Source organism: Chiloscyllium punctatum, chromosome 15 (genome assembly GCF_047496795.1).
Source record: "Chiloscyllium punctatum isolate Juve2018m chromosome 15, sChiPun1.3, whole genome shotgun sequence".
In the NCBI taxonomy this organism is placed as follows: Eukaryota; Metazoa; Chordata; class Chondrichthyes; order Orectolobiformes; family Hemiscylliidae; genus Chiloscyllium; species Chiloscyllium punctatum.
In genome coordinates this window covers 62127036-62178504 of record NC_092753.1, presented here as the reverse complement: position 1 = coordinate 62178504, position 51469 = coordinate 62127036, and the positions used below count along the sequence as shown (strand labels likewise).

General features: G+C 40.4%; 2 protein-coding genes across 2 annotated transcripts; one reads left to right on the top strand and one right to left on the bottom strand.

Annotated features, from left to right (window-relative positions):
• The first annotated feature begins 218 nt into the window (after positions 1-218).
• Positions 219-38774, top strand: hgd (homogentisate 1,2-dioxygenase). Its single transcript, XM_072585282.1, has 15 exons — positions 219-349; positions 5919-5990; positions 10947-11035; positions 14552-14657; positions 15278-15337; positions 15944-16035; positions 16372-16406; positions 20261-20340; positions 22156-22255; positions 24040-24164; positions 26852-26956; positions 33592-33718; positions 34499-34680; positions 37278-37449; positions 38510-38774. Exons 1-14 carry the CDS (start codon positions 335-337, stop codon positions 37419-37421), a joined length of 1332 nt encoding a protein of 443 aa, XP_072441383.1. The 5' UTR covers positions 219-334; the 3' UTR covers positions 37422-37449; positions 38510-38774.
• A 1990-nt stretch (positions 38775-40764) lies between these two features.
• Positions 40765-50742, bottom strand: ndufb4 (NADH:ubiquinone oxidoreductase subunit B4). Its single transcript, XM_072585283.1, has 3 exons — positions 50534-50742; positions 45070-45219; positions 40765-40924 (listed from the first exon to the last, which is right to left on the bottom strand). Exons 1-3 carry the CDS (start codon positions 50708-50710, stop codon positions 40865-40867), a joined length of 387 nt encoding a protein of 128 aa, XP_072441384.1. The 5' UTR covers positions 50711-50742; the 3' UTR covers positions 40765-40864.
• Between the last annotated feature and the right edge of the window lie 727 nt (positions 50743-51469).

Sequence of the window (51469 nt, the reverse complement as noted above, 5' to 3'; positions counted from 1 at the left end):
TTAATAATTAAGCTCTCTCAAGTCTAACATTTTTCTCTATTTCCACTCCTTTTCATTTCTATTGTATATTATTTTTGTTTACTTACTTTTTTTGGTTTATATTTATCATTTTTTAGCATCAAATCTCCCTCCGGTCTTCACTTCGCATTCTGGGACTTTGATTAAAAAAAAACTATGTGTTGCATCAGTTCTGGAGCATGCCTCATGCAGCCCTTGCTGTTTAAAGTTTGTTGCCCTCCACCTACAGGTTCTCTTTCGTTTAGGAGCTCAATTGCTTTGGTTCAGTTGCAGTTTAAATCTGCTGTTCATTTTTTGAACAAAAAAAAGCATAGAAATGGCGTCACTCAAGGTAAGAATGAGAAATAAATCTATATTCGACATACATGTATTTTATTCATTACAGAAATAAAATTTCATAAGCATTATCCTTTACGGTTTTTTGTTCATCAATATTGAAATAATTATTGATATATTTTTTGGTTCCACTTTACTAAAAGGTAAAACCAAATTCATGATATATATTCTGCTTTCTATTGTCTCCCAATTAATTGTATTTCTAACTTTCTTTGGCCAGTTTGATTAACTATAAAAGTACTATCCTTCTAAACACTGTCAGCATTCGATTGATCTATTTAGTCAATATTTACTTATGTGAGCTATTATCAATTGTTATTATCTTATTGTTGAAATTCTACTACATTTTTATTATTCTCTTTTAAATATACACTTTTCTCTAATCTGTCTGTCACAGTATACATTGTTTCCATTAGCGAAAAGTTGCTCATTTTTGGGAAGAAATACATAGCAGTGTGTTTTTGGTTCAGGATCAGCAGACTGTGACTGTCGACTGCACAACTTGCAGACTTTGATCACAAACATATTTTGAAATCTAGGTGTTGCAGGAACAAGAGCCAATAAGCAGGAGATTGAACGTAGCTGCCTACTGACAGAAGGTCACAGATGTAATGGGGTTATTATCCTACGTCTTATTCTTATGGGATATATTGAGGCCTACTTCAGCAGTAGTGCTGCTGTTTAAAACTTCATACTTTTAAAGACGCCATTTTCAATTATATAAATACTTCTGTCTTAATCAAATCTTAATTTCCATATAAATATTTAGCAAAGGAGTATAATTTACCAAAAGAATTGAAGAGGCGAATAACTAATGGCAGCATGCTGTATGTACAATATCTGGATTAGTGGTGCTGAAAGAGCACAGCAGTTCAGGCAGCATCCAACGAGCAGCGAAATCGACGTTTCGGGCAAAAGCAGGGCTTTTGCCCGAAATGTCGATTTCGCTGCTCGTTGGATGCTGCCTGAACTGCTGTGCTCTTCCAGCATCACTAATCCAGAATTTGGTTTCCAGCATCTGCAGTTATTGTTTTTACCTGTATGTACAATATTCCTACTTCCACGAGTAATCAGGGATCCTTCCAGAAAAGGTGGGTAGTATCTAAATTATATAATTAGCAACAAACTTCCAAGGATTAAACACTGTCAAAGCATTAAACAGATTGTAGAAGGTACCTACTAAGCTGATATTTACTCAAAACCTGAGAGATTCTTATAAACTAGAGACATGGAATAATCAAATTATGGAGATTATAGGAAGAGCGAGTTTTGTAAGGAGGTATTTACATAAATACCAGAAACATTAGAAATCCTGGAACTGGGGGCTGTTGTATAAATTTGTGAAACATGGCTAATTTCAGAGGATGGAACATTCATGAGTGGAAGAATTTTTAGGAAAAAGAAAGTAGATTAAATGTATGTAGTCCTATATGTCAGGGATACCTGGGCTCGGAGATATAACTGATCTTGTGGGAGGTAGAAACTTACAGAATAAACCAAAGTAAAACCAAGAACTGCAGATGTTGAAGAACTGAAACAAAAACAGAAACTGCTGGAGAAACTCAGCAGATCTGGCAGCATCTGTCCAGAGAAAGCAATGTTCGTGTTTCAAATCCAGTAACCCTTCTTCAGAATGAATCATACTGTTGGGTAACTATCTATTGCATTTGCTTAGTGGTTATGTTATGGACTAACAAACCTGAGGTTAAGGGCAATGTTAAAAAGAACTTAATTCAAATCTCACTACAGCAGATCCAAATTTTGATTTGAGTTTAAAACTATCATCTGGAAATAAAACCTTATGTTTGCAAAAATAAGTACACTGAGAAAAATCAAGTGATATAGACATCTTGCACGTGCTTCATGACTGAATACAGTGAAAAAGCTACAGGATCTGGCATTTCTTAATAACCCGATCAATGTAAATGAAACACATCATAGCAATACTTCAATGGAAGATAAATGGAACACTGTTAAGAGTACAAGGACATGGATGAAAGTTAAAATCAACAGTCTCAACTTAATAAAATATTGACCTAAGTAGATTAGCAAAGGTGAGACAGAAAATATGGTTTTTCTGAATCTGGCAGTGACAAATAGGGAAGGACTCAATATGAAGAATAATAGAGTCAGAGACACTTCAAAAGGATGATCAGAGAGGATAGCAAAACCTGGGAATGGGAATCAGAGCTGAGGCTAAGAATAACAGTTAAAATTCTTTCAGACTATAATTATGGACAAGCAGTCAGGGAAGAAGTGAAAACTGTACATGATGCAAATGAGCTTGTACCTCACAGGGATAATCACAGCCTCTCCAGACAGTCAATGATTTTATTGTAAATCAGATAGAAACATGAAACAGGTTGAATAGCCTCAAAACAAATAGATCACAAAGGTGTATGATAGTGTACAGTATAAAAAGAGAATAGGAAGGAGACTTGTAATATAATAACAATCATATGGACATGAAAAGGCAGCAGTATTTTTGAAACAGGCCAATATGGTATCTATAGCCAAAAAAAGAATAGGCAAAAAAGACCCAGTGTTCTTACTTTAATTCTTTGTAAAATAATGGAATTGATTACCAGGAAGAATGATAGCTTCTTTAATTACAGCCACTGTGGATTGAAGGGTGAGGTAATGCCTGAGCATTTTTTAACAGGTTTCCTTGTGGACTGTTATGCCCAATAACTTAATCTCCCAAAGGCTTTGGATATGTTTCCACAAAGTCTATCAACTAAATTTATCTTTGTGAGTCTAATCTAGAAAAAGTACCCACTGAGGTGCCAGCCTCTGTGCACTGGAGGGTGCAGGAGAAAGCCTTGATGATGCACCCTGTTAGGGTTCCTCTCCACAAAGATGGAGGTGAACCTGAGAGTCTGGGTTTCTTCCTGGCCAATATTTGTTGAGTGTCACAACTGTCTGCATAAGGGGAAGGAATTGTTGAAGATGCAGAAAGGCTTCTGCAGATTAAGAATGAGTTGATGCTGACGGTAATTGGAGAGCAGCACAGTTGGGCACAATGAGACTTACAGGGTGGGTTGGCAATTGATGTCTCTCTATTCCCACATTTGCAGTCATGCTCTTCGCTGCCTAGATTATTTCCTCCTCCTGATGTTCAGCATTCCCTGCCAGTCTTGGATCTCTCAGTCTGGCTGTGGGACAATTTTTCCCGCCTTGGGGAAAACTGAGAGAATGAAAAGGTGGAAGTGGATGAAAAAGCAATTATTGGAGATGTGGGAGCAGGGCAGGTGACAAGAGGCCCCTGATGAACAAGTAGGAAGTGCAGAAGGCAGGAAGGGTTTGTAGTTTAGGAGGATGAGGTGGATAATAGAAACATTCTGCATGCAATTCTGAGATTTGTAGTCCATGAGCCTTGGTCAGACATGTGCATAGTGGCAGGGTAAGAGTGTGGGCAGGTCCTATGGGTAAGAGCTAGCAGAAAGAAGATGGTGGCATTTACCCCTGTGGAGCACTGGCTCAAAAAAGACCATCTTCCTTTTTTTCCACCATCCCATCCGCCAGCATCTCCTGATCCCTGTTTGTGAAGAAGAGGGGTGAGGTTTCGTTTGCCCTGACCCATGTATATGGTAGTAATGATTGAGCACCAGACTGGGCCAGTCTGAACTTTCAACCTCTAAAATAGCAAGCAGCTAAGCTTTAAGTATGGCACCAGCAGTTTGAACATTGTAAAGTCCCAATGGCAACTACATCTGCCTCTCCTGTTGCTCAAAGCCAGGAGAAAAGCCCACGAGCCCTATTCCATTGTATAATTGATTACGTGAAGAGCCAAGTCAGAAAAACAGATAAGTCACTAGCAGGCCAGACTGTCACTTGACAAAACTCTGTCTTAGCTTAATTCTAGTCCTTTGAATAGTTCGGAGTAGTCTTCATAGTAATCTTATGTTACAGTGTCACAGAGGTTTTTCAGCCCATTGTCGTAAACATCGATCTAATCCCATATTCCAGCACTTAGCCTGTAGCTTTGTATGCTGTGGCATTTTAAGTGTTCATCTAAATAATTCTTAAATGTCTTGAGGGTTCTTACCTCTACCACCCCTTTAGGCTGTAAGTTCCAAACACCCAGCCAGATATTTCTGGGTGAAATTATTTCGACAAATCTCCTCTAACCCTCTTGTTTATCTTAAACTCATACCCCCTGGTTACAGACCCCTTACTAAGGGGAAAAGTTTCTCCCTATCTACCCTGTTTTTTGCCCCTTATACTTTTGTATACTTCAATCAAATTCCCCCCTTAGCCTTCACTGCTCTAGGGAAAGCAACTCCACCCATTCTAGTCTACCTTTGTAGCTGAGTTCTTCCAGCCGAGGGAACATCCTGCTCAATTGCGTGTTCCCAGTTATTCATGAGAATGTAAAAAAACACTTTAAACAGCCTAAGCCGAATACATTGAACTACTTCCCAAAAACAGGCCATTTAATCCAGCTGGGTGACGCAGATATTTATATTCCACACATGTCTCCTCTGACCCAACACCACCAGCATAAAGGTCTCTTCCTTTCTCCCTTGTGTGTTGATGTAGCCTCATCTTAAATGCAGTCCCACATTCTAAAGATTGTCTGGGCCAAGCTATTTCTTCTGAATGCCTTATTGGATTTATTAATGACTATCGCATACTCTTGGTTTTTAAAGTTGGACTCATCCCAACTTCAGAATTGGAAACACCTTCTCTACATTTGCCCTAAAAAATATAATCAATAATTTTAAAGTTATTCAGGCCTTCTGCCTTAATTTTTTTCGAGAATAGAATCACCTATTCAAATGTCCTTGATTAGTAAATACTTTCAATAGACAATAGGTGCAGAAGTAGGCCATTCTGCCCTTCGAGTCTGCACCACCATTCATTATGATCATGGCTGATCATCCTTAATCAGTATCCTGTTCGTGTCTTATCTCCATAACCCTTGATTCCACTATCCTTGAGAGCTCTATCCAACTCTTTCTTAAATGAATCCAGAGACTGGGCCTCCACTGCCCTCTGGGGCAGAGTATTCCACACACCCACCACTCTCTGGGTGAAGAAGTTTCTCCTCATCTCTGTCCTAAATGACCTACCCCTTTCACCTCTGATATCATTATTGTACATCTTTTATTTGGTAGAAAAGGAGAGGAGATCCATACTTTGAGCTTATCCTTACTCAGGAATGATAAGGAGCAGCGCTTTGAAAGCTTGTGATTTCAAATAAACCTGTTGGACTATAACCTGGTAACGTGTGACTTCTGACTCAGGCAGGATAATAATCAGAATCTGTAGAAAAATACTTTTGAATTGCCATTGCCACAAGCCTGTATTTCCAGATAAATATACATACCTTCCAAAAATAAATATTTGTGCTCAGAAATTTAAAGCATCATTATGAAATATTAAAAGGAACTTTAAGTAATGTAACTGTTAAATCAGGTGTTTGCACAAAAAATATCCAACAACAAATAAATATATTTTCTAATCAGAAATACAACTTGGTGCAAGTTAACTATTTTCATCAGTTGTGTACAAAAGTACTGAAACAACACAATAATTACTCTCTGTCTATTCTTTTCCAGTATATGGCAGGATTTGGCAATGAATTTTCTTCAGAGGATCCAAGCTGCCCAGGGTCCTTACCAAAGGGTCAGGTAGTGTACAACTCTCCCATTTGTTTTGTGTGTGTGGTAAGTTTAATGGGAGCAGGTGTAGCTCACAGGCCTGCTGATTCACTGGCATTTTTCACTCAGTTCTGACAGTTATCTGCACAGCCAGTCCAATGATTCAAGCCCTACCTGTAGGCTTGATCTTATTAAAAATAACACTTCAGTGCATTTTGCAAGATCCTGCTGAGGCACCAACCCATCTTTCAGTGGTCGAAATGATCTCAATGTGCTACAAGTATACATGTTTGAAACATGACTTTTTCTTTGAGCTGTCCACAGAATGACCCACAACATGTATCATTTTCTGTTTTTATTTCAGATTTTTAACATTTGAATGTTTTTCATTTTTATTTTCACTGCCATACTCTTCAGAATGAAAGTGATAATGCTGTTGCTGCAGTGATGATGATTAATGTTGTTACCTTATAAGAATGCTATGTCGTTGTTCTCTTTTGTCTCCTTATTATGGTGTATCACTGATCCATATTAAATCATAGAATTCTATAAATGATGACCATACATGCTTTCTTTAACTGCAGAATGTTTTTTTTCCAAGATTCCTTCCCATTCACTAGATCTGCAAATAATAAGAACTAGGAACAATTCAGGCAATACACAATATTTTGTACACTTGAATCTCCAATAGGGAACTTCATGATGCATTTTGTAAACTGAGTAGATGCTTCTCATGTTTTTCCAATAAAATCAAACTCAGAAAATAATCAGCAATCAATTTGAAAATGCAACCACAATAAAAAAAAATTATTGTGCACATTGAATGATAAAAGCAAGTTAATACTAGCTTTGAGATATTAAAGAAGTGTTTCAACAGATGTTCCATCAAACCTAAAATCCCCTTTGCAATAAGTGACCTGCTGGGCCAGGGAAAATGCTGTCATCAATTTCTCTATTCCTCAGGAAAGTGAGAAAAGCTGCATACCAAATGGCTAATGTCAAACATATTTTATGCCTACTATTGCTGATTAACATAGCCTTTTTAAATACGTGATAGTCTTCAGAAATCAGGTAATGTCGAAGTAAAAAAGGGTGGATATCTGAAATGAAAAGAAACACAAAAAAAATGCTTGAAATATTCAGCAGGTCTAAATATTCAGTGTTTATTGAGAAAGCAATGGAGTTAAGGGTCTGGGTATTCCCACGGCTGTACAGGTGGATTTCGAGGTGGGGTGCAAGGTCATTTGGAAAAATGAGCATTAGATCAGCTGCCCAATACTTCCATGTCTCCAAGTATTTTTTCCCAGTGGTACACCAGCAGGTCCAACAGCTTGGAAGCAGCAGGCAGCCAATCAAGGATGTTATCTTCAAGCTTATCTTCACTTCGCCAGGCAGCAAGACATTTTCCTGACAGCATGTGAGCTGTGTCAAGATCCGAAAATGGACCGGAGCCAATTTCAAGAGTGTTTTTGAGGGTTTAAATTTATTTTCTGGCATTAATTCACAAAAGGAGATTGATTCCCAGAGCCACCCTGGCTACTACTTCAAGGAGACTTGAGTCTCTGCACCCAACCCAGCCTATCCCCAACCCACAATGTCTCTCTCATCTGACTCTATCCCCATCTTCCCATGTGCCATTCCTGGAAGGACTTGCCGCTCACCAGGTATCGACTGAAAGACCAGCACCCTTGGCCATTGCACCATCTTTAAAAGGCTGTTACACACCAGAATTAGCACTGGCATTCCAAAGCTGCCCTGCTTAGTGATGAACAATCATTCAGAAGATATCAGAGAAGAGGGAAAAGGAGATACAGTACTTCAACAGTGACCTAGAGATCCTGGTGGACAGAATGTTGTGAACGAGGAACATTGTTTTCCAGAAGCACTGGCAGAGGAGGCCACACCACTACAAGCTGTCATCCAGGTTCAAGGGTGCCACCTAGGTCTATGTGGCTGCCTCAATCTGGAGGAATGGCAAGCAGTGCCACAAACAAGTCAATGAGCATTCCACTCTGTCAGGGTAAGTGCCACACTCTTCTTTCTCTGTTACCTTATACTTACTCTACCACAGTTACTGTACCCACCTTCCACTAAGGCCCATGCTCTGGCAATGTCACTACTGCCTGCATCAGCAGCTCTCACTCATTGTCATGCACCTCCCATACCAATAGCTCCACATAACCTCAGTACTGCTGACTCACTGCTACAGAACACTTCACTACCTTCTGAGCACCAGCACCATCATTAGTAGCCAAGATATCTCACAATCTCAGATGGACAGGTGCCAACATTATGCTCCTCACCCACAAGAGACACCAGAACCTCCTGTGAGGTTGGCAAGTGATCCATGCCCTGCCAACCAAGTAAGTACCATTCTTCATTCCACTGTAATTCTCACAGTAACCCAGCTGTCAGTGTCATTCAGTGCACTTATCTTCTAAACAATGACCATCATGCCTTCTCTCTCTCTTTGTATCGTGCAGGGACCAGCAGGATGTACATGGTTCTAGGGGTGAAACAGACTGCTCCACCAGAGGCTACCTCCACAACCTCAGAGAATGAGTGTATGGCAGCATCAGCAAGCCTGCTTCCTGCACCCCCACCAGCTGAGATAGCGACCCCTCGGTGCAAATGTCAGACTTGGAAAAAGTGGGAGCACAATTTGTTGAACATCTCACTCTGACATCTCTGCATAAGACAAGGAAAAAAAATCCCCCAGGCACTTGGAGGTCCGTCAGAAACTAGACTGCTTCACTTCAGGCAGGAGACGGCACTATGGTGTTGACAATCAGGAACTTTACCCACATGCACAGGGAGGTACAGGAATGACAGATGCATTGTACTTGAGTTACAATGACCATCTTAGGCCAGAGGTTACAGGAACTGCAGCTACGTTGTGGGGACTTAGCTATCCCAAGCATTTGATCATTGGTTGGTTTTGTAAGACCATAAGAATTAGAAACAGGTTTAAGCCATTTGGCCCCTCAAGCATGCACCACCATTCAATAGAATCATGGCTGATCTCATCTCAGCCTCAACTCCACTTTCCTGCCTTTTCCTCATAATCCTTCAGATCCCAACTGACTAAGATTCTATATATCTATCTCAGCCTTAAATATACACAAGGACTCTGTCACCATAGCTCTCTGTGGCAAGAGGTTCTAAAGACTTAGAATCTTGTGAGAAAAGAAATTCCTCCTTATCTCAGTCTTACACTGGTGTCCCTTTATACTGAGACTCTGCCCTCAGGTCTTAGATTCTCCCATGAGGGGAGATGTCTTCTTAACATGTAGACTGTCAAGCCCCTTAAAAATTCTTCATGTTTCAATGAGATCACCCCTCATTCTTCTAAACTCCAGTGAGTAGGGTCCCAACCTTTTTAGTCTTTGCTCTTAATGCATTTCCTCCAAACAGATTATCCTAGTGAATCTTCCTTGAATTTACTCCAATGAAATAATATTCTACCTTAAGGGACCAAAACCATTTACAGTATTCCAGCTGTGGTCTCACCAGCACCTTGTACAGTTACGGTAATACTTCCTCACTCTTATACTCCAATTCCCTTGAAAAAATGGGCAAACATTTCATTAGCTACCTGATTACCTGATCTAGTAGGACAGCTGTAGACAGGAAGTGTCCAGACTCCAGATGGCTGTATATTTCCCTGAGTGCATCAGCCCTACTGCCTGGCCTGCGCATTATGGAGCCACAGGACTGACTGCAGCTCACTCCCTAGGCAGCAGAGGCACAGACTACTTGATCAAGAACAGCCCAACTGGACTTCTGAGCATGTTTACTCCATAGGTGCTGGCACACAGTGCAGGTGTGAGATTGACATAACATGGTGCCTTACAGCAAGATGTGTACTCCCGTGACCGAGGATTGTTGACTTGCAAGGCGAGAACCACGGTTATGTGACTGCACTAATAAGCACGGCAAGGCAAGACATAACAAAGAACAAAGACATCAATGCAGTAGGCTCTAACTGAACGACTGCTAAGACAACAAGTGAGCAGCCCTGAGATGCAGCCTGATCCAATCCGTGAGCTGGATTGGATCCATGTCCCTGCATACAGAATTATCTTGCATCAACCTTTTCAATACTAGTTATTGGTATGCCTTGCAATAGGATACTTCCAATTATCCTACAAGTTGGTCAGAGAGGTGCCATGAGGATCCTGAAAGATTGGCAAAAATTGGATGCCAATGTGCATAGATGAGGGGTGCATGTGGCTGGTGTCCATGGATCATGTCCTGAGATGCTGTTGTGTGGTGACCAATATGGAGGTTCTAAACAGCAGCAGGCAGCTAAGGTTGCCAGCTACCTGTTCTGACTTTCATGTTGAGAATACTTATGTCTAGATTGTTCCCGGTGGGGTGGCAAAATTGGAAACTACATGTTAATGAGGTGAGATCTGCAGTTAATAAGATGATTAAGTTGGCAGTATAGATGCTATGGGCCATAGGGCCTCTTCTGTACTGTATGACTTTATGATTCTCAATAATAATCCCTCATAGTAGGCAAATCACCACTTCCTCGTGAGAATCATATCTCAACACCCAGAATTCAGTTAAAAAGTGCAGCACATTGGTCCCATTGTCAAGCTAGGTATTGCAGGACCTCTCTTGTAATTCTGCCACAACTTTTTCCATAGCCCCTATCCCATAAGATTCTGATTTTGATGCCCAAATACCAACACCATTTTCATTTGTTTGGCATTTACGACAACATAATTAAACTTTTACTCCTCAATGGAATGTTTTGAGATCAAACAGAAACCAACCAAATTGATGAAACGTATCTTTAAAATTCAGAACAATTTGGAGTGTGCTGGTGTGAATGATGGAGGCTGTCCATATTTATTGACAATGAGTGTTTGTATACGAAATGATGCAGATTTTCAATTGTTAATAACAGCCACAAAGGGAATAATCTTTCAAGTGAATAATTAAATAATGACATTTCAGTTTTTTTTAATATTTCAGAATAATCCACAGATTTGTCCTTATGGTTTGTATGCTGAACAGCTCTCTGGTTCAGCCTTCACCTGTCCAAGATACAACAATAAGAGGAGGTAACATTGATTTTAGGGTATAGCTAAGAATATTCCATACTTGTCATATGGTGACATTAATTTTCTTATGTAATCTCATAAAACTATTATAAATAGTTGTTTAGTAGTACAGAACTTAAGTACTGCCAAAAAAGACACACGTAGAAACTTTTCATCATGCACCCATCAAGTCAGTTTACAAGAAATGCCAATTTAAGGGAAAAACAACATTAATAAGATATGAGTGAAGACAGCTGATCAGTCAACCAGTAGACACTGGTTGATAAGTGTATTGACAATGTGAATGATGATTGAGAGTTAATTGCTAGGCTTGTTTAAATTTTAAATGAGGTAGGTTGACTCTGATTAGTCAATGTCCTTTCCTGATTAATGAAACAGAGTAAGATTGACATCTAGTTTGTTGAGTTGAAACATGTTTTGTGTCTCTTTCAGCTCAACAAACTAGATGAATGTCATTCAATTCTTTGTTTTGTCAATTGTCATTATTTGGTGCATTCTCCATGGTTAATACCTCTATTAGGCAGAGTCCACCAGTCAACCAATTAACATTATCCTGTCATACCATATTAATGTTGTTTTTCGCCCTTAAATTGGTATTCTTGTGAATTGTCCTGATTTGTGCTAGACAAAAAAATCAACAAGATGTGTTTTTTTTTAAAAAGTCTATTATGATTTTACAAATATTTTAAGACCATAAGACCATAAGACATAGGAGTGGAAGTAAGGCCATTCGGCCCATCGAGTCCACTCCGCCATTCAATCATGGCTGATGCGCATTTCAGCTCCACTTGCCAGCGTTCTCCCCGTAGCCCTTAATTCCTCTAGACAACAAGAACCTATCAATTTCGGCCTTGAAGACATTTAGCGTCCCGGCTTCCACTGCACTCCGTGGCAATGAATTCCACAGGCCCACCACTCTCTGGCTGAAGAAATGTCTCCGCATTTCCGTTCTGAAATGACCCCCTCTAATTCTAAGGCTGTGTCCACGGGTCCTAGTCTCCTCGCCTAACAGAAACAATTTTCTAGCATCCACCTTTTCAAAGCCATGTATTATTTTGTACGTCTCTATTAGATCTCCCCTTAATCTTCTAAACTCCAACGAATACAATCCCAGTATCCTCAGCCGTTCCTCATATGCTAGACCTGTCATTCCAGGGATCATCCGTGTGAATCTCCGCTGGACACGTTCCAGTGCCAGTATGTCCTTCCTGAGGTGTGGGGACCAAAACTGGACACAGTACTCCAAATGGGGCCTAACCAGAGCTTTATAAAGTCTTAGTAGTACATCTCTGCTTTTATATTCCAACCCTCTTGAGATAAGAGACAACATTGCATTCGCTTTCTTAATCACAGACTCAACCTGCATGTTTACCTTTAGAGAATCCTCGACTAGCACTCCCAGATCCCTTTGTGCTTTGGCTTTATTAAGTTTCTCACCATTTAGAAAGTAGTCCATTCCTATATTCTTTTTGCCAAAGTGCAAGACCTCGCACTTGCTCACGTTAAATTCCATCAGCCATTTCCTGGACCACTCTCCCAACCTGTCTAGATCCTTCTGTAGCCTCCCCACTTCCTCAGTACTACCTGCCTGTCTACCTAACTTTGTATCATCGGCAAACTTCGCTAGAATGCCCCCGGTTCCCTCATCCAAATCATTAATATATAATGCGAACAGCTGTGGCCCCAGCACCGAACCCTGCGGGACACCGCTCGTCACCGGCTGCCATTCTGAAAAAGAACCTTTTATCCCAACTCTCTGCCTTCTGTTAGATAGCCAATCCTCAATCCATCCCAGCAGCTCACCTCGAACACCATGGGCCCTCACCTTGCTCAGCAGTCTCCCGTGTGGCACCTTATCAAAGGCCTTTTGAAAGTCCAGATAGACCACATCCACTGGGTTCCCCTGGTCTAACCTACTTGTTACCTCTTCAAAAAATTCCAACAGGTTTGTCAGGCATGACCTCCCTTTACTAAATCCATGTTGACTTGTTCTAATCAGACTCTGGTCTTCCAAGAATTTAGAAACCTCATCCTTAATGATGGATTCTAGAATTTTACCAACAACCGAGGTTAAGCTGATTGGCCTATAATTTTCCATCTTTTGCCTTGATCCTTTCTTGAACAAGGGGGTTACTACAGCCATCTTCCAATCATCTGGGACCTTTCCTGACTCCAGTGACTCTTGAAAGATCTCAACCAATGCCTCTGCTATTTCCTCAGCAACCTCTCTCAGATTCTAATATTCCAATTATTCAAATAGTTAAAAACTCCATTGATCATGCAAATTCAGCACATCAATTTAGTGAAGCTTCCAAAGCATGTAATAGATCTTCACAGGTGACCTGAAAGATGTAAAAGAAATTATTATGAATTTATGATCCATTGTAATTACAAAATTATATTTGTGCTTTGTTGTGTTAAGAATATTGTCTCACTGCCTTACTCCCAATGAGTGGGAGTTTGGTAGTACGTTCAGGAACAGAGCCAAAAATAAGGCAGCAAGGTAACTTAATGCCTAATCACTTTAATTTAATTTAATATTTAATTTAGGAAACAAGTTTATGAAATTTATCAAAAGGAAATTAATTATGAAAAGGAACAAAATAGAGTTTTGGCAAGTACTTAATGGCTGCAATAAAGTAATGCTTGTATTAATCTAAAACCTTTTTCAGCATTTTTAAAAATAAAAAAAAATTAGGGTGATGACTCTTTGGAGATCTTTGACTATTCTCTGCATTAATGACTAGTGACCCTATTGAGAAACCTGTTAATCTCAGAGAAGAGATTCAAACTTATTCCATGGCCACCACTCCCAATGGCTGAAAAGGATACTATCCAGTTTAAACAATACAAGATCTGTGTTAATCCATACTTGATACTTTAACAATAACTCACAAAACACATGGGAGCTTTCATTCTGGGTGTATGTCAGTTCTGGTGGGTTTAACTGGAAAAATGTGTATGTTAGGGTGAGAATTTATGTTCTCCTGTTCCTTTACCAGTAAGCCTTTTGATCATTTGAAGTCAGTTACAGGGAGCCATGATGACTGCACTAGCCTGTGCCCAGCTTGCAATTATGCTTTAAGTGCAGACAGGACCTTAACTGCAGATATGGCTGCATTTCTTTGGTACCCACTTTGGGAGATTTTGAATGTTTACCTTGAGCTGAAGTATTATTGCTCAGATTTTATGCACAGTTAAATAACTTTTCCTCCACCTGTAGAAGTTGCTCTAGAGTGAAATATGTGAGCCTTTTAAACGCTGCTCTTCACTGTTGCTTAAACTCTTCCATATAGTGCAGAACAAATTAAATTTTCTTGACCTACTTCCATGTCCCAGTCATTTACTCAAATTAACTAGAGACAGTCCCATTGCAAATTTGGCTTACCTGCCATCTAGGTGAAGCTACCTATAGGTCACATTAACTTCATTTTGACCATATTTGGCAATATGGGTATTAATCAACTGCGCATTGATTCAATTTTAATTAGTTTCTTTCTGTTCTTTTCTTGGTAGTTGGTTTTATCGCATTGTACCTTCAGTTCTTCACAAGCCCTTCAATTCCATACCCCAGGGAAATCTGTCCTACAATTGGGATGAAATCAACCCTGATCCCAACCAGGTAACAATATTTCTTCATCAAGTTTCAATAATCCACTCATAAGAATATTTGGGCCACATTTTTAAAAGATTTCAGCTTTTCTATAAAAGGCACAATTTATCTTACTAATCAAACAGTCTTGGGTGTTGCACATCGTAGCTAAATATTGGCAAAGATGTATGTTCAATCTTTTCAACATAACTTTGGAATAAAACCATGTTTGCTTGTACTGATAACTCAGCTATGAGCTGAACATTTTATGTTACTAATATCTTAATGAAGGGAGACAAATTTGCTGAGGACAGACCAGTTAATAACAGGTAATTGCAATGCCATTTAGATTAATGCCACCAAAACCAATTCATTTTTCCACTTGATACATTTAATACGACATTGGGGAACTGATTAGTTAAATAGAAGCTCCTGGTATTTACTAAACGCAGAAATTTCTTGTGCTTTTAATAACTATAAATTGGAAGATTTTAGTTGATTTTACAGAACACATTTTTGATTCTTTTGATCTTGGCAGAACTTCAAAGTGTTCTAAGAAATGTCTGAAAAAGTGGCAGGTCACCTGTAGTGTACAGCCTCAGCTTTGAAATAAAATCTGTCTCATGCAATTTCTTTTATCTTGCTTCTAGCTTAGATGGCTTCCATTTAAAATTCACAAAGCATCAGAGAAGATGGTTGACTTTGTAACAGTAAGACTGCTTTTATTTTGCTTTTGATTGTCTCTCCACCTGCAAGTTTACATAATGTCGAGGGATATATCATTAATAGACTGGAAACTGAAACATGCTGGACTGCCAACATGGACTGGGAATGGAGCAAATGCTACTCAGGTTGCTGAGTTCTGGTTAGAATTGGGTCTTGAGCTTCATTTGAATCATACCGTGAGCGGCAGGTGCCTGCTATGTAACTTCAGGCGGATTTCAGCAAGGTTACTACAGCAGTGGTCAAATAGGTCTTCGAGTATAGACCAGACAGATATAAGTATCGTATGTAAATAGAATCCTGTGAATTATTGCACACTCATGTCTCTCAATTTATTAAAGACAATGCAGTTTAATTAAAGAATACATGTGATGGCCGTTCTTATTTATGTTCTTTGGAGCAAATTAAAGTGAATATGTTTTAGGAAACTACTAGTTGTTAATTTTATTTTAGCACAAACAAATCCTCCACATTGATTTTATCATTCAGTCAGTTATGAGTTTGTTCTTAGACCAGGAATAAACTGTCCATTCCAGTGTACCATCTATTTCCTTTTGGCAGCACATCTGTTGAATGATATTCTTTTTCACCAGGGATTACATACATTATGTGGAGCTGGAGATGTCAGATCCCGAAATGGGTTGGCTATTCACATCTATGCTTGCAACACATCAATGGAGAATAAGTATGTTACTACCTTTAAGAACATTTTCTGTCATATACCTTGTTTTCTACCTTTTTCTGTGATATTAAAGGAAATGAATCCTTGTTTTTGTTATTTCTCACGTTTAACTGTTGTTGGATACCATGCCACCTTTGTGGATTTAATCTGAGGCCTAAGTCCTAGTTTTGATTAAGAGTTTCTCATCAAAATACCAGACTAAAAAATTGGTCTGCCAGTGAATATAACTTTTTTGTCCCAATCTCATTTTAAGCTATTAAAACCTTGTATTTCAATGTAATTTCCTACTTAAATTGATGAAATTCTGAAGTCCTCTAATGTTTACATTTTGTATTTCAGGTCTTTTTATAATTCAGATGGAGATTTCCTTCTAGGTAGGTAAGACCCTTTGAAAAGTCAGTTCATACACTTTGCCAAATTATCTTAACTTGAAAGAAATGATTTTGCCATGGATTCCAAAAACACCGCCTCCGAAACTTAATATTAAAGCATCCTCAGAAGGTAGGATCAGTCACGCATTCCATGAATTTGCGCCTTCTACTGGTGGGACCCCTAGAACAAAATCAATGTTAGAAAGCAGCATTGCTTGAGAGTGCATGGAATGTATTTAAGTAGCAGCTTTTCTGTTGATGTGTAGCGGAATATGAATCTAAGAAATAAATCAAACAAGGCATGCATGTACCATTTTATTGAAGACCAAGTAACTAATTTCAGACTCCAACATCCATCCTGGATTCACTGTAGAAATTACTGTGGAATTAGTTCTGCCCCCTTTACCATTAACACTTGGATTCATATTTAGCCTACAAGGGAAAGGAAATTTCTCACTAACGATCAAAGCTGGTACAATGTTTCAGAGAAGTGTTCCTTCAATTTTGAAATCAAACCAACACCCCCAAGCTGAAGAATTGATTAAAAACTCAGCAGAATCATATAAAGAGAGTGAGAATACTTTTATCAAGGAAAATTTAACAAAGAAGTATAAAGGATGATAATAAAGTGGCCATTGGTACAAAACAGAGACAGCCAAATCCTATCCCTGTATTCGCAATACAATAAAATTAAAGCTTTAATGTTCATCACCAAGACTGGCTCAGCAGCACCAATACAGATCAAGCTGGCCAAACTGATGTGAAGGACATTGCTGTTAAATTGGGTCTGTGGCTCGTGGTGAGAGAACCAAGAGGGGAGAAACATATTTGATCTCAACCTCACCCATCTGTCTGCCATAAATGCATCCATCCTCCATCCATGAAAGTGTTAGTAAGGGTGATCATCGCACAGTCCTTGTGGAGACAAAGTTCTGTCTTCACATTGAGAAAACCCTCCGATGTGTTGTGGCGCAATCACCATGTTAAATGGGATAAACTTTGAACAAATCTAGCAAGTCAAGACTGGGCGTCTGAAGTGCTCTGGTCACTACCAGCAGCAGAATCATACTCCAGCACAATTTGCAACCTCGTGGCCCAGCATGTGAGGCTTTGCACTTTGGCAGAGAGACTTATGGAGCTGACTATTACTTAAATGGAGGAAGACTGCAGAAAGCTAAGGAACAGAAGAATTTGGGAGTCCTTATCCATGACATCACAAAATAGTTAGCATCCAAGTTCAGCAGATAGTAGGGAGGACAAATTGAATGTTGACCTTAATTATAAAGGCCATATAAACTCAGTGGCAACAAGAGCAGGTCAGAGGTTAGGAATATCGGGGCAAGTAACTCACCTCCTGACTCTTCAAAGTCTGTTCACCATCTACAAGGCAAATTCAGGAGTGTGATGGAATACTGCTAGGTTGCCTGGATGGGCAGCTCCAACAACAATGAGCTTGACAGCATCCAGGACAAAGCAGTCCTCTTGACTGGCATCACGTTCACAAACATTTAGTCCATCAACTGCCGACACTCAGAAGTGGCAGTGTGTACTACCCATAAGATGCACTGCAGAAATTTACCATGGCTCCTCAGACAGCACCTTTCAAACCCGCATACACTACCATCCAGAAGGTCAAGGGCAGAAAATAAAGGGGACCTGCAAGTTCCCTCCAAGCCACTCACCATTCAACCTTGGAAATATATTGATGTTCTTTCAGTGCCACTGCATCAAGATCCTGGAATTGCCTCACAAACAATATTGTGGATTTACCTACAGGGCATAGACTGCAGCAGTTCAAGAATGCAGCTCACCACCATCTTCTCAAAGGCAACTAGGGGTGGGCAATAAATGCTGGCCAGCCAGGACTGCCAATATTGCATGACTAGGTAAAATGAAAAGTAAGCCAGTGGACCCCTTGAGCCTTTTCCTCCACTCACTAAGATCATGGTTGATCCAATTACTCCACATTCCTACCTACTCTCAATTAATTTTCACCTCTTTGCTTACCAAGAATTTATGTCTGTCCAACAACATTCAAAGTCTCTGCTTCTACTGCTTTAGAGGAAGTGAATTCCAAACATCTATGATCTTTCTGAGAAAATAATTCTCCTTGTCACTCTTAATTTTAAGTAGTGGTCCTCAGTTCTAGATTCTCTTACAAGAGGAAACATTCTTTCCATATGGACCCTGTCAAAATCTCTCAGGAGTTTCTATGTTCTAGTCAAGCTGTCCCTTACCCTTTTAAACTCCAGTGGATACAGGCCTATAGCCTGTCCAACTTCTCCTCATAAGACAACCTGCCCATTCCAGGTTTCAGACCAGTAAATACTCTGTGAACTGCTTCCCAGGTCCTAATGGACTGCATCCTAAGATCTTAAGATTATCATTCCAAACTCAAGTAAAAATTGATCCAAGTCAAACCAATTTATCATCATAAGACAGTTCTGCTACCACCAGTATCAGCCTGGTGAACTTCTGCTACACTGCCTATATGACAAGTTCTACTAAAGAACAATACCTTTTACACCTCTCATTAATTTATTTCGTCATCTCCAATCTTTATTAAATGCCTTTTTGAGCTCATGACTGTTATTCCATGGAACCTCAGTGTTCGCACTTTCTTTTATTCAAAGTCAGATTATATTTAATTGCTAATTTATCAACCCAGCATGTAAATAATTTTCACATCTAGCTAATGTTTTCTTCCCATCTTTCCCTCATGTTAATCTTGTGCTAGTTTAACTTAACCCAATGAGCTTTATCCCTTTTCATCCCAAAAAATGTAGCTAATGTTCAGTCTATTTTTGTCTGTGATGACTCTACACAATGCTAAAAGGGAGAAATTATAGCAAAGTTGTAATGTCACTGGACTAATAAGCCAGAGGCCTAAACTAATCCTCTAGGGAATATAAAGTTAGTCTTGATGACCATGACAGCTACCACTGTAAAAACCCATATGGTTCACTAAGGTTCTTTAGAAGAAATCTGCTTTCTTTATCTGGTCTGGGCTACATGTCACTGCAGATCCACAGCAATGTAGTTGACTCTTCCTAGAAATGGCCAAATAAGGCACTGAAGGGGAAATAAAAATGGCTGCAGATTCTGACCTTGCTAGTTTTCCCTACATTACATAATAAAATAAAGAACAAAAGTAGTTTTTGTAAACATTTTCCAGGTGTAGTCCCACATTTCGCCCTGGCACAGAATATTAATCATCTATGTGTTTACTGGACAGAATGGCATGATAGAGAATGACAATTACAAGAAAATATGAAAGCCTTACCATTCCACCTGCTGATTTCAGTTTTTTTTAAACAATTTTTCATTTTTTGATGATTGCTGAATGATACTCAGGAAAAGAAAAATGGGAGAGTTGAGGAGTAAAATAATACTGATTCTAAAATTAGGGACCACCCTTTAAGACAGAGATGAGGAGAATTCTTTACCCTGAGGGTTATGTAACTTTGGAACTCTGTGCCTTCAGAGGATGGTGGAGACAGGGTCATCAAATATTTTTAAGATAAAGGTGGATAGATTCTTTTCAAGCAGGGCACTCAAGGGCTATCAAAGGTAAATGTGAATGTAGAATTTGGAACACAAATAGACCAGCTACGAACTTATTGAGGTACTGATTGATGTGACAACCATCTGATGAAGGAGCAGCGCTCCGAAAGCTAGTGCTTCCAAATAAACTTGTTGGTCTGTCACCTAGTGTTGTGTGATTTTTAACTCTGATTGATGTACGTCTGCTCCTAAGTTCATATGTTCATAGTTCTCCAAAACTGACAATAGGAAATATAACATAGGCTTTTTCTTTAAAGCCTGTTGATTTTAATTAGATACCTGTTTGATTGCAGTGCCCCAGAAAGGGAACCTGCTGATTACAACGGAGTTTGGAAAGATGCTGGTTGAACCTAATGAGATTTGTGTGATTCAGGTAAGAGAGGCCAGAAGTTGACACCTAGATGATTCTCAGCCCAACCCCATGCCACTGCTGTATCACTCTGACAACACCATTTTAAAATGTAAATGCCTTAATAGCTAGAGCTCATTTCATGATGTTGTGAATCTCCAGGAGGTAGGAACTGCCTGCAGAACGTAACTAGCAAAGCCAGCCGTGATGGTGAGAGTAGGTGGTGCCTTGGAGTCCCAGCAGAATCAATGCTCATAAAAGTTGATAAGCAGGGCAAAGTGAGAGGTGCTTCAAACAATCTAGCACAAGATTCACCAGGTCCTAATGCAATCGTTGCATTGAAAACACTTCCATTTTCCCCTGTTTGGAACCCAACAGCTAAGCACAAACTGTATGAGTTCACTTTCAAAAGCTGCACTCTTATGCTCCCAGACCTGTTAACAATAGGAGCTAAAAGGGCCATTTAATACAGGTGAGTGTGTTTCTCATTCCCTATCTCCTGTCCTTTGTAAATCAGAGTGCATTCTAAAATTCGTGGAATTCTGAGATGCCCTTACTCCCAACTTAGTTGGGAGTTGAAAATCCACTCCATACTGGTACTCCACACCAGGACAGCATTCAGCTCATCAAGATCATCAGTCCCACTCTTCCTGATATTCCCAAAGCCCTGCAGGTTCAATCTCTATTTGAAAGCACTGATCATCCCTGCTTCCACTAGTCTTACAAGCACAAATTTGAAGTCGTGACTAATCTCTGCACAAAAGACATTCTTCCTCACATGCCCCTGCACCTCTAACCCAAAATCTTAGGTCTTTATCCTGTCAAAATCTTTTTTATCTCTGTCAGAGCTCCCCTTTGTTCCAAGGGGAATAACTATACCTTCACCAACTTACCTCATAGTTAAACATCTCATCACTGGAACCATTCTGTGCACCTTCTCAAAAACTTGTTTATGCTTCCTAAAATATGTTGATACTAACTAAATCCAAAAGTACAGTTGTAGTCAAGGCTCAGAATAGCGTGCCTACTTTTGTATTCTGTACTTTTACTTGTGAATACCAAGATCCCACCTATCTTGCTAACTGCTCTCAGCATGTCCTGTCACCCCATAGGTCTAGGTACATGAATCCCCACTCCCTCTGTCTCTGTGTCATTTAGCTTGTATTGTACTTCTCCACCTTTTTGCCAAAATGCATCACCTTAGACTTCTTCCCATTAAATTCCACATTGCCCATTTTTCTGGCCTATCAATACCCTATTGCACTTGACTGACATCACCTTCACTGATTGCCACACCTCCATGTTTGGTATCATTGGCAAATTTTTAAATGTTCAAGTCCATGTCATTTTTATATATAAAAAAACAGCAGATGTACCATTGAATCTTCAGGAATAACATTGTCCATGATCCTCCAGTCTGAGAAAGAACATTTAATTTTTAAAAGATATGAATTGACAACAAATGGTTGCATTTAAATCCAATATAATTTAAAAGACCTAATAGGAGAAGTAGCATTCTTCAAGAATGTGGTGCTTTTATCTCTAAAATTATGGAGCTAGCTTCAGGTGCTGTTCACCCTACATATAGAAACTAGTTAGTAACATAAAGGTTAAAAAGGTCACATTTCACATGCTATTCTAATTTTAATACAATTAGTTCAGTTGCACACAATGACAATCTCCTTTTGTAACCTTTTCTGTTTTCAGAAAGATTATTGATATATTTTTTTTAATTAGAGAAGTTTATCTGCATGACATACATTATAATAGCTTGTATGAAAAATAATCACTAATATCTAGAAAATATAGTGACACATTTCTGATTTTTTTTTCTTTCAGCAAGGGATGCATTTCAGTGTGCAGGTTTTTGAAGAGACACGAGGTTACATCTTGGAGATATTTGCAAGCCATTTTGAGTTGCCTGATCTTGGACCAATCGGTGAAGATTTTACATGGCAATATATCCTAGCCTTTAACAAATCCCATTCTCAGTGACATTGTGGCACATGTATGTGGGGCAAACATACCAGGGTTGTAGGTAGAAGAATTGGAAATACTCAGCAAATTAGGCATCACCTGGTAGTCCATTGACTTAAAATATTAATCAAAAACTGGAAATACTGGAGAAACTCAGCACTTGTGTAGAGAAAACAGAGTTAACATTTTGAGTTTGATAACCCTTCTTCAGAACAGGTCTGAAATGTTAATTCTGCTATAAATGTTATACAGTTTACAGTAAATGGAAGAGCCTGGGGAAAAGTTAATGAGCAGAGAGATCTGGGAGTTCAGGTCCACTGTACCCTGAAGGTTGGTGCACAGGTGAGTAGAGTGGTCAAGAAGGCATATGGTATGCTTACCTTCATTGGAATGGGATATTGAGTATAAGAGCTGGCAGGTCATGTTAAAATTGTACAAGACATTGGTTTGGCCGCATTTAGAATATTGTGTACAGTTCTGGTCGCCACATTACCAAAAGGATGTGGATGCTTTAGAGGGGGTGCAGAGAAGGTTTGCGAGGATGTTGCCTGGTATGGAAGGTGCTAGCTATGAAGAGAGGTTGAGTAGGTTATGATTGTTTTCTTTGGAAAAAAAGGAGATTGAGGGGGGATCTGATTGAGGTCTACAAAATCATGAAGGGCATAGACATGGTGGATAGAGATAAGATTCCCAGGGTGAAGGATTCAATGACGAGAGGTCACACTTTCAAGGTGAAAGGTGAAATGTTTAAGGATACATGTGGCAAGTACTTTACACAGAGGATGGTAGGTGTCTGGTACGCGTTGCCAGTAGACGTAGTAGAGGCAGACACCGTAGATTCATTTAAGGTACGTCTGGACAGATGCATGAGTAGGTGGGGAGCAGAGGGACACAGATGCTTAGGAATTGGCTGACAGGTTTAGACAGGTTTGGATTTGGATCAGCTCAGGCTTGGAGGGCTGAAGGCCTGTTCCTAGGCTGTAAATTTTCTTTGTTCTTTGCTTCTCTCCACAGGTGCGGCCGAGTATTTCCAGCATTTCTGTTTCTATTTCAAATGCCAGCATCCCCAGTATTACACTTTTGTTTAGCTAGAATTCATTGGTTGCATTGACTGATTTTAGAAATCTTTATAAGTGATTTTTACAGATTTCCAATCGTTTATTCCTGGACTTTTCAATGGTGGTGGGTTAGTTAAAATGTTTCTAACAGTTCCTTATCTGCCAGGAGCCAGATTTTTCCCTGTCCTTACTAAAAATTGAAGGTACTGTGGATGCTGGGAATCAAATACAAAAACAGAATTGCTGGCAAAGCTCAGCAAGTCTGGCAGTATCTGTGGAATGAAATCAGAGTTAGTGTTTCAGGTACAATGACCTTTATTCAGAACGGTTTTGAGGAAATGTCACTGGACCCGAAACGTTAACTCTGATTTCTCTCCACAGATGCTTCCAGACCTGCTCAGCTTTTCCAGTAATTTCTATTTTCTCTATCCTTAATGATCTTGAGACAAACAAATCCTGTGCTAATAATATCATCAGCGTTACAAAAAAAGTTTGAATTTAATCTGCTTGAAGTACATCCTCCTCCAATTATAGTGGGGTATCAGATGTCTTCTTTCTGATGAGTTGAGGAAATAGAATTTGTCTTTAAAATAGAAGAAAATACTTACATCAAGTCAGATAACTTTCTTCTACATTCTCAAAGATCCATGACATTAATCCTATAAACTCATTTCATTTGCTTTATTAGGAGCCAATGGTCTTGCCAATCCCAGGGATTTTAAGGTTCCTGTTGCATGGTATGAGAACCGAAAGGTTCCGACTGGATTCACTGTCATCAGCAAGTTCCAGGGCAAGTTATTTGCTGCCCAGCAGGTAAATGTGTGTCTTATTCTTGGTGATAAATACTGAATGTGTAATAAGGATACACAGAAACTGAACAAATTAAACGTGAAGCACAAATTTGTCTTCCCATTGTTAAGTTGAACTGTTTGGAGCAGGAAAAGTCAATGTTCACTAACTTCTCTGTGGTGTACCTAGTGGATGTGGTTAATTTGATGTTTTGATAAGGTGGTGCACACAAGAGGTAAATAAATGAAACTCAAGCACATAGGATATTGGTTATTATATTGGCATGGATTGACGATTGATTCAAGGACAGAAACAGAGTAGAAATAGGTTCACTCTGAAGTTGCTAAACTGTGACCTATGGGGTATCACAATGTTTAGTGCTTGGGCCGGAGCTATTCACAATTTATAGGATTGATTTGGATTGGGGAGCAAATATAATATTTTCAGTTTTGCTCATGATGCAAACTGAGTGGTGAAGTGAGTTATTAGGATGATGAAAAGTGGCTTCAGGGGGATTTGAACAGGCTAATAGAATGGTCAAGCATGTGGCAGATGGAAAACATAAATGCAGTACATTCTTTAAATAGGGAGAGATTAGGAAATGTTCATGTTCAAAGGGACCTGATCCTTGTTCACAATGAACTGAAAAATAATGTGTTGGTATATTAAGTAATTAGGAAGACAAATAGTATTTTAGCCTTTATTCCAAGAGGATTTGAGTAAAGGAGTAAAACTGCCTTGTTGCAATTGTATCACAAGTAGGTGAGACTGCATTTGGGGTGTTGTGTATGTTTTTGATTTCCTACATACCCTGTAGTACAACAAAATTTCACCAGACTGATTCCGGAGATGGTGGGATTGTTAAGAGGAGAAATTGAACCTAATTCTTGATTCGTAAGGGTATCAAAGGTTACAGGGAGAAAGGTTCTGAAACCTATCAGCCATGATCAAATGTGGAGCAGACTTAATGGGCCAAAAGGCCTAATTCTGCTCCTGTATCTTATGGTCTTAGTATTCTCTAAAGGTAAGAAGAAGGAGAGATGATATTATGAAACATTCAAAATTCTTAAAGGACTCGGCAGGGTAAATGCAAAAAAAGGATATTTTCCCTAAAAGCTGGGGGATTTATAACAAGGGCACACTGTCTTAGGATAAGGGGCATGCCATTTCGGACTGAGATGGGAAGAAATCTCTTCATTCAGACGATGGTGAATCTTTGGGATTCAGTACCCCAGTGGTCTGTGGTTGCTCAGTCACTATATATACTCAAGACAGAGACTGATAAATATCCAGATGTTAAAGACATCAAAGGATATAGGGATAATGTGGTTAAAAGGCCCTGAGGTAGAAGGTCGACCATTGGGCTAGATTTAAATGTGCCCACTGGGTGCATTTATGATGGGGGAGCATGTAAAATTGTTCATGTGAATAGTTTAAGGGTTTTAAGGCCAATTTGATTATAGCTAACTGATACTGGCCCAGGGAGAAGGCTTTTAAGTTAAAAAAAAATCTTGTACAATGAAAGGAGAATGGCCAGTTCTCTCAGCTCAGCTTTTCTCTGGTTTGATTTGGGTTTTTGGCAGTCTGACTGTTCATTGAAGGCAGTCAGACAGTTTTGAAGCTGCTGGATCCAAAGAAGCAGGTCCATGCTGGTACACTCTCTCTGGTATCTCTCCTGTAAGCCCTTGTGTTTGATTTTACCTTTTATGCCAATGGGGTGTTTATGGGATTGTTGCAGGTATTTGGAACACCGTCATCAAATTAGTATAATCTGTTGGGTTTTTGGAAGATTAAGTTATTTGGTACTCTGTTCTCTTTTGTTTGTATTTCATTCAGTCATCTTGTAAATAAATTCTGTTTTGTTTGAAACTGTGGTTTGACCAATTACATCCCTCCAGAAATAGCCGTGTTAAACCTAATTAAAACAACTAGCAAAGCTAGGGTCTGGGTTACTTTCTTGAAATGTTTTGAGGGGGTCTGGCCTGGTCCATACAAATAATTGGAGCCAGGTAGATCTAGTTGACTACGAGATCCATGATTGGGGTTGTCAACTGGGGCCAATCAAAAGACACTGGCTGACTAATCAGCTCTACTGCAGTTAGGCGGTAGTGTCGGGGTAAAATCAAAGAAAAAAGAAAAAATAAATAAGTAAGCAGGAGTGTCAGAGAGCTGACTCTGTAAGCTGGCTCTGAGGAAGCTGGATCCAGGCCAAAAAATAAATTAACAAGGGATATGGGGATATGGCAAAGTTAGCAAGTGAAGCCAAGATGTGTGTTTGTTTATAGGATTCTAGAATTAATTGTAAGCTGTGTAAACCCATTTTCACAAAAGTATTAAATATTATCAGACTGTGAGAAGAAAATTAACAAGGGATTTAGAATCCCCTCAGTTCAGGGGGCTGATTCCAAACTGGCTGGTCACAGTTGGTGTGCTGTGCACATTGTAAATAAAGGGTGACTTGGTGATGGGATACTGGCCTCTGTGCAGTTATCTCAGCAGTCATCCAGCTGGGATCTGACCAACTGAAGCATCACTTTCTCATTTTTACTTTCTAAATCACTTGAAGTAAAGGCAAATGTACTTTAATAATTCTGAATTACTATATAAAAATAGGGCAATAGATTCTCGAATCAAATTACTCAGAATCTCAAATTTAATTCAGCAATTTCTAATTTTGTAGCAGATTAAGAAATTCAATCTATTATTTTTAGGCCTTTTCGCCATTTAATGTTGTGGCCTGGCATGGAAACTATACACCTTACAAATACAATCTGCAAGACTTCATGGTCATTAATTCTGTTTCATTTGATCACGCAGTGAGTATTTTTCTTCTTTTTTTGGTACATAAAATACAAGTAACATATCAATTGTTCTGTCTTCTTACCAATGCCCAGTATAACTGAAACATAACATCTCAATTTATGTCCAATTCCTCTCATAATAAAGGATAGCATGCCATTAGCCTCCTGGATTACTGTAGCTGCACACTAAGCTTTTGTGCCTCATACTCCAGCACACCTAAATCCCTCTCCACCTTGGAATTCTGCAGTTGTTCTCCATTTAATAAATACTCTGCTTTCATATGCTTCCTGCCAAACTGAACAACGACATACCATACCATATTATAGTCCATCAGCCAGATTTTTGCTCAGTCCCTCAATTTATCTCTATCTGTCTGCAACTTCCTTATTCTGGATTAGTGGTGCTGGAAGAGCACAGCAGTTCAGGCAGCATCCAAGTAGCTTCGAAATCGACGTTTCGGGCAAAAGCCCTTCATCAGGAATAAAGACAGTGAGCCTGAAGCATGGAGAGATAAGCTAGAGGAGGGTGGGGGTGGGGAGAAAGTAGCATAGAGTACAATGGGTGAGTGGGGGAGGAGATGAAGGTGATAGGTCAAGGAGGAGAGGGTGGAGTGGAGTGGATAGGTGGAAAAGGAGGTAGGCAGGTAGGATAAATCCGGACAAGTCATGGGGACAGTGCTGAGCTGAAAGTTTAGAACTAGGGTGAGGTGGGGGAAGGAGAAATGAGGAAACTGTTGAAGTCCACATTGATGCCCTGAGGTTGAAGTGTTCCAAGGCGGAAGATGAGGCGTTCTTCCTCCAGGCGTCTGGTGGTGAGGGAGTGGCGGTGAAGGAGGCCCAGGACCTCCATGTCCTCGGCAGAGTGGGAGGGGGAGTTGAAATGTTGGGCCACGGGGTGGTGTGGTTGATTGGTGTGTGTGTCCTAGAGATGTTCCCTAAAGCGCTCTGCTAGGAGGCGCCCAGTCTCCCCAATGTAGAGGAGACCACATCAGGAGCAACGGATACAATAAATGATTTCCAAGGCCCTAAAGGAGCCTTCCACATCCATCAAAGTTTTTCTTGCTTTACTCCACAAATATCATTTATTGTATCCGTTGCTCCCGATGTAGTCTCCTCTACATTGAGGAGACTGGGCGCCTCCTAGCAGAGTGCTTTAGGGAACATCTCCGGGACACCCGCACCAATCAACCACACTGCCCCGTGGCCCAACATTTCAACTCCCTCTCCCACTCTGCCGAGGACATGGAGGTCCTGGTCCTCCTTCACCGCCGCTCCCTCACCACCAGACGCCTGGAGGAAGAATGCCTCATCTTCCGCCTTGGAACACTTCAACCCCAAGGCATCAATGTGGACTTCAACAGTTTCCTCATTTCCCCTTCCCCCACCTCACCCTAGTTCTAAACTTCCAGCTCAGCACTGTCCCCATGACTTGTCCGGACTTGTCCTACCTGCCTATCTCCTTTTCCACCCATCCACTCCACCCTCTCCTCCCTGACCTATCACCTTCATCCCCTCCCCCACTCACCCATTGTACTCTATGCTACTTTCTCCCCACCCCCACCCTCTTCTAGCTTATCTCTCCATGCTTCAGGCTCACTGCCTTTATTCCTGATGAAGGGCTTTTGCCCAAAACGTCGATTTCGAAGCTACTTGGATGCTGCCTGAACTGCTGTGCTCTTCCAGCACCACTAATCCGGAATCTGGTTTCCAGCATCTGCAGTGATTGTTTTTACCTCGTTGCAACTTCCTTATGTCTTCTTCACAACATACTTTCCTACCTATCTTGGTGTCATCAGCGAATTTAGCTATCATATGCCTTCGTTCCCTTCACCTTATTCATTGATATAAATTGTGAAAAGTTGTGGCCTCAGCACAAACCCTTGTAGGACACCACAAGGTAGGACTGATAAATTAAACTGCATTTATTTCAATGCAAGGGGCCTAACAGGGAAGGTAGATGAACTCGGCATGGGGATTAGGAACATGGGACTAGGATATCATAGGAATTACAGAAACATGGCTCAAGGATGGGGTGGAATGGCAGCCTAATGTTCCAGAATACAAATGCTACAGGAAGGATAGAAAGGGAGGCAAGTGAGGAGGGGGAGTAGCATTTTTGATAAGGGATAGCATTTCCAGCTGTGCTGAGGGAGGATATTCCTGAAAATGCATCCAGTGAAGTTATTTGGGTGGAACTGAGAAATAAAAAAGGGATGATCACCTTATTGGGATTGTATTCTAGACCCCCTAATAGTCAGAGGGAAATTGAGAAACAAACTTGTAAGGAGATCTCAGCTATCTGTAACAATAATAGGGTGGTTATGGTGGGGGATTTTAACTTTCCGAACATAGAGTGGGACTGCCATAGTGTTAAAGGTTTAGATGGAGAGGAATTTGTTAAGTGTGTACAAGACAATTTTCTGATTCAGTATGTGGATGTACCTACTAGAGAAGGTGCAAAGCTAGACCCTACTCTTGGGAAATAAGGCAGGGCGGGTGACTGAGGTGTCAGTGGGGGAGCACTTTGGGGCCAGCGACCATAACTCTATTAGATTTAAAATAGTGATGGAAAAGAATACACCAGATCTAAAATGAAGTTCTAAATTTTTACAGTATTAGGCAAGAACGTTCAAAAGCTGATTGAGGGCAGATGTTCGCAGATAAAGGGACGGCTGGAAAATGGGAAGTCTTCAGAAATGAGACGAGAGTCCCAGAGAAAGTATATTCCTGTTAGGGTTAAAGGAAAGGCTGGTAGGTATAGGGAATGCTGGATGACGAAAGAAATTGAGGGTTTGGTTAAGAAAAAGATGGAAGCATATGGAAGGTGTAGACAGGATGGATCGAGTGAATCCTTAGAAGAGTATAAAGGCAGTAGGAGTATACTTTAGAGGGAAATCAGGAGGGCAAAAGGGGGACATGAGATAGCTTTGGAAAATAGAGTTAAGGAGAATCCAAAGGGTTTTTACAAATACATTAAGGACAAAAGGATAACTAGGGAGAGAATACGGTCCCTCAAAGTTCAGCAAGGTGGCCTTTGTGTGGAAATGCAGAAAATGGGAGAGATACTAAACGAGTATTTTGCATCAGTATTTACTGTGGAAAAGGATATGAAAGATATAGAAAGAAGGGAAATAAATCGTGACACCTTGCAAAATTTCCATATTACAGAGGAGGAAGTGCTGGATGTCTTGAAACACATAAAGGTGGATAAATCCCCAGCACCTGATCAGATGTACCCGAGAACTCTGTGGGAAGCTAGGGAAGTGATTGCTGGGCCTCTTGCTGAGATATTTGTATCATCGATAGTCATAGGTGAGGTGCTAGAAGACTGGAGGTTGGCTAACATAGTGCCACTGTTTAAGAAGGGTGGTAAGGACAAGCCAGGGAACTATAGACTGGTGAGCCTGATGTCGGTGGTGGGCAAGTTGTTGGAGGGAATCCTGAGGGACAGGATGTACATGTATTTGGAAAGGCAAGGACTGATTAGGGATCGTTAACATGGCTTTGTGAAATGGGAAATCATGTCTCACAAACTTGATTTGAGTTTTTTGAAGAAGTAACAAAGAGATTTGACGAGGGCAGAGCGGTAGATGTGATCTATATGGACTTCAGTAAGGCGTTCGACAAGGTTCCCATGGGAGACTTGTTAGCAAGGTTAGGTCTCACGGAATAAAGGGAGAACTAGCCATTTGGATACAGAACTGACTCAACGGTAGAAGACAGAGGGTGGTGGTGGAGGGTTGTTTTTCAGACTGGAGGCCTGTAACCAGTGGAGTGCCACAAGGATTGGTGTTGGATTCACTTTTTCATCATTTATATAAACGATTTGGATGCGAGCATAAGAGGTACAGTTAGTAAGTTTGCAGATGAAACCAAAATTGGAGGTGTAGTGGACAGTGAAGAAGGCTACCTCAGATTACAACAGAAAATGATCAGATGGGCCAATGGCCCATCTCAGATAAATGCGAGGTGCTGCATTTTGGGAAAACAAATCTTAGCAGGACTTGTACACTTAATGGTAAGGTCCTAGGGAGTGTTGCTGAACAAAGAAACCTTGGAGTGCAGGTTCATAGCTCCTTGAAAGTGGAGTCACAGGTAGATAGGATAGTGAAGACGGTGTTTGGTATGGCTTTCTTTTATTGGTCGGAGTGTTGAGTACAGGAGTTGGGAGGTCACGTTGCAGCTGTAAAGGACATTGGTTAGGCCACTTTGGAATTTGCGTGCAATTCTGGTCTCCTTCCTATCGGAAAGATGTTGTGAAACTTGAAAGGGTTCAGAAATGATTTACAATGATGTTGCCAAGACTGGAGGATTTGAGCTATAGAGAGAGGCTGAACACGCTGAGGCTGTTTTCCCTGGAGTGTCGGAGGCTGAGGGGTGACCTTATAGAGGTTTACAAATTATGAGGGGCATGGATAGGATAAATGGACAGTCTTTTCCCTGGGGTCGGGGAGTCCAGAACTAGAGGGTATAGGTTTAGGGTGACAGGGGAAAGATATAAAAGAGACCTAAGGGGCAACCTTTTCACACAAAGGGTGGTACGTGTATGGAATAAGCTGCTAGAGGAAATGGTGGAGGCTATTACAATTGCAACATTTAAAAGGCATTTGGATGGGTATATGAATAGGAAGTTTTTGGAGGGATATGGGGCGGGTGCTGGCAAGTTTGACTAGATTGGGTTGGGATATCTGGTCGGCATGGACCGAAGGGTCTGTTTCCATGCTGTACACATCTCTGTGACTCTATGACATCATATCCTGCCAATCTGATAAAGGGCCATTTACATATCCTCTGTTTTCTGCTAGATGGGCATTTTTCTATCCATTCTAATATATGACCCACTACACAATGAGCTTTTATTCTCCACAAGAACCTTTGATACGATATCCTATGGAAATTTTATAGCCTTCTGGAAATCCAAGTATGGTACATCTAGATTTTTCCCTCAATCCCCAGCACTTGTTTCTCATTCAAAGAATTCCAGTAAGTTGATTAAATATGATTTCCCTTTGATAAAATCATACTGATTTTTCCCAATTACCTTGAGTTTTTCTAACCATAATTACTTTATTGATCAATTCTAAGACCGTCCTCATTATAGACATCAAGCTAACGTTTCCAGTTTTCTGCCTTTCTCCTTTCCTAAATAGAGGACTTAGATTTGTTAGTTTCCAATCCTATGGAACCTTTCTTGGATCTAGGAATTTCTGGAAAATTATTACCAATACATCTACTACATCATTAAGAACCTTTTTTAAAGATCCAAGACCCAGAGATTTGCCTGCCCCAAAGGTCCCAGCAGTTTGCCTAGTACCACTTGCCTCATGATTGTAATTTCACTAAATGCCTCACTTCCTTCTGCCTTCTGATTTAGAACCATTAGTTGATTTTTTTGTATCTTCTGTAGTGAAGATAGAAACAAAATATTTAATTTCACCTGCTATTTCCTTATTATCTACTGTTAATGGCCCATTCTCATCTCTAGGGGACCAACATTCACTTTATTTACACTTTTTAAAATAATTATGCAAATACTTGCCATGCATTTTTACATTCCTATCTACCTTCCTCCACATGTATGGCATCCTGTACCACAGTCAATTTACACATTCAGCCTACAGACCCTGAGTTCATCCAAACAGACTAAACAAACCTCAAGCCTACGGTGGGCGGCACGGTGGCACAGTGGTTAGCATTGCTGCCTCACAGTGCCAGAGACCCGGGTTCAATTCCTGCCTCAGGCGACTGACTGTGTGGAGTTTGCATGTTCTCCCCGTGTCTGCGTGGGTTTCCTCCGGGTGCTCCGGTTTCCTCCCACAGTCCAAAGATGTGCAGGCCAGGTGAATTGGCCATGCTAAATTGCCCGTAGTGTTAGGTAAGGGGTAGGGGTATGGGTGGGTTGCGCTTCGGCGGGTCGGTGTGGACTTGTTGGGCCGAAGGGCCTGTTTCCACACTGTAAGTAATCTAATCTAATCTAAAAAAAATGCAGAGGCTAATGCTCCAGTTTCAATTATTTAATTATGTTATTCACTTACTTGTGTTGCCAATTTTTATATGTCATTAATTTCCCAATTTGTATACTACATTAAAATTTAAGAATAGTAAACACCTTAACCACTTACCAGAAACTCACCAGGTAGGTCCTTTCCCCATGGTAGAGGGAGAACTAATTCCAATCGAGCTGTCCGAGTGTTACAGCGGTATTGTTTTCTCACCTACTCCTGCCTATTTCAGGATTCTCCACTGACCTGCTCCTCTTGACAAAATGTGTCATTTTCATTTCATTGTAGCTCTGTAATACTAAATAACTATTTTGCTTTTGGTTTGAGCAGATTAAAACTCACTAAAATTCATTTGTTGGAACAATGAATCATTGAAATAAAAGGAATCCTCTTCAGGGTCAGGCATTTCACCTTAAATATGTAAATCTACAAAACCGATATTATATAAACACTAAAATATCAAGGAATTCAAAATGCATTTGAAGAATCCTGCACTCTAAAATTTAACTGTGAAGTTAAAAACAAAGTTTGCATACAACAGATTCCCACGTACGGGAAAATTACAATAGAAGAAACCAAATCTCGACAACTTTGTATGATGATTGTGATTTAGAACACCAGTGTAATGATAACCCTATGTGTCTTCAGGATCCTTCGATTTTCACTGTGTTAACTGCTAAATCAACTCGTCCAGGTGTGGCTATCGCAGACTTTGTGATCTTTCCACCACGCTGGGGAGTGGCTGATAACACATTCAGACCTCCATACTACCATCGTAAGATAAGAAAAATCCATTGTGTCTTTTCTTAAACATAGTAATAGATTTATATAATATTAAAGAAGCCAAATACACCATGGCAATGAATTCTGTCTAGTCTTTGACACTGATTTGAAAAGATCTTGGACCGGTGATATAAAACATTTAAAAAATTAATCCATATTAATCTCCAGCAGTGAGCTGGGAGGGATATTGTGACTTATATGTTTTTAAATTGGACCAATTATTTATGTTCCCCCATCTTGCTTCTGCACATAGAAATATAGGACACTATAGGTCATTGCTCGTGTATGAATATGCAATTGTATTTCCTATAATGATGTCATAGCCATTTGTAGTATAACTTAATGCAGGGTCACAGGGACAGGGTAGAGGGATGGCTCCTGGTGGGATGGTGTGGACTCATTGGACCACATGGCCTGCATCCACACTGCAGGGATTCCAATAAGGCTCTGTGTGAAGAAAAGTCCTTTACCACTAGTGTGATGATGCAGGCTTATAAACTTTAAAACAGATGTCACTTCACCAGAATCATCCAATGTGCATTTCCCAAGTCTTCAACCATTGATTCTGAGTTTTACCAAGAGGGCAACAAACTAATAATGGAAAAGAGACTTAATAACACTGAGCTATTTCAGAACTGAGCCTTAGTTTTAAATTCCAATGTGTCTCTACTAAATAGGTTAAAAAAACAAACAGAAAATGTAATCACTAGAAAAAGTAGGATCTGTAGTTTGCAAAATAAAGGGTTTTCACACTCCTTTCTTTCATCACCAGGCAACTGCATGAGTGAATTTATGGGGTTGATTAAAGGTCATTATGAGGCAAAAGAGGAAGGCTTTCTACCTGGTGGAGGTAGTCTGCATAGCATTATGACTCCACATGGGCCAGATGCAGAATGCTTTGAGAAAGCAAGCAAGGCAGACCTCAAACCAGAACGAGTGGCTGATAAAACCATGGTAAGTCAAAAAGGATCGTCAAGACAGTGAGGTGAACTTGCTATGCATGGAAACACATTTTCTTGATCATCAGCTACACATCCTGAGCAATGCCTTTACTCCTAAACACCATGTTCTATTGGAATAAAATAAAGTAAATGTTGTAGATGTACCTAAATGTATATTATTGGGCAAGATAAAAATATGGTCACTGCCAGCAAATAATAAGCTTAAGAAAATGCTATTTGATATTCTTGTCTCAATATTTTGTCCTGCACACTTTTTGATCTCCACATCAAAATTAATATGGTCCATTAAAATTAGATGCAACAGGAAGAGCGGCCAGTAGGTGGAAGCCAGGAATGTTACCTGAAAGGACTGATTGGAGTGTGAAGTTAGCTTTATAAAGTACTTTTCACAATAAATTCCATAGCACGTTTTAGCCTCTGAAGTGATTTTGTGAAGTGTACTCACTGTTGTAATGTAGCAAAATGTGAAAGCCAATTCTTCCATGATTAAGTTCCAAAGGTAGCATTGAGGGAATGATCTAATAATCTTGTTTTTTGGTTATTTGAGGGAAAAATGCCAGCCATGCAGAGTTCACCTGATCTTCATCAAATTGTGCCATGGGTACTTTTGCATCACTTGTGAAGATGACAGAACCACAGTTTGATGCTTCACCCAAGAGATGGGATCTTTGATAATGCAGTACTCACCCAGTAGTGCACCGGAGGGAGAGCACTGAATATGTGTTCAAGACTCTGGAATGAGACTTGAACTGACAAACGTCTGACTCAGAGTTGACAGTACAACTACTAACCTAAGGAGCTGATACATAATTCACCAACATGACCAATTTTTAAAATTCAGAATAAATAATGCTCACCCAGAAATTGTATAAAAAACATTTTCACCACTGATAACTTTGGGGGAGTAACATATACACCTAACATCACCACATTTCAAAAGCTCAGCATGATCAGGTTAATTCATCCAAATTCAGTAATCATCTCTCATCTCAACTAAACAAACCATTCTCAAAATGGTGTAAAACTAACTTAGATGAAGAAACAAAAGACACAAAATACTAATGTAGCACTAGGAACTAAACTATTAAAAACTTAACTTTTCATCAAAAAGTTCATGAGAAGACTAAATAGAAAAAGGAGAAAGCATTACAAAAAAAGCCCTGTCCTCATGTTGCAATAGTAAGTGCCTTGCTGAAACTCAACTAAATAGAATTCTGCTAATGTACAGTAATGTACAGTTATGACATGGAAGCCATAAAGCCTTATTCATTCATATTCATACTGAACTGATTGCTCAGCACTTTTTTTACTTAGTGTAATGAGTGAAGATATGAAGAACATTAAGGGACTAATCCTGGAATGATATGTAGTAGCCATGTATTATGGGGCATGAATATGCTCAAATGTGCTCATCAATTCCTAATGCAGCCATTCAGGTTGTAGTGAAGGACTTATTTAGGGCATGCATTTTGTTAATATTGGAGTGGGCTGTAAAAATCTGAATGACATTCTGGTCACAAAGCACCCTCCTGGCGATAGGATTCCAGAGGAACTACAGCTACTGGGTGGCTCTTTCTCGATTACGAGGTCACCTTTCCTTGCTACCGTTATTGTTTTCAACAGTTCGAAGAGGGCAAATCCCCTGGGGAAAACAGATACAAAAAGTGCAGCATGTTTTTGGGTAACTTTTAGCCCTTCACTAGGTCCACATTCTGACCCCCAACTCCTGTGGTGCTGCCAATGCAATATGTTGTGTGTGTCGGAATCACTCCTGAAATATTCATATCAGTGGACTTTGCATTAAAGGATTAGGTCAACTCTCTCGGGCACAGTAACAGCAAATACCCAAGGAGTGAAGATGATGACAAAGCAGGCATAGACAGGTTTCTATCATTTCACTTTTTCTGTATTGTGACTATTGAAAATTTCCAAAGGATATGAACATCCCATTAGTTTGCCCAATTACCCAAAATAATATTTTACATAATAAACATTTGCAGAAAAATTACAATTCACCAATGGGTATTTATTGATAGGGGAAATGAAAAGTGTTATATGATATCAATGCATTAATGTCAGAGATTGGTTCTGGAAGATTTGCAAAGTCTTTGGCATAATCTTATTCATTTAAAACAGCTTATGAAACCTATTCAGTCAAGAGTATTGGAAATCAAACACTCCAAATCACAAACTTCTCAACAAACATTAATAGGGTTAAATTAAAATCGATGAAAATAAATGTTTTCAAAGTGTGATCATGAGAACTAGCACTGTCATATAAGTATATGCAGCAACACCTCAAATTAGTTACAAATGCATGAGCAGTCTGTATTATCGACAAGTACTTCAGAACTGTAGTCTACATCATAAGACATGATTGCTCAAGGCTTAGAGTGCTCCTGGACAACATGCATTGTCCAACTGAACACCATTGCCAAGTTTGTCCAGACTGAGAAATGTGCTGGTTCTAGAACATACTCATGTTATGCTACTTATCTCAGTTGGATTCAGTGTTCACTTCTTTCTATTCAAAACTGCATTACACTCCATTCGTTGTTAAGCTAATCCACTTACTATTTCATTTGACAGGCATTTATGTTTGAGTCTTCGTTTAACATGACTGTCACCAAATGGGGCCTGGAAACCTGCAATTGCCTGGACAAGAACTACTCAAAGTGTTGGCAGCCACTGAAAAATAATTTCAATCCCAACTGGAAGCCAAATGCCAAGTGAACATGGCATCCAAGATTCCTATAACAGGGTGAGATGGTCCAGGAAACCCAGTCAATTCAGGTGTTAAAAGGGAAAAGATACTTTGAAAGAAAGAGTATTGGAAAGATATGGATAATGTAAGAAGTTGGGATTAAAGACACGAGAGTCACTAATAAAACAAAGTTCCTTTCATTGGCCTTCATATGTATACAACTGCAGGCTTTACCCTGCATTTCGTGTTACTACATACAGATATAAATAAACCAAGTTTTCCAGAAAGGCAGATCCCTCGAGTCAGCTGAAACATTGCATTAAGGTTTTGAAATTGCTGCCATAAACAAAGCATGCTCATGGAGAAACATGTTAAGAGGGCATCTATGAATGAATATAAAATTTCAAAAGTTCATGAATTGATAGTTCTTCAGAATTGTAAGATGAAGGACCATTTAAAATTTGAGTTCATAATACAGAACATTCCAATGGAATGTTAACAGATACCATGACATGATAGGTATAGGTAACAAGATATATTGTTTCTAATCTATCAGCGCACTGTCATATATGAGCATGCTGAGAATGTTAGAACTGTTCACATTAGAGATCCATACCCGATAGCATTCTCTTCAAGGTGTAACCATCAAACATTGGAATTCCCAGCTGTCACAATTTGGTGGGTGCCAAGATGAACCTAGCGGTGTAGGTGCTTTTCCAAACATAGAAATGGCGATCTATCTCATATGCTGTGACTTTGGCAAAGTCATTAGCAGACTTCCCAGGCAGAAACAATCTGGATTTTCAGGGCAATGATTCAAAACCAAATCTTAAAATTTTTAACATATGTCACCTTTCTAGACCAGCAATTCTCAGGATATCTGACTAGCGTATTGATTTTGAATTAGGAACAGTTTAATTCGTGGTAAATTGTTCGTATCTAATCTTGTAAAGCCAGTCATCAGCTGCAGTTCAAAGAATCAAATTATGAAAGCTTGTTTCTATCACATTTACTGCACTACAACAATTAATTTTTAATACTTGTTCCAAGGTAATGTTTAGATTTCTATTTCCAATTGATGCTATCTAATGAATTTATTTTTGTACCGTAATTTCAGATCAGACCTTTAACCATTGGGAAGAAAGCGTGATATTTCCAAAAAACACCAATTGGACAGATTTTTGGTCACTACTGAAACGTGATGTTAATTTCTACTGAAGATAGATTGATGGCAGTAAAAAATGCAAAATTTCAATTATCTAAATTACTGCATTTTAACAGTGGGTTTAATCATGTAAAAAAAAATTAAGTTTACTGTTAAGGCTTATTGACCTGTTCATCTGAAAACAATAAAGAATATGATGCTTCACAACATGATCAAAATTATGTTTATACCAACTTGCTAAACCTTTGGACATTCTACCCCATATGGAGAAGTGGAACCAAGTTTTTGCTTAACAAGAAACAACCCATCTTTGCTTCAAAAAATTCAATGATTTTCACAAGTAGGGTTTGAAAGTTTATTTGATTTGCAAATCACTGCTTGATCTCCTACCTTCCCCCTTCCATTGTAAGTGCTTAATGTGTCAACACCTCCCAAATCTGTGAGCATTCTTCCTTTTAATTCCATGATATAATTTCTCCAACTATGTTTCATGCCTCTGTGCCAAAACACCAATGTCAAAATAAAAAAAAACTAAAAATGATGAGAAAGACAAACCATCCTTTCTCATTCTTCTTACAGGAAATATTTAGTCTTTGATAGTTGATCACACCATCTTTCTCCAACACCTCTCCACTATCATCGTCTTTGGTGAGATTGCAGTTACATTCCCTTCTAATTGCAGCCAGACAAAAAAAACCCCAACATTTCTTCCTACTGCCCCACCATTAAATTATGGTGTCCATAAGTACTGGTTCTTAACCATCTAACTTCTCATCCACTTGTCCCGAAGCAACATCAGTAAAGTATCAATTCTCATACACACAGATTCTGAATGACTCCAATGCCTCAATGATCAAACTGTTCTTATTCATCTGATACTCAATGCAGAATGATTTTTTTCCCCCTCACTATTTGAAATAGAACCAAAGGTTATTATTTTCCATTCCCCCCAAAAAATTGTCCTTTTACTATTGACTTCTTTCCTCTCCTTAGCAATTGTCAAGGCTGAAATAGACAACTTAAAATCATGTCATCTGACCCAAGATGAGCTTCCAACTATATATCCACACCATTGAGTTTGTAAAATTATGCAGCCCAGCTTATCAGCTGCTAATATGTATGCCATTTCTATCTCTATACACAGAGTCATAGAGATGTACAGCAAGGAATCAGACCCTTCAGTCCAACCGATCCATACCAACCAGATATCCCAACCCAAACTAGTCCCACCTGCCAGCACCTGGCAAATATCCCTCCAAACCCTTCTTATTCATATACCCATCCATATGCTTTTTAAGTGCCGCAACTAGCCTCCACCACTTCCTCTGGCAGTTCATACCATACAAATACCACCCTCTGCATGGAAAAGTTGCCCCTTTAGTATCTTTCCCCTCTCACCCTAAACCTATGCCCTCTAGTTCTGGACTCCCCCACCCCAGGAAAAAGTCCTTATCTATCTATCTATCCTACCCATGACCCTCATGATTTTCTAAACCTCTAAGGTCACCCTCGGCCTCCGACACTCCAAGGAAAACAGCCCCAGCCTATTCAACCTCTCCCTGTAGCTCAAATCCTCCAACCCTGGGAACGTCCTTGTAAATCTTTTCTGAACCCTACAATACACACAGAGCTCTCATTCTACTTTCCATAAATTTTGAAGTCATCCAAAATTCTGCTATCTCTGTCCTAACTTGCTCTAAGACCTGCTCATATTTTCATATGCTTGTTCTCAATCCTTTATGGTCTCATCCCACTTAATCTTTATAATCTCTGTCAGCCTACAAGCAAGAAATTAGTGAACCTCGAATTCTGGCCTCATGCATATTGAGAGTTTAAAAATTGATACACTTTCAGTAGCTTTGCCTTTAGCTGTCAATGCCCTACTCCAGAATTTCCTCTTGAAAGCTACTTTTCTAGTCCTTAAATCTGACCTCTTTATCCAAGATTTGGGTTATTTGGAATATCTCCTTATGTGACTCAGTGCCAAATTTTGTTTGGTCATGATGGCAAAGCATGTTAAGATATTTGATGTTAAAAAAGGCACAATGTAAATACAAGTAGTCATTGAGATATTCAACATTCCACAGAGTAAAACCTAAAGAACCCTTCATGACCTGTTCCAGAACCAGACAAACAATCCAAGAAAATATAGCAGCACTCCCCTTTCTTATCCATATAGAGGGAAATTGCAAAGAAATATCAGAAACTAGAATTTAAATCATTTATTGAAGCACAAGGCCATTTTACAATTTTTGCATCACATACTGTACATTTACTACTCATATCTGTTGTCACTGCTTTGAGCACTCATGATGTTAGACTAAATGGTCGCTCCATTCCCTCTTTAATAAGTTTTTCTTTGCGGTCCTTGAAAGAAAACAGAATCCACAAGTTAGGTAAGATTTAAAATGGAAATGAAACTGCATCAAAATGATTGTTCGCAGTTTAGATGAATTATATCAGACTTACAGCATGAAATCAGGCAATCTAGCCATAACTAACCTTTTCAGCAGATCCTTTATTAGTTATTTGTCCATCATCTTACATAGTTAGAAGGATTTCAACAATTATCTTAGAGGATGTAACAAACAAGGTAGATAAAGGTGAACTGGTAGTTGCAGTGCATTTGGATTTCCAAAAGGCAATTGATAAGACACCACATAAAAAAAAATGTTCCTTCTGGGCACTGGACAGACTGGCATAGAGTTCTGGTATCTATGCTTGTGAATGGATAAACTAGCTTGGAGACAATTCAGAGAAGGTTCACTAGTGATTTTGAAGAAGATTTGCAGCTCAGGTTGTGAATCAGGCTGTAAGTTTGCTTGCTGAGCTGGTAGATTTGTTCACCGATGTTTCGTCACCACGCTAGGTAGCATCATCAGTGAGCCTCCGATGAAGCACTGGTGTTCTGTCCCGCTTGTTATTCATCTGCTTTGGTCTGTTGTGTTGGGGGATATCACTTCCGGTTCGGTTTGAGAGAGGTTGGTAAATGGGGTCCAAATCGATAGGTGTTAATGGAGTTCCAGTTTGAATGCCAGGCCTTCAGGAATTCCCATGTGTGTCTTTGGACAATATGAGACACCAGTTCCACTGGGAAAATGTGCTAAACTGTGTTATCCAGCATACGATTATTCAAACTAGATACTCCTCACCCATGTCTTTCAGACAATCAAGTTTCCTCTGTACATCCATCCTGCGACAGGCTAAACCACTAACCAACCCCACTGCCTCATGGCCGAACACTTCAACTCTCCCCTCCCACTCTGCCGTGGACATGCAGATCCTGGGCCTCCTCCATTGCCATGGCCTTACCACCTGGAGGAAGAATGCCTCAGCTTCCGCCTTGGGACCCTCCATCGCATGGCATTAATGTGGATTTCACCAGTTTCTTCATTTCCCCTTCCCCACCTTACTCAACTTCCAGCTCAGCACCGTCCTCATGACCTGTCCCTGTTCTTTTCCACCTATCACCTTTACCCCACCTCCATCCACCTACTGCACTTCACTACCTGCCACTCAGCCCCAGTCCCCTCCCACTTATACTTCCACCCCATAGGCTCCCAGCCTCATTCCTGATGAAGGGCTTTTGCCCAAAACATCAATTCTCCTGCTCCTCTAATGTTGCCTGACCTGCTGTGCTTTTCCAGCACCACACTGATCTCCAGCATCTGCAGTACTCACTTTCACCCAGGCTAAACAAAGACACAAACAGGACTTCGTGGAGGCCTGGCATTCAAACCAGAACTCCATTAACAAACATATCAATTTGGACCCCATTTACCAACTTGTAAGAAACAGAAATAGTGATATTACCCACCACAACACACCAAGACACACAAATAGCAAGCAGGATAGAACACCAACATTTCATCGGAGGCTCACAGATGGTGGCATGGTGATGAAATTTCTGAGAACAAATCTACCAAATCAGAGAGCAAACTTTCAACCTAAAGTTCACTAGGTTGGCTCCTGAGATGAAGCATTTGTCTTTCGTGGAATAGATGAGCAGATCTAGTTCCATTCTTACCTAACTAATCACTGACAGAGAATCATCTGCAAGGCTTCTCTTTCTGCTCTCAATCCACTTACCTGAGATCCAGCATTGGATGAGAAGATTGCTCCAAGAAAATAATGTTAAGACAGAAGTACTTGCTTCAATCTCTGCTCCAAACTCTGTTCACTAGTTACCAGCTCAATGCTGACCCTTGACAACAGTCTGAGGTCAAGTTCCTGATGAAGGACTTTTGCTCGAAATGTCGATTTTCCTGCTCCTCTGCTGCTGCCTGACCTGCTGTGCTTTTCCAGCACCACTCTGATCTAAACTGAGATCAAGTCAGTCTGCATTCAACTTTACTGTCATACTTGAGACCAAGATGAGCCTCTAAGTTCATAGCTGCACCAAGGTTTATTTTCACCTTCATTACATGACCTGATTTTACCTTGCCTCAACTCATCTGTTGTTAAAAATCATCATTCAAGCCTGTGTCAACTACAGGCCTAGCTATTCCTCCACTGCATGGCTTGGAAAGGGAGGACGCTAGGAAATTGTTTCCGTTAGGCGAGGAGAATAGGACCCCTGGACACAGCCTTAGAATTAGAGGGGGTAAATTCAGAACAGAAATGCGGAGACATTTCTTCAGCCAGAGAGTGGTGAGCCTGTGGAATTTATTGCCGCAGAGTGAAGGGGAGGCTGGGACGCTAAATGTCTTCAAGGCAGAGATTGATAAATTCTTGATGTCACAAGGAATTAAGGGCTATGGGGAGAATGCGGGTAAGTGGAGTTGAAATGCCCATCAGCCATGATTGAATGGCGGAGTGGACAAGATGGGCTGAATGGCCTTACTTCCACTCCTATGTCTTACGGTCTTATAGTGCATTTCCTACATGATGCCCATGAAGCAACCAAGTCTCATTCCACTATTGCTCCTGTGCTTATTGGCCTACATCTCTTCCCTGAAGAGATATTACTTAGACTAATGGATGGATTGCTTAAGAGAAGGTTGGACAGGCTAGACTTGGATCTGCTACAGTTTAGAAGAAAATGAGGTGATTTTATTGAAAGTTTTAACATCCTGAGCAGTCTTAACAGGATCCATGTGGAATGGATGTTTCATCTTATGGATGAATCTAAAAGTAGGGGTCACAATTTGAAAATAAGGGATCACCCATTTAAGGCAGAGAAAATTTTTAAAAATTCTTACTCAAGGATTGTGGGTCTTGGAACTCTTCCTAAAAATGGAGTGAAAGAGCCTTTTATTATTTTTAAGGGAGAGGTACATAGATTCTTGATATGCAAGGGAGTGAAAGATTGTGGGTAGAGGGAATATAAAATAAACAGATCAGCAAGGATTTTATTGAATGACAAGTAGGCACAAGGACCAGAATGGCCAACCCCTGTTCCTAATTCATAGGCTTGTACAAAAAAATGTCAATTTAAAAATTCTCATCCTGATTTTCAAATCTCTTCTGCTCCATATTCCAATGGAATATATGTGCTCCTCTAAACCTAGTTTCTTGATATCATAGATTGTAAAATACTCTACCACTGGTACAGACTTTCACTGACTTGGCCTTAAGTTTTGAAATACACCTCCAGCTCACTTCCCTCCTGTAAAAGGCCCAGTTTAGAAAAAGCTTTTGTTCATGATCCTCAGTATGTTCTTTTGTGATTTGTTGTTGTTGTTGTTGTTATTACTTTATTCATAATATATTCCTGTAAAGTGCCTTGAATGTTTTATTATATTAAAGGCAAATGTTGCCAGTGATGCCAATTGCAAAGGATAACCACAGCCACGACCATTGCTGCTACAGAATGCAAAAGGTTTGAGAAGCACTGCTTTACGGAGAAGCTGAAAATGTGTTGCTGGAAAAGCGCAGCATGTCAGGCAGCATCCGAGGAGCAGGAGAATTGACGTTTCAGGCATGATTCCTGAAGAAGGGCTCATGCCTGAAACGTCGATTCTCTTGTTCCTTGGATGCTGCCTGACCTGCTGCGCTTTTCCAGCAACACATTTTCAGATCTGCCCTCCAGCATCTGCAGTCCTCACTTTCTCCTTTACTGAGAAGCTGCCTCCTCCTTTCATAGGCTAAGATCATGTTCTTCACGGGTCTGTGTTTCTGAATCCTCCTGTGTCATATTACAATCTTCAAATGAAGTGTCTTTAAATTGGTGAGCTCTGTCCCCTGAAAAGGCACCAACCTCACTGAGCCACATTGTTAAATATATGAAACCACAGCCCAACCCTCAGTTGCTGCTGCAGAGGTGGGCTACCTACAGGGCTCAAGGATTGCCCCCAATTCACAACAATTTAACAAAAGAACATTGAAGAATATTGAGTCAAGTCTCCAGAGTGATATACTGGCAGATGGAAGTAAAGTTCCAGTTCCTAACTGACAAAATTCTCACCAGTTACGAATTACAAACCTGAAGTCACACATTCTTTACTTTTGCATCAAGTTTCATATAGTTATTGCCTAATTTTACTTCATTCATTTATTCTCACTCTTCTTACCCTATCTGTTTTGAAGACGTAGTACAACACAAAGAGAGGCACTACTCCACAGACAAATCCTAACAGTGACGTCTTCGGACTTGGACGAAAGTTGGGATAGATGTGGTTCAGATTGCGAGCATATGACCAACGAGTGAGGGCTGGGTCTTCCTGTAAAATCCAAATACATTGCATCAAATTATTTGTTAGAAAGGACTAGGAGCAAAGTTAGAACAAGATATAAATGAGATTATGGTGAATTTTGAGCAATAAAAGTTATCAAAACATGTACATGAATTTCAAATAAAAGCACTCTCATTAAACACTGTAAAGCACTGATCAAATTAAAATCAATGCCAACAATTTCTATAGTCACCCTGAAGAACATAGCAAGATAGAACATAGAAGAATACAGCGCAGTACAGGCCCTTTGGCCCTCGATGTTGCGCCGATCCAAGCCCACCTAACCTACACTAGCCCACTATCCTCCATATGTCTATTCAATGCCTGTTTAAATGCCCGTAAAGAGGGAAGAGTCCACCACTGCTACTGGCAGGACATTCCATGAACTCACGACTCGCTGAGTAAAGAACTTACCCCTAACATCTGTCCTATACCTACTACCCCTTAATTTAAAGCTATGCCCCCTCGTAATAGCTGACTCCATACGTGGAATAAGGTTCTCACGGTCAACCCTATCTAAACCCCGAATCATCTTGTACACCTCTATCAAGTCACCCTTAAACCTTCTTTTCTCCAATGAAAACAACCCCAAGTGCCTCAGCCTTTCCTCATACGATCTTCCTACCATGCCAGGCAATATCTTGGTAAACCTCCTCTGCACCCGTTTCAGTGCCTCCACATCCTTCCTATAGTATGGCGACCAAAACAGCACACAATACTCCAGATGCGGCCGCACCAGAGTCTTATACAACTGTAACATGACCTCAGGACTCCGGAACTCAATTCCTCTACCAATAAAGCCAGTACGCCATATGCCTTCTTCACCGCACTACTTACCTGGGTGGCAACTTTCAAAGATCTGTGTACATGAACACCAAGATCCCTCTGCTCATCCACACTACCAAGTATCTGACCATTAGCCCAGTACCCCACCTTTTTGTTACTCTTACCAAAGTGAATCACCTCACACTTACCCACATTGAACTCCATTTGCCACCTTTCTGCCCAGCTCTGCAGCTTATCTATATCCTGCTGTAACCTGACACATCCTTCCTCACTGTCAACAACTCCTCCGACTTTTGTACCATCCGCAAACTTGTTCACCCAACCTTCTAACCCCTCCTCTAGGTCATTTATAAAAATGACAAACTGCAATGGTCCCAAAACAGATCCTTGCGGAACAACGCTAGTAACGGCACTCCAAGATGAACCTTTACCATCAACTACTACCCTCTGTCTTCTTCCAGCCAGCCAATTCCTAATCCAAACCTCCAACTCACCCTCAATGCCATACCTCCATATTTTTTTGCAGTAGCCTACCATGGGGAACCTTATCAAATGCCTTACTAAAATCCATATACACCACATCTACCTCTTTACCCTCGTCCACCTCCTTAGTCACCTTCTCAAAGAATTCAATAAGGTTTGTGAGGCACGACCTGCCCTTCACAAAACCATGCTGACTATCCTTGATCACATTATTCCTATCCAGATGTTCATAAATCCTATCCCTTACAATTCTCTAAGACTTTGCCCACAACAGAAGTGAGACTCACCAGTCTATAGTCACTAGGGTTATCCCTACTCCCCCTCTTGAACAAGGGAACCACATTTGCTAGCCTCCAGTCTTCTGGCACTATTCCTGTAGACAACGGGGACATAAAAATCAAGGCCAACGGCTCTGCAATCTCCTCCCTTGCTTCCCAGAGAATCCTAGGATAAATCCCATCAGATCCAGGGGACTTATCTATTTTCACCCTTTCCAGAATTTCCAACACCTCTTCCCTACATACCTCAAAGCCATCCATTCTACATAATTGTGACTCCGTATTCACATCGGCAACAATGTCCTGTTCCTGAGTGAATACTGATGAAGAGTATTCATTCAGTGTCTCCCCAATCTCTTCAGCCTCCACACGCAACTTCCCACCACTAGCCTTGACTGGACCTATTCCTACCCTAGTCATTCTTTTATTCCTGACATACCTATAGAAAGCCTTAGGATTTTCCCTAATCCTACCAACTAAGGACATTTCATGTCCCCTCCTTGCTGCTCTTAACTCTCTCTTCAGGTCCTTCCTGGCTACCTTATAACTGTCAATCGCCCCAATTGAACCGTCACACCTCATCTTTACATAGGCCACCCTCTTCCATTTAACAAGGGATTCCAATTCCTTATTAAACCACGGCTCCCTCACACGACCCTTTCCTCCCTGCCTGACAGGTACATACTTATCAAGGACACTCAATAGTTGCTCCTTGAACAAGCTCTACATATCAATTACGCCCTTGCCTTGAAGCCTACTTTTCCAAGTCACGCATCCCCGCATCATAATTTCCATGCCCCCAGCTATAACTCTTACCCTGCAGTGCACACTTATCCCTCTCCATCACTAAAGTAAAAGTCACCGAATTGTGGTCACTGTCCCCAAAGTGCTCACCTACCTCTAATTCTAACACCTGGCCTGGTTCGTTACCCAGAACCAAATCCAGTATGGCCTCACCTCTTGTTGGCCTATCTACATATTGTGTCAGGAAACCCTCCTGCACACATTGGACAAACACCGACCCATTTAACGAACTTGAGCTATAACTTTCCCAATCAATATCAGGAAAGTTAAAGACCCCATAACAACCACCCTATTACTTTCACTCTTCTCCTGAATCATTCTCGCAATCCTTTCTTCTACGTCTCTAGGACTATTAGGAGGCCTGTAAAAGACTCCTAACAGGGTGACCTCACCTTTCCTATTCCTAACCGCAGCCCAAACTACCTCAGATGGCGAGTCTTCATCCATCGTCCTTTCCACCGTTTTAATACTATCTTTGACAAGCAATGCCACACCTCCCCCTCTTTTACCCCCACTTCTGACCCTACTAAAACATTTAAACCCTGGAACCTGCAACAGCCAATCCTGTCCCTGCTCTACCCATGTCTCCGTAATAGCCACAACATCGAAGTCCCAGGTACCAACCCACGCTGCAGAGTTACCACCTTATTCGTGCTCTAATTCAAAGTACATCATGTAGAGATGTGGTTTAATGAACAGGTAGGTGAGCTAAGGGAAGCTAAAATGTCACCGTGACCTCAGTAGTCATTGTTAGCAGTTCTGCTAAGAAAGTAAGATCTTGAACATCTTGGAACATGTTGCTGCATCCCCATCATGTATAGTGTCACAATAAAATGTGTCTTAACAGTAATAAAGTCTAGGACCCAACAAACCTATATCAGAACCTAATTCCACTTAACACTACAATTTCTCACATTAATCAGGTTCACCACTTGTAAAAAGCAGAGCAGTTTCGTGATCTGCATACATTAAAATTTAGATTAAACTATGAAACTATAAGTTTCATGCTGAATGAGGAAATTCTTAAACAGCTTTTCATTAGGTTAATTAGATTCCCTATAGTGTGTAAAGAGGCCAACTGGCCCAACAAGTCCACAATGACCGTCCGAACAGTAACCCACCCAGACCCATTCCCCTACCTTATATTTATCCCTGACTAATGCACCTAACACTATGGGCAATTTAGCATAGCCAATTCACCTAACCTGCACATCTTTGGACTGTGGGAGGAAACCGGAGCACCCAGAGGAAAAGCGCAGACACAGGGACAACATGCAAACTCCACACAGACAGTTGCCAGAGGCAGGAACCGAACCGGGGTCCCTAGCGCTGAGGTAGCAGTGATAACCACTGAGACACCGCGCTGCCCCAGTATGAATTGCATTGTTGAGGTCTGCAGTTACGTGTGTGAGTCAGACCAGCTAAGGATGGCAGATTCCTTCCCTGAAGAAGGTTAGTGAACCAGATGGGTTTTTCTTGATGACCACAAATCCATTGTCAGTTATCATTAGACTTTTAATTGTAAATTTTTATTAAATTCAAATTCTACTAAGTGCCATGGCAGGGTTCTAATCAAGGTCCCGAAAACATTTCCTGGGTCTCTGGGTTAACAGTCCATCCCCTAGGCCATTGCTTTCCCTTTATCAAGAGTTCACAGATGACAAAAAAAAATTGATATCCTCCTCATTATTTACCACCCAAACAATGAGTGATCAGGTAGGTGCACAGAGCAGTGGCAAATAGAACTCAATCTGGAAAATAAAGAGGAATGCAACAGGGAAAGGCTAACAAGGCAGGCAAGTACATTATAAATATTAGGACCCTGAAAGTACTAAACATGAGAGGGGTCTTGGTGTGCACGTTCACAGATCTCTGTAAGTTATGCTGGAACTGTAAAAGAAAACACTGCTGGTTAGGCCATAATTGCAGAATTGCATGCAGTTCTAATCACAACCTTAGAAGAAGGATGTGACTACATTAAAGAGAATGCAGTCTAGATTAACAAACATGCTGCCTTGGCTGGAAGGTCTGGGGTTTAAGGAATTCTTAGATAGGCTGGGATTGTTTTCCGTAGAGTAATGAAGGTTGAAAGGGAACCTGATAAGGGTTAAATCTGGATGGATAGGAAGGCACATTTTCCGTTGGTAGAGTGGTCAATAACCAGAGAGCATGGATTCAAGATGAGGAAGGTTTACGAGAATTTTCACTAAAAGGATATTTGGAATCTGGAACTCACTGCATAAAAGGGTGGTCCTGACTGTGAAGTATTGTGCGCAGTTTTGGGCTCCTTGTTTGAGGAAGGGTGATCTGGCTAAATATTTACCAGACTGATTCCTGGGAGGGCAGGTCTGACATATGAGAACAGGCTAGATGAGTTAGGACTATCTTCAGAGTTTAGAAGAATGAGGGGTGCTCTTATAGAAACCCATAAAATCCTAACAGGACTAGACAGGGTAAACACAGGAAGCAGTTCAGGAAACAGGGTAGGCCATTCAAGATTGAGCCAAGGTCAAATTTCTTAACTTAAAAAAAAGGGAATAGTGAGCCTGTAGACCTTTCTGCTACTAAAAACGGTGGAGACCAAAACATTGAACATTTTCAAGGAGCCTGATGTAGTTCTCAGGGATGGGGAGAAAGTGGGAACAAAGTACTGAGGTGGATGATCAACCATGATCACACTGGAATGGTGGAGCTGCCTCCAGGGGCCGAATAGCCTACTTCAGCTCTGATTTTCTATGCTATGAAACTCTCGGAACAGTTAAATATTTAGACATTCACTTGCGTTACCACAGCCTCCAGGGCTTGAATTGACACAGATCAGATCTGACTGGTGTGCACACAATGGGCTGAATGCGCTGTAAACATCCAAATCAAAGGCCCAAGCCTCCCACTGCCAACCCTCCATTACCTTCACCTTCTCCCTCCCACTCTAACCGTCCTCCCTCACTCACTATCAGCTCAGTCCGATGCGGGTCATTGAGCTGGCTCAGATACTGCAGCTTGAGGCGGGCCCGGATGGCGAGTCGTTCCTCCTGGGCCCGGCGCTCCTCGGGACTCAGCTCCAGGTACTCGCGGGGATCAAGAGTTTGAGGCCGGGAGGCAAGGGGCGCCTCTTTATACTCCGCCATGACTTCAACAAAACCTTTATTGACACCACCGAAACGGTCAGGTGTCCTTCAAATATAACTTTATTGACAACACGGTGCAGACACTGAGCATGCGCACTGCCTGCAACATCTCTACCTGCAGCGACCCCCAGGGGCCGGAGGAGAAATTGGAGAGAGAGGGAAAGAGAGAGCAGAGCCTTTAACATGGCAATGAAAGATACATGGGGTTTGGGGAGGATAATGGAAAGGTATTTAGAGGCTTTGTTAAAAACACAAAAGTGCCGTGTCAATGCTTATCTCCTTGTCCCTGAAATTCACCAATTACATTTAGGACAACAAAAAAAAAGAAACATAACCAGATAGCTGTAGAATTTGCATGCTAACAAAGAAAAGAAATGCTATGGAATCAGTGGTTTCAGTCACTAAAGTTTGAGGAAAAACTTTGAGAACGTGAGTGAAATCGCAAGTATGGAAGAATTTCAAAATAGTATTATTTTAACACTCAAGACTCATTCAGGTGAATGTCAAGAACCAAACATCCAGGAATTGGCAGTTCAGGCAGTTACTATAATACTTCACACATACAGTTTCATGTGGGGAAATAGATATATTGGAATCAATAAGAAACATGGCATAGAAAATCTGAGGATGGAAGAAGTATTAGTTTTAGGTACAGAAGAACAAAAAGCCTAGAACCTAATAATTATATAAAGAATATAATATACTTCTATTGTAATATTAAAGCAGATTGCTGCATGTTAAGTTGGGTGATTTATTAGG

Coding starts and splice junctions, on each gene's coding strand:
- hgd (XM_072585282.1), top strand. Junction 14,658..15,277: donor TCAACCCTGATCCCAACCAG/GTAACAATATTT, acceptor TCTTGCTTCTAG/CTTAGATGGCTTCCATTTAA. Junction 34,681..37,277: donor GAGTGGCTGATAAAACCATG/GTAAGTCAAAAA, acceptor TTCATTTGACAG/GCATTTATGTTTGAGTCTTC.
- ndufb4 (XM_072585283.1), bottom strand. CDS start 50,710: ATGGCGGAGTATAAAGAGGCGCCCCTTGCCTCCCGGCCTCAAACTCTT. Junction 45,220..50,533: donor CGCATCGGACTGAGCTGATA/GTGAGTGAGGGA, acceptor TGGATTTTACAG/GAAGACCCAGCCCTCACTCG. Junction 40,925..45,069: donor ACGTCTTCAAAACAGATAGG/GTAAGAAGAGTG, acceptor TTTTCTTTCAAG/GACCGCAAAGAAAAACTTAT.